Source organism: Cyprinus carpio, chromosome B15, assembly GCF_018340385.1.
Source record: "Cyprinus carpio isolate SPL01 chromosome B15, ASM1834038v1, whole genome shotgun sequence".
Classification (NCBI taxonomy): Eukaryota; Metazoa; Chordata; class Actinopteri; order Cypriniformes; family Cyprinidae; genus Cyprinus; species Cyprinus carpio.
The window spans coordinates 13,501,307-13,566,109 of NC_056611.1; the positions used below are offsets into that span (position 1 = coordinate 13,501,307).

The following is a 64,803-nucleotide window of genomic DNA, read 5'->3' on the forward strand; positions in this document are numbered from 1 at the left end:
GAGGCAGCACTTGTGGATGGTTCGTGCCCCACTTGCGAGGAACTTCCAATCGGCATGTTGTGCTCGCGGCTTGGGTTCTTTTCCAAAAGACCCTGAGTCACCACGGCTACTTATTGCTCTGGTCCTTCTATCTCTGGGTATGAGGCCGCAGCTATGTGCACCACGGAAGGGGGAGGAGGGATTAGTTTTGCCAGGGTAATCCCCGTAAACTTCCCGTTTTTCCCTTCCTTTGTACTTACCGGTCGAGTTTCCGTCCCTGGGCTCAATCTCACATTCGGTGCTTGCGAGCAGCTGTTGATAGCAGCATTAGAGTGCGGGCTTAAGCCATCAGAAGCAGATGACTCGGCTGAGCAAGCACCTACGGGCGCTGAACCTCAGTCTGAGGCTGAAGCTGAGATGGCAGCCATGCTTGCCTGGGCAGCTAAGAGCATCAGGCTGGAGTGGTCGCCCCTACCCTGCCCCGAGCACTCACGACTGGATGATTGCTCACTCACCACACTTGGCCTTGGTGTCTTTCTTCCCAGAAGTGCATGAGCTGCTGACGAGGGCCCCTTTTTCGGCCTCACCACCCTCAATGGGGGTCCAGCGAGGGGGTATACAGAGGTTCCCCAGGTGGAGAGAGCGATTGTAGTGCATCTTTGCCCGCAAAATGCCAACACCTGGCAGGATGCCCGAGACTCCCGTCCAGGGCTTATGTGGCTTCTGGACAAGCTGTGACCACCCTGCATGCTATGGCCATCCTGCTTGTCTACCAGGCCAAAGCACTGAAAGAGCAGCACGAGGGTGGTCCCAACCCAGAGGTACTGCATGAACTGCGCTCGGCGATTGACTATGCCCTCCAGGTCATACGAAGGGCGATGTTTAATTTAGTGGTCCAGAAACGCCACCTGTGGCTCAAACTGGCTAAGATGCTGAAAGCTGAGAAAGTACGTTTTCTTGATGCCCCCATTTCACAGGTTGGTCTCTTTGGCAACACTGTGGAAAAATTTGCCCAGCAGTTCTCCACGGTGAAGAAGCAGACGGAGGCCATCAAACACATCCTGCCTCGGCCTGGATCAGGTCCTGCTCCTGCACCCTCGAGTCAGCAGCCCCCGTCTACTCGTCACCGGGGACAGCCTGGGCCTTCAGTCAAGCCTGACCAATGGAATTCCCATGAGGAAGGACCTCCTGGTCGTTAAGTGGAGCCTGACCAATGGAATTCCCCTGGATCTTTGGAACCTTCATGTTTAGTCCCTGCATGTGACCAGGAGGAACTCAGAGACCTTTCACCAGCAATGGTGAATACCATTATTCAGGCCAAAGCCCCCTCGATGAGACGGCTGTATAACCTGAAGTGGCACGTTTTCATGAATTGGTGTTCTTCCTAGGGGAAGGACCCTCGGAGATGTGCCATCGGATCTGTGCTCTCCTTCCACTAAGGAGTCCTGGACAGGCACATATCTGCTTCTACACTTAAGTTGTACGTGGCCGCGACACAGTGGGATGCAGATCAGTGGGGAAGCACGAACTGGTTATTAGGTTCCTCAGAGGCAACCGGAGGTTGAACCCTCCAATGCCACATCTCATTCCCTCTTGGGATCTCACTGTGTTCTTGTAGGCCTTACAGAGAGATCTGTTTGAGCCCCTTCAATCAATTGAGTTCAGTGCCCTTTCTATGACGATGTCCCTCCTGACTGTGCTCACTTCTGTCAAGAAGGTGAGGGATCTCCAAGCCCTCTCTGTTAATGAATTATGCCTGGAGTTCGGGCCAGCACCTGGGCCTTCAGTCAAGCCTGACCAATGGAATTCCCATGAGGAAGGACCTGCCACTCCTTTCAGGGACCAGATGGTAACATTGCAAGCTATCCTCTTCCAAGAAGGGGACATCGACCTGTCTCTATTGTGACCAGTGTGAGCCTTACGCACATACCTGGATCTCACTCAGAGTTTCAGATGTTCTGAATAGCTCTTTATCTACTTTGGAAGACAGCAGAAGGAGAATGCTGTCTCCAAACAAAGGATTTTCTAATTTAAGAATGGAACCAGTTTCTTCTAGAGTTCTGAACATCAGTTCTTTGACTTGGGAGACTGGCAGGGTATAGAGCTTGCTACCTGCGCTATTCCCTCCAGGGTAATTATGTGCTTATTCAGTCCAGCTCAGGTTCCTTTCATGAACTGTGGACTACCCTTCGAACACATAAGCACTTTTTCTCGACGGAGGAACTTGCTATTAGAAGTCATTACGAGGTATGGTTCCCTCGAGTGAACTCTTATATTGGGTTAGTGGTCCACATGTAGTGGCTCCTCTTGAGGCCCCATGTGTGTATTCTGCATTGTATTGCCCATGAGGCTCAGTGTTCCCCTAGACAGACATTCTGTTGATAGGTTCTGTGTCTTGGTAGATCTCCCCTTACGCAGAGCCCACCCAGTACCTTCCCTATGTGGTACTTCCTCTGTAAGTGCATAGGTGGATCTTCATATGTTACCTCCCCATCAGGTAGGATGTGATCTCTGTAGTGCCTTTTTTCTCTATGGGGAATAAACAATGTCCCAACTTTACTACCAAGGCTTTTCAGCTGTTATATTATGGTGAGTATTACTATGGGAAAAGGTTCCGGCTGAGGGGACCTCTGCTTCTATGGTGGCTCTCCCGGATGTTGGAGAGTGAGGTTTTAAGTCTTGGGCATTGGAAGGTTACAAGGAGGAGAGGTGAATTTGATTGTGACACATTGACTTGTCAACATCTGTGCCCCCGTGGACTCGTGACGCAGTTTGGCAGTTGTGGCATTTAGTATAGGGACCCCTAGTGTCGTACACTTGACACAACATCAGAGTGAACAACTGAAAGGGAACGTCTTGGTTACGTATGATAACCTTCATTCCCTGATGGAGGAAACAGACACATTGTATCCTTCATGCCACAACTCTGAATTGCCTCAGAACAGAACGAGTGAGCAGATGCAACGCTGCCCTATTTATACCCGGATGTTCAGGGCGTGGCCAGCTATGCAAATAGTGCACACCCAATTTCATTAGCCTTATCTCAAAGATGTTAGATGTGTTTGGGCTCCCAAGAGCGACCGAAGGAATGCATTTCTGGAGCAGAAGATGAAATCGGTCAAGTCTGTGCTTGTGCAAATTCTCTTGAATCACAAGTTTAAAAACTGACAGAAAAGGTTGACGGTATGGAACAGAAACAGAACAGAAACAGAACAACCTGTGGCTGGTGGGTTTACCAGAAAAAGAAGAAAATGATACATGTGCGCTTTTTGAGGCCTGGATTCCAAAAATATTGGAAATGGACTCAAGCACATTGTAGGGAGTGCACATACTGTAGAGTGGGCCCACAACGGAATAAAGATGTTCGTAACACAAGACAGGATGCCAGTACACCACCAAGAACACTAATAATGAAGTTCCTAAACTTCAAACAAAAAAGTACAGGTGCTTATAGTGGCCAGGTCCAAGGGGGTGATTTCACACAAGGAACACACACTTCACTTTCATCCAGATGTTTTGGCTGAAGTTCACAGGAAACAAAGAGCTTATGATGGAGTGAGACAAAAGCTGTGTGAGAGAGGAGACGGCAGATCATACTACCCACTCATCTACTTCTTCCTCACCAGGAGAATCAAGGGTGTTTGACACACCAGTGGCAGTCGAAAGCTTCATTGAAGAATTAGACACAGAATAAAGATGGCCTCAATCCTGCTGGACTATTAAAATCCTGAATGTAGGATTAAAATAACTCAGATCATACACCATAAACGGATGGTTTATTGTTTTGGAAACTCGATAGTGAATCAAGACCAATTTGTAAAATAATAAAGTATATTCAGTTATTATTGTTCTCTGGAAATGTGAAAATGTGTGTTTATAGTTTAATATAATATGTAAGAGTAATGTTACAAATAGGGTTCCTCACGGGTGTTTGGACCAATCAGTGCCTGGGGAAATCGGGTTTTGTTGTTAAATGTTCTATAATAATAGGTGTGTTGTTCATGATTATTTATAATGTTATTTTTTCCTTCTCAGTATTTAAGATTGTTGAGTTTATAAAAGGCAAAATACCTCTTAATAGGAAATGTAAAATATCATGGGGGAGACAGGGAATGTGAAATTTGTAACCTGGAATTGCAGAGGATTGGGCAAGCACAAGTAGTTTTTCTTCAAGAAAAAAATGAGACAATTAGGATTCGTTGGAGATGGCAAGGGCATTGCTGCTTGTCACACTTCTAATGTGAGAGGAGTAATGACTTTTAATTAATAAATCAATCCCAATACAGTTTCAGAAAGTAACTAAGGATACACTAGGAAGATATATTGTCTTATAATGTACCTTTTTTTTTTCAGAAAAGATCAATTTAATTAACATTTATGGTCCAAATGATGACAATCCTACATTTTTTAATGATTTGTTTTTGTTAATTGCTAATTTGCCTGGATACAATCTTATCGTAGGGGATATGAATTGTGTATTAGATCCTACTAAAGATCGTTCAACAGGGATTGATAAAACACATACTAAAGCCAGGAAGGTGATACAGGAATTTATGAAAGATCTTAATTTATTAGATGTTTGGAAGGATCTTAATCCTGCAGCGTTATCATATTCCCGTTATTTTGGTATGCATCAAACATACTCACGTATAGATTATTACCTTATTTCCGCACAATTGCTTAACAATAGAACGGATTGTAGTTATCACAGTATAGTCATCTCTGACCATGTAGCGGTATCTTTATCATACAAAACTACAAAATTCATAAAAAATTTGAAAAAACAAATAGAAGAATAACCTGAGGTTTGCATGAAAACATGTTATTGTATTTGACAGTCTAGTTCAAATCCCCAATAAGGGAGCCATGGCACAGCTGCTTCTTGGTGATGCAACTGTTACAAAATTAATTAAAAATTTAACAACATTTGAAAATACCAAAGTCACCAAATATTCTGTAATTAAATGAACCCAAAACGATATGTAAACTATGAAATATTGCACTATAGGCCTATAGGCCTGTTATAAGTGTATTTTTATTTGTCATGTGCTTATTTAAATTTGCATTTGGTTTACAATGAACAGATTTGCTTAGATTATTCAAACACTAGGAAAACACTTTATAAGAATGTTAATCCTCATCAAAATTTGTGCATTCGAGGCTAAGAGGTTAAATCTCACAGTATGAGACCAAGAGTTGAGTCTGATGTTTATGGTCTCATAACATTATTTTGTATAAATCTGTTTGACCCCATTTTGTCTGTTCTGTATCATTACAGTGCAAAAAAAAAAAAATTTAAAAAAAAATACAACAAAAATAAACAATACAAACAATATTTAATATGAAATAAAATACATTGAATATTAACATGACATTACTTATAACATTTTAAACACTATACAAAACTGATAGGCCGATAAAATCAATTTTTATTATTATTATTTTATTTTTTTTATAGTCTCCACAAAACATGTTTTATTTGGGTGGTAGTTGACTGGAAAGCTGCTCCTTGTTGTGAAATGTTCTGTGTGTGTCACCTGTGCAGCTGAATTTATTTTCACTTGTTTGCATTGGTTTCTGATACGCATAAGCTTGTGACTAATAAAATGGGCACTGTCAGCAAAATAAGTACACCAAAGTCTTCAGATTACATGATCTCTAAAGTAAAGAAATTAAAATCATCTATAATCCATTTAGCAGGAAATGGGAAGAAATACACCTCACTAATTGTTCAGTCAATTATTGAATCACCAAGTTGGAGGTGTAGTGTCGTTAAAACAAAAGCTTTTCTCACCCTATCCTACATTATTCCACATACACCTGTGAGAACCCACACCCTCTCAAACATACTAAATGCCATGTGTCTTTGTCTATGCATGAGAGGCGTCATGCCCATTCAAAGTGAGGGGGCACGTGCCCCCTCAGATTTTTGAGCAAAGTGGATCTTGAATGCAGCTTCCAAAAGACAAAAAATAGCAGAATAATATTTTTTATATTTGATACAATCACACCACCGTGAATAAATTGTTCAGTGCGTCATATCATCAGCTGCTAAATTCAAATCTGCATTCGCTGGCTGGTGCTGAGCCAGAGACAGATGCGTTTGTAGGCTACAGCTCTGTGCATTTATAACCAATCACACACGATGCTGTTGAGTTTTTGAATGCAGTGGCCAATCAGAGGTGTTCTGATGAGTCATCGCTAAAATGCCGGTGTTTCATTCACTTCTACTGAATACCTGTTTCTGGCGAATTATTTAGTTAAAAACAACAAAGTGCAGATGTGTGTATAAATTTATAAGTAAGATATTCATTTCACAGTGTAAACAGCTTCAGTGATTTATATGGGAGTTTTTGAGTGTGCTTGAACTCTAGACTGTCAGTGAAAATGTTCTTTGATAATGTAATGTTATTTGCTCTCTTTCTGTACAATGAAAGTGTTACAATAAGTAACGTCTAGGTTACATATGCAACCCTCGTTGCCTGAAGGAGGGAACGGAGACATTACGTCAGAAAGAGACTGACGAATGGGGTCTCGCCCGAGAGCCCAATCACCTTCGAGTGGTAACAAAACGAGCCAATGGTACACAATGTACCTTGGTCAGTGGGATTTGCATCGCGAGCTCCGCCCCGCTGTGTGGGTATATAAGGAGCAGCACAAGCATTTCGCATTCAAGTCTTCGCTGAGGAGCCGAGCCCAGTGACCCGGCCGTTCAGCGGAACAGCGATCTGGCAAAGGGACGTAACGTCTCCGTTCCCTCCTTCAGGGAACGAGGGTTACATATGTAACCTAGACGTTCCCTTTCAGTCGGTCACGTTCTACGTCACGTCAGAAAGAGACTGACGAATGGGGTCCCTTACAAAACGCCACATGGCTGTCTTCCAGTGACCTGTGTGAGTGATAGCAGCCTGTCGTGAGGCCAGCACGAGTGAGGGCCTATACCTGACACAGAATGCACTGGGTAGCATATTCCAGCTGGACATATGTTAGCAGGCTATCTACACATAGGAGGACTTATAAAGGCAGGTATCAACCAAGAGGTGATGATACACATGAATTCTGAGGTACCCAGCCCGCAGGGCGGAAGTTTCAATGACAGAGCTGGCAAAGTGCTTGCCAAGGGAAAGACACATGCTACGAAGAGACTTACTGTGGAAATACACACGTGGGATTGCCCAGAAAGGGGAATCACAACACATGGAGGCACCTAGTCCCACACAGGGCTGGCCGATAGGGCATGCACGCAAGTGCTGGACATCAACAGTGCTGGAGGAACCCAGGGTTCTGAACTGAGAACTCACCTGAGGGGAATAGCGCACGCATCCAGTCCATGGAGAGGAATGGCACAGCAAGCGGATTGACACCGTGCAGGTCCTTACTGGCCCGAAGGGGTGAGTACCCGGGAGGACATGGGCTCTACATGGAGATTATAAAATCTCGCAAATGTGTTAGGTGTCACCCAGCCTGCAGCTCTACAGATGTCTGTTAGTGAGGCGCCATGCGCCAGCGCCAAGGAAGAGGCTACACTCCTAGTTGAGTGAGCTCTCACCCCTAGGGGGCATGGCAGGTCTTGAGCCTGATAAGCCAGGACAATAGCATCCACTATCCAGTGGGATAACCTCTGCTTGGAGACAGCCTTTCCCTTCTGCTGGCCTCCGTAACAAACAAAGAGCTGGTCTTAGGTCCTGAAGCACTGAGTCCTATCTACGTAAGTGCGGAGCACACGTACTGGACAGAGCAGCGCCAGGGCTGGGTCTGCCTCCTCCGGGGGCAGCACTTGCAAGTTCACCACCTGATCTCTAGAAGGGGTGGTGGGAACTTTGGGCATGTATCCAGGCTGGGGTCTCAAGATAATGTGAGAGTTGGCCAGCCTGAATTCCAGGCACGCTTCGTCAACTGAAAATGCCTGCAGGTATTTGATGAGGGCGAGGTGAATTGAGCCTTCTGGCCCCTCTCAGGAACCTGATGACCAGATCATCCTTCCCAAGAGACTTACCATCAACAGGGACAGGGTGAGCCGAAATAGTGGCCACATAGACCTTCAGGGTGGAAGGAGACAGCCTTCGTTACAACCCTTCCTGAAGAAGGGGAGGGGCTGTCGCGAGTATAACAAGTTCGGGGGGAAACAGGTCCGGCCAGGCCAAAAAGGCGCAACCATGGGGACCTGCTCCTCGTCCTCTCCGATCATGCACAACGTCTGTGCAAGAAGGCTCACTGGGGGAAACGCATACTTGCTCAGGCCCAGCGGCCAGCTGTGCACCAGAGCGTCCATGCCAAGGGTGCCCTGAGTCAGGGAGTAAAACAACTGGCAGTGGGAATTTTCTAGAGAGGCAAACAGGTCTACCTGAGTGTCTCCGAAGCGTTCCCAAATCAGCTGAACCGACTGGGGGTGGAGTCTCCATTCCCCGGGGGGAGACTGCTGACATGAAAGTCGGTTGCACGATTGACCCTGCCCGGAATGTGAATGGCATGAAGCGACCTCAGATGTTTCTGACTCCACAAGAGGAGATGGCGAGCGAGTTGCGACATGCGGCTGGAGCGTAAACCACCCTGACTGTTGATGTACGCTACGGTCGCAGTGTTGTCCGTATGGACCAGAACATGTTTGTCCTTCAGCAGGGCTCTGAAGCGGTGCAGAGCAAGCCGTACTGCTAGCAACTCGAGGCAATTGACATGCCACTGAAGCCTGGGTCCTGTCCAGGAACCTGACGCAGCATGCCTGTTGCACATGGAACCCCAGGCCGTGGCAGAGGCATCTGTTGACACCACAACATGTCTGGACACAGGTTCTAGGGGAATGCCAGCCCGTAGAAATTAGAGGTTCAACCACGGGGTGAAGGTTCAGAGGCAGGCTGGAGTGACGGTCACTCGGAGCATGCCCTGTTGCCATGCCCATCTCGGGACTCAGTTGTGAAGCCAGTGCTGAAGCAGTCTCATATGGAGCAACCCGAGCAGTATTACTGCCACTGCGGATGCCATATGCCCCAGGAGCCTCTGAAACAGTTTCAGTGGAACCACTCTCTTGCCCTCGAATTGACGCAATTCAGCAGTGAATGCGCGTGCTCGTTCGTAAGCTGAGCGAACATGGCGACCGAGTCTATTTCCATACCGAGAAAAAAGATCCTCTGCACAGGGGAGATTTTGCTCTTTTCCCAGTTGACCCAAAGACGCAGACAGGTGAGGAAGAAACGGTCTGTGTCGAGGAAGAATGGAGACATGAAAGTACGCATCCTTCAGGTTGATTGCTGCAAACCAATCCAACGGATGAATGCATTGGAAAATGTGCTTGGGCGTTAGCATCTTCAATGGAAGTCTGTGAAGAGCTCAGTTCAAGGCACGCAAGTCCAGGATTGGCCGTAACCCACCTGTTTTCTTGGGTACTATGAATTAGGGGCTGTAAAAGCCGGACTTCATGTCGGCTGGAGGGACCGGCTCTATCGCTCCCTTTGCCAGCAGGGTCGTGACCTCCGCATGCATGACAGGAGCATCCTTGCCCACCATCATTGCGCGAACACCCTGAAACCTGGGGGGACGCCGGGCGAACTGAATCGCGTAGCCGAGCCTGATCGTTCGGATGAGCCAGTGGGACGGCCTGGGGAGCTCTAGCCAGGCTCTCAGGAACAGATCCAGCAGGGTCAAGGAAACTACAGGTGTTCCCACAGTGGGGCAGCGAGGCAGAACAGACAGCCCCGGCATGGGAGGCATAGCGTCCCTTAGCGGGGGCGGAGTGCGAGTACTCGTCTTATTCCGAGTGGCAAAGAGGTTATGAGAAGGCAATGCGTTCTCAAGCCGGCTCTGCATGGAAACTGGCAAGGGGAGAGGGGAACGAGAGTGGCGAGGAAGCACATCGCCAACTGTCGTCCGCGGCCTCTTGGGACAAGAAGGTCCTCTGAGGACACAGTTGCATCGCAACAGAATGCTCCACTGGGGGAATCCCAGCATACCCGTTTCCCGCTCTGCCATCGAGGGCAGTGAAGGCAGAAGAAGCACCAGAACCGTTTCGGGCAGTTAAAGGTGCCTTCCATGAACTGGTCACTTCATGGTGCACTTCCGGGAAGAAAGGAACCAGCAGGGGGTGCTGGCGATCAGCACGAACAGCCCCAAGGAACCAATCATCCAGCCTCAAGCACTCGGGACAGGGTGGAGGATTCCACTCAAGCCCGATGCTCTCAGCTGCCCGGGAAAGCACGGCCATCATCTCATCACTGCTGGCACTCCTGAGGGAGGCAACGCAGCCTAATCCTCATCTCCTGAGGAATCAAGCCCGCCTTGTGATGCGGCGATTGACATTAGGTCTTCAGGAGCCTGAGAGGGTCCAGCAAACTCATCTAGAAACTCAACGAGCTGCAGCGTTTATAAGGGGGGTGTGTCCCGAGGAGGCTGGCTCATCAGGGAAGCCCACACGGTAACCCTCAGATCACCCTGGTCACCAGCCGAAGTAGCCCTCTTACAAGAAGAGGAGCTAGAACGGGGTGTGGCAGAGGGGACTCTATACCTTTTAAGGTAATCGAGTCTCGATCTTAACACCGAGATGGTCATGTCCCCACAATGAGAACATGAGTCATCCATGAACGCAGTCTCAGCGTGCAGAAAGCCCAGACACATGACACAGCGATCGTGGCCGTCACGAGGAGCCATATATCGACCGCACCCAGAAACAAATTAACTTTCAATGTTAAATTCACATTAAATATAAAGTCAGTCGTATTAAAACTATGTTATGGCATGACACCCATATCTGTTACTTAAGTAAACAGACAGGTTTTGGTTTGAATGGTTTGATTTTCTGCCACATGATATAGCAGTTATTTTATATATATATATATATATATATATATATATATATATATATATATATATATATATATTTTTTTTTTTTTTTTTTTTTTTTTGGTGCATGTCTTGTTAAGTCACACATTTAACGGACAACAATTGAAAGTAATTTTATGCAAATTCTGTAATGTCTGCATTATCCACATACTGTGTCCATTTTTTATACTAAACATTTCATTATTTCTGGATGGATTACTAATGTTGAATAATATTTTGAATATTAAATTATAGTTTACATATATTTGACATGAAGATGAATGAGCAAAAAATATCCTTAGATCTTTGTTAGATTTTTAGATCTTTATTTATTTTCCTTTTAAGTTTTTAATGTCTTTCAAAATATAACAATATTTTTATACTGTATTTTAACTACTTAACTAAATAATGACTGCCTGATAAAAAAAAAGATTCAGTGACTTTATATTATTATTATTTTTTATTTAATTTAATTTCATTTCATTTCATTTAAGTGGCTATTCACACTAAGTGTAAATAGTGATAGAGGCTATTTACACTAAGTGCAAATAGCAATAGATTCAATTTAGTCATTTTGCAGACGCTTTTATCCAAAGCAACTTACAATTGGGGAATACATAAAGCGATTCTTCTTAAAGAAACAAACAGACACAGGTGTTCGTAATACCAAGTTTTAGGCATTGTTCAAATAGTACAAGCTAGAAAGGGAAGGAATAATAAAGAGAAAGACAAAGTTTTTCTTATCTTTTTTTTTATTTAGAATGAAGTCAAGTAGCATCGAAAGAGATGAGTTTTCAGCTGTCGTTTGAAAATTGTCAGGGATTCGGCATTCAGGCTAAGGGTGGGAAGATCATTCCACCAGCCAGGAATGGTGAAAGGAAATGTTCTGGAAAGTGATTTTGAGCCTCTCTGTGATGGTACCACGAGGCGTCAGTCACTAGCAGATCTCAGACTTCTGGAGGGGATGTAGATTTGTAGTAGTGATTGGAAGTAGGCGGGTGCTGAGCCTGTGGCTGTTCTATATGCAAGCATCAATGTCTTGAACTTGATGCGAGCCGCAACTGGTAGCCAGCGCAAGGAGATAGAGAAAGGTGTAACATGGGCTCTTTTGTGCTCTTTGAAGACCAGTCATGCCGCTGCATTCTGAATCATTTGTAGAGGTTTAATGGAAGTCCAGCCAGAAGAGCATTGCAGTAGTCCAGCCTAGAAATGACAAGGGCCTGGACAAGAAGTTGTGCAGCATACTCCGTAAGAAAGGGCCTGATCTTTCTCATGTTGTGCAATGCAAACCTGCAAGATCAAGCAGTCTTTGCAATGTGGTCTTTGAAGATCAGCTGGTCATCAAAGATTACACCAAGATTTCTGACCAAAGTTGATGGGGTAATTGTAAAAGAACCTAGCTGGATGGTGAAATCATGCTGTAGAGTTGGAGTGGCAGGGAAGACAAGAAGGTCAGTCTTTGCCAGGTTGAGCTGTAGGTGATATTCTTTCATCCATGCCGAGATGTCCGCCAGGCAGCCTGGGATCCCTGCAGCTACCTTTGGATCATCTGGTTGAAATGAGAGATAGAGCTGTTTGTCATCAGCATAGCAATGGTAGGAGAAGCCATGTGCCTGTATGATGAGAACCAGTGATGTAGTGTATTGTATATGGAGAAGAAGAGGGGTCCAAGAACTTATCCCTGAGGAACCCCAGTGACCAGTTGATGTGCTTTGGATACCTCGCCTCTCCAGGCCACCCTGAAAGATTTACCAGTGAGATAGGATTCAAACCAGTGAAGTGGAATCCCTGTGATGCCCATTGATGAGAGGGCAGACAGGAGGATCTGATGATTGACAGTGTCAAAAGCACCAGATAGATCCAGCAGAATAAGAACTGAACTTTGGAATTAGCTTTTGCAATCCGCAAGGCTTCCGTGACTGACAGTAGCACAGTCTCCATTGAATGGCCACTTCTGAAACCTAACTGGTTAGCGGCCAGTTTGTTTTTCTGTGAAAGAAACAATGATACCTGGTTGAAAACAACTTGTTTGAGGGTTTTCTTTATGAATGGAAGGAGAGAGACAGATCTGTAGCTGCCTATAAGAGAAGTGTTTAATGTAGGTTTTTTGAGCATTGGGGTGCCTGTGAGGAGAGTTGTGTTGATGATGTGTGTGAAAGCTGGTAAGAGTGTAGGAGAGATGGCCTGGAGAAGGTATGAGGGGATTGGGTCTAGAAGGCATGTTATAGGATGGCTGTAGAGAAGAAGTTTTGATACTTCTGCCTCAGTGAGGGGACAGAATTGAAATGTTTTGATAGCAATTAGATGGTATTTACACTAAGTGAAAATACCATATTTTCTTAACGATAGATACTATTTACACTGAGTACAAATAGTGATAGGTGCTATTTACACTAAGTGCAAATAGTGATAGATTATATTTACACTATGTAAAAGTAGCAGGATTTTCTGCTATTTATCCACCTTATTTTTCAACATGGAAGTAAGCCTATGGGCAAGTCTTCCGGTTCATTAGTCGCTATAGGGAAATAACTAGAAGAATTACAGTGTGCGTGTAAACAGTCGAACTGCTTGTACTACAAATATGTTCATAATTAAGATAATGCATTAAAATAATATGGTAAGACGTAGATTTGCAATATCAAGCAGCAAAACAAGCGGTTTTGTACAGATATAAATAGCTGGAAGCGAATGAGACCGAAAGCAAGACCCATAAAATTTAATTAACTTAAAATGAATGCCTTTCTGATGTGATGCGAGACTTGAAAAAACAGAAGAAAGAGGTCAGCAAAAGGTCAAAGATGGGTCAATCACATCAAAAAGACTACAGTTTGTGATTCACAAAACAGTAGGTTGGACAGCTGTCTTTTGTAATCTTTACTATCCCAATCACACTTTTGGTGTAAATACCCTCTACATTAAGGGCATTTAATTTAATTTAAAGTGCTGTAATTTTTTGTTTTACTTTTTCAAGTTTATCACAGTTTAAAATATACAAATATTTTTAATGGTGGATTTCATTAGTTTTTAAAAATAGATTTTAAGATATTTTAAGGAACAAGAGTTAAAAGTCATTAAAATAAAATGACTGCCTGGTAAAATAATAAAATAAAATTTGAAAAAATATAATGTTTTGTTTTATTATATTTATTGTTTGCTTTTGTTTCACTTCATCTTAAAAGTAATTTTCAGGTCTTTTAATGTGACCTTCATTTATTTTATTTTATTTTATTTTATTTTATTTATTTTATTTTATTTTATTTTATTTTATTTTATTTTATTTTATTTTATTTTATTTTATTTTATTTATTTTATTTTATTTTATTGTTGCAATACATAAAATTCCCTTTGTCACATAACTCAGTTGATCAATACAGCTTGTTTGTCAAAGTAATCTTTGCAAACAACAAAAAAAGTGAGCTCATTCAGCCACTTTACAAGTTAATTAACTTCAGTGAATCACTGTCCACTTACGTGTTGCACAACACAGATAATGGCTATGTCGATCCCAAATTATCCAACTCCTCATCATACCAGTTGCTCAACTTTCCATACCTTGGTGTGGTAGGACAGGGAGGAGGACTACAGAGGTGTATAAAAGTCCGCTCTTGTGTGATGGGATCATTGGGCGAGTTCTCTGCGCCTGTGCTGGACTAACTGCTCGGGATGCTTCTATCACTTTTGCCACTGCTGCTGCTGCTGCAATGCTCATTAATGAGTGGAGCCACCGATCCGTAAGAGCCTTTATGATTATTATCTTCACAAATACAAGATAACAGAAGGTAGAGTTATGAGGAAAACTTGCAGGTTGAGGACCAGACGATTGTCTTCCACAACTAGACACTGATGAAAAATTTAGGACAACTTTTGTGTTCACATGTAACACACTGTAAACAGTTTATTTTAAGATGTACAGTAAAAACTTACCGGAAGAGAGACACAGTGACGATGTTGCAAGCAAGCGTTATGGAAAGCATTTTGATGACCATATTTAATTTTAGCTATTAAAATACTCTATTTAACTCTATGAGTTAAAGCAATATTGGCTTATTTCACAGCTCAATAAAAACATAAAGAGACAACACAGCATTACCCATACAAACACAAAACACTATCAGTATCACACATAACATAAGACTAATTAATGCTAACCTAATAACTGAAAATACAAAAAAGAATCAAATGTCAAGGTTTGTGCAGGGAATTCTGTGAATGCCCAGTAAATTATGAAGCTTAATTAGATTTATTTACTTTTATTAGTTCATTAGCTCACCATGACTGCATCAAAAATTCAGTAACAACTGTAATATTGTGAAATATTATTACAATTTAATAGATCTTGTTTTCTATTTGAATATTTATTAAAATATAATGTATTCCTTTGATGGCAAATTGAATTTTCAGCATCATTACTCCAGTTCTTGTGTCATTTCGAATAATTTGAATATGCTGATTTGCTGCTCAAAAATATGTATTATTATCAGTAATACTGAAATCAGTTGTACTGCTTAATATTTTGGTGGGGATTGTGAAGTGGAATTTTTTTTTTTTTTTTTTTTTTTTTTTTTTTTTTTAAGTAGGCCTAATTAACACTTTATTCAACAAGGATTCATCAAAAGTGTCAGCAGAGGTATTTATTATTCTGTTGTTCATTTGAACCTTCTATTTATCTAATAATCCTGATATAATGCAAATGTTTTTCATAAAATATGAATCAACAAAATCTGTTTTGGACTTTTATAATAACCATTTTTAATAACTGATAAAAACTGAGCAGCATCCACATATTAAAATGACTTCTGAAGGATAATGTGCCACTGAAGACCGGAGTAAAATTCAGCTTTGCCATCACAGGATTAAATTTATATTAAATTGTTATGCTATTGCATTATATTACTGTTTTTACTGAATATATATAAAAAAAAAAAAAAAAAAAAAAAAGCAGCCTTGTTGACTTCTTTCAAAAACATTAAACATTTAAATTATTCCAAACTTGTGACTTGTAGTGTATAACTATTCAATATAAATTGTATTATATTTATTTTAATTACATCTTAAACAACACTATATGTATTGTCTGGTTAAATGTATATATATATATATATATATATATATATATATATATATATATATATATATATATATATATATATATATATATATATATATATATATATATATATATTTTTTTTTTTTTTTATTTTTTTTTTTTTTTTTAAGGTAATCCATAATAGTGCCAGTGCCACATTTATACTGCACCAACCACTTACACAACATCTACTTGTTTTTGTGCAGGCTCGTGCAACACTAAACTTATGCTAATAAGGCATTTTATAGTCATTGTATGGTTTATGCAAGTCTCTAAATGTATTTCATTGTGTTTTGTCTTCTTTCAGCATCTACCTGGTGACAGTCACTTCCCAGGCGGTGGGTGGCAGCACAGAGACTCTGTGTGCACAGATTCATGAGCCCAAAGAAACACTTTCTATAGTGGTAACTTTGAGGACTGACAATCGCAACCTGACCATTCTACAACAGGGCTCCATTAAAAAGGATTTCTACAAATGTGTCACTTTTAAGGTCAATATACTCAGCTGAACAGAACAGAGAAATTGACTTTACTTGTGCAAAAGCTATGTTTTAGAGATCAAGGCCTTTTCCTATTATGTCTGCACAACACTTATAAAATGGCATTAAAGTTAAAGAGCCTATCGGTAACACTTTACTATATGGGTGCACATATATGCATCAAATAATGCTTAACTAATGCACAGTTAATCATGAGTTAATATATAACTCATGAAGAACTAAACCATTTATTAATGATTACTGCATCAGCAACTAATGAACATTCTATATGATTCATAGATTAAGTAATCAATAAATTGTTATTAGTTAAATGTATCATAATGCTTTAATTCCATAATAGCATATTATATTTACGAATTAAGTAAATTCATATTGTAATTACCACAATGTGTTGAAGCATGCATTTCAGCTTCAATTAGTTAATAGTTCTGTGCCTCAACAAGTAAAGTCATAACATAATGATACCTTTGCAAATCATTAGCTAATGACTAATTAAAGCAGACAACTGGAAGTTGAAATGCTTGCTTCAACCCATTGTGGTAATTAACATATGAATTTACACAGTTAGTTAATATAATATGTTATTAGGGAATAAATACTTTATGACACATTTAACTAATAACAGCTGATTTATTATTTAATCTATGAATCATATAGAATGTTCATTTGTTGCTGATGCAGTAATTATTAATAAATGGTTTAGTTCTTCATGGGTTACATTAACTCATGATTATCTATGCATTAGTTAAGCATGAATTAATGCATATTAGTGCTGCCATATTATTAAGTGTTACCAGCCTATCCATAGTGAGATATAAAATATAATTAATGTGCAAGTGAAACCCTAAAACTTGCATTTATCATTAATCTTGTATATATTTTTCACTACTGGATTGTTCAGGGGTCCCTGTAGTGTTGATGATGCATTTAAATTTAGACTATTGTCTGTTATACGAGTTATACACACACTGTTTTCTTAATTTCTTAATCTTCCAGGTTCCTGTAGTCACTGTGGAGTCTGTGGCATCTGTTGATTTTGTAATCCGAGGGGGAGAAACATCCCTAAACAACAACACTAAGATCCTCATAATTCCCTCCAAAAATCTTATTTTCATCCAATCAGACAAGCCTATCTACAAGCCTGGACAAACAAGTAATACTTCTATTTGTAAATCATTCCAAAATAGTTTAAGATGTCAGTACTCATTTGTTCTTATTAATACGAGCCTTTGAGTCTTTCTTTTTTGCAAACTGTATGTATTAATATTCTGTCTCAAAATTGTTCTTCCCAGTTAAATTTCGCATTGTGTCTCTGGATTCCAATTTCTTGCCTCGCAATCAAATGGTAAATTTATTTGAATTTACGTGATTTTACTTTATTTTCAGCTAAAGGGATACATATTTTTGTCCTTTTGCCCTAACTGAAATGACTTTCTTCTGTCTTTCTCTTGCAGTTTCAAACGGTAGAACTCCAGGTAAAATCCTTCAAGCAACCATGATCTGTTTATGGTTTGTTACTTTAATTAAATGCAATTTGATTCCACTGCAGGCTTTTTCATTATGTGCCACTGTTGTTTAGGACCCTTATTCAAATCGCATTGGTCAGTGGTTGAATCAGGCCACAAGGATTGGCATTTTGGATCTGTCCCACTCCATGTCTCCAGAAGCCGCTGAGGGTTTCTACACGATCACTGCTTGGGATGAGAAGAACCAACAAATATCACACAGCTTTGAAATTAAAGAATATGGTCAGAACCAGGATTCAGCTTTATTTTTTGTCAATCCAAAACAGATCAGCTTTTAATGTGTCCATTTTTACAATTTTTTCCCCACATTTCTCTTTTAGTTCTGCCAAAATATGAAGTGAACATCAGTTTTCCCTCCATTATAACCATCCTGGACAAAGAGGTTACACTGAAAGTTTGTGCAAAGTAAGAATTTATTACAAATAATATAAATTTCTTTACAGATAAATGAGGGACATACATACCTGTAATTCAGTGATATGTTTAGCCTGATGAGATCATTTCTGTCTTTAGATACACTTACGGCAAGCCTGTGTTGGGGTCCGTGAATGCTGAAGTGTGTGGGCAAAGCTTTGAGATCTATTATATTAGACCTGTTTTCCCTGACAGTGTTCCCATATGCAAGAAATATTCAATGATGGTGCGTTACCCTCTGCACACACAAAACTGTTACCTTTTGGGCTTGTAATCCTAAAAATACTGTACTAATCAGCATTTATTCTCTTAAAACTCTCTATATATACTGTATTACAAGGTTTGCCTAAGAAGGCAATTTCTTAGTAAACAGCATTTCTGACATTGCTGTTTATAAATGGCAAATGCTGTACAAAAGCTACTATTTTACACCATAGACAGTCCCCTTGTGAAAATTAAGTGTGTTGAAACGTATTGAATATGCACTAATAGTATTTTTTTATAAATATTTTGTCATGCATTAAAAAGTAAACTTATTTTGATGTGTTGACCTACATACTAAAGTAAAGTACCTGACTACTTTTAACTGTAGTGTGTTATTCAGTATTACATTTAAAGTTAATACATTTTAGATGTACAAAATTGCAACTAATTCTTGTCAGTACATTCGGCAGTACACTTTAACCATATTTCAAGAACAATAGAAGTACTTATGAAATTACATATAGAGACTCTAAAACCTCTAAAATTCAGCTAATTGCATTTAATATACATTTAAAATATAGTTCACACCATTATAAGTAATTTTAAACAAACACACCCACACACACACAAGGTCTCTTTTCACAATTGTCCATGTTGCAACATATTTTAAAATTCTAAATTACCATTTTCATTTCATCCTTATTCATTCAGACTGACAAGACTGGCTGTGGGTCTCGGGTGATAGATGTAACAGAATTTGGCATGACTTCAAGAGGATCTTTCGAAGTGAATAGTACAGTTGAAGAGTCTGGAACAGGTGAGGGTGTAAAACAAATGGCTGTTTCCATTTTTACTCTCCAAAATAGAGTAATGAAACATTGGTCTTTTGTTCCTCCAGGGATAACTATGGTTGGTACTACCTCAGCTATGTTTACCAGGGATTATGTCAAAGTTCACTATGAAGACACACCAAATACATACAGGCCTGGCATGGTCTTTAAGGGAAAGGTAACCGCTAGCTTGAGGTCATTAGCTTTACTAATAATTATAGAGCAAATTCTCTGAAGTAACTTTGCAGTCCACATGTGTTTTGACAAACATCTTTATAAAAAGTTTATTGTGGTAGCATAAACTTCTTAAAATGCAGCAACATTAGTAAATAATCTGTTTTGCAGCGAGAACATTAGTAGTGTGGCCATATTGTGTACAGGAAGTGCTACTTTTGTTTGTAAAGTAATCATTTTTGTTTTTAAACAGCTTGTGGTCACTAATCCACATTCCAGTGTGATGAAAAATGAGCCAGTGGTTGTATATGCGCAGTATGGGGATAAAAGTGTCAATGTAACACTGATGACAGACATCAATGGCACTGCCCGCTTCTCATTTGACACTTCGGACTGGTTAGAATTACCTGTGGAATTACAGGTTAGAAGTGATTTTTTAATTATTATTAGTTTTTTAGATTATGTTTATGCACAGTTGCAAGAAAAAGTAAGTAAACTATTTTCAGTTTCCTGGTTTTCTGCTTAAATTGGTCATGAAATGTGATCTGATCTTCACTAAAGTCAAACACAATATTTCTATAAAACACAAACAGTCATGATCTTTCATGTCTTATTGAACACACCCATTGTGTTACATAACAAAGTGATGGTGGAAAAAGTAAGTGAAACTTGTTTTAATAACTGGTTTAACCACCTTTTGCAGCAAAAACCTCAAGCAAGCACTTCCTCTAGCTGTGTATTAGACCTGCACGTCCAGGAGTAATTTTGGACCATTCCTCCTTACAGAACTGCTTCAGCTCACCCATATTCTTGGAACGTCTGGTGTGAATGGCTCTCTTGAGGTCATTCCACAGCATTTCTATTGGGTTGAGGTCTGTGGGCTTGACTGGGCCAATCCAGAAGGTGGATTTTATGATTCCAAGCCATTCTGTAATAGATTTACTTCAGTGTTTAAGGTTATAATCCTGCTGCATCCCACAGTTTCGTCTGAGCTTCAGCTTGCAGACAGCCAGTTTGAGATTATCCTGTAAGATATCCTGATAAACTTGGGACTTTTTCCCCTTAGCAAAGCAGCCCTAAATCATAATGCTACCTCCACCATACTTCACTGTTGGGATGATGTTTTCATGTTGGCACACTATTTTCTTTTTACACCATAAATAGCGCTGCATGTTCTTCCCAAACAATTCTATTTGTCCACAAGACATTTCCCAGTAGTGTTGTGGAGTGTGAAGGTGGTCTTTGGCAAACTTTAGGTGTGCTTCAGTGTTTTGTTTGGAGAGCAGTGGCTTCCTTTGTGGTTTCCTTCCATGGATACCATGCCTGTTCAATGTTTTACATTTACATTTAGTCATTTTGCAGATGCTTTTATCCAAAGTGACTTACAATTGGGGGATACATAAAGCTATTCTTCTTAAAGAGACAAACAGACACAGGAAGTGCTTGTAATACCAAGTTTCAGGCATTGTTCAAATAAGTACAAGCTAGAAGAAGAAGGAATAAAGAGAAAGACATTTTTTTTATACGATGAAGTCAAGTAGCTTCGAAAGAGATGAGTTTTCAGCTGTCACTTTTAAATATGGTTGACACATGAATGTGAACCAGCTTCAGTGAATCCTTCAAGTCTTTAGCAGTTTTTGTAGGGTTCTTTTTCACCACATTGAGCATTTACTTTTTCCACCATCACTTTGTATGTTTAATGAGTGTGCTCAGTAAAGACATGAAAGATGATGGTTGCGTTTTATCAGCTTAGAAATATTGTGTTTGTTGATACTTGTTACATTGGTGAAAATCAAATCAAATTTCATGACCAATCGATGAAGAAAACCAGAAAATTGAAAACAGTTCACTTACTTTTTCTTGTGACTGTATACACATAAACATCATGTTCAGTATACTGATGATTTTCAAACTGTTTTTTTTATTTTTATTATTAGGTCCATCATAAAGGAGGTGAAGAACGGACTGATTTTGAAGCTTTTAGATATGAGCCATTAGGCTATCTCTACCTAAGACCCTTTTACTCCAAAAGCAAAAGTTTCCTGATGTTGACAAAGGCCCCAGAGAAGCTCAGCTGTAAAAATGATGCAACAGTGACAGCCAGTTACATCATTCAGGGCAGTGCGCTGAAAACAGGCCAGAAAACCTTGGATTTCTTCTACATTGTATGTTTAACATTGACAATCTTTTTATTTTTTATTATTTCTTTAAACCATGGTTTACTTAAACAAGGGATAGAATTTAATGAATTTGTTATAGAATATTGACAATCTTTTTATTTTTTATTATTTTTTAAACCATGGTTTTACTTCAATTCTTAATTTGCAGAGATTTATTAGTTTATCAAACCAGTATCCACTTGTTAAGTCTGATGTCATGCGTCACTACTTCCAGTTCAAATGCTCTATCAGATCCCACAAGAAAACAACAACGATGTGATGTAATATTACCGAAAAAGCATAATCCTAACCTTAATCATCGTAACGAAATCCCAAATGGTCAGACAATGATTCAACTTTTATAAATTGTTAAAATGTTAGTGTATCAGATACCATGAGGACAGAGACTGTAGTGTATACCGCAAGATTTCAGTGCTTAGCTCAAATGTGTAATTGGAATAAATAGTGTTCATAAATGACTGTTGGGATAGTATTCTCAAGTGAAACAAGTAGACGCTTGGACCTGTAAAAAACAACTATCCTTACATCTGATGGGTTTATAATCCAATATAAACCTATAATGGTCTGATAAAATTTGGCTGTGAAAATACTCCAAAAGATAATTCAAAGCTTGTGTTAAATGTTTATTCTACAGTAGCCTAACATAAACTATGGAACATAAAAGAAAATAATTTGAGAAACATCTCAGTATTTTTTGTTCATGCAATGAAAGTCACTGGTAGCCAAAACAGCTTTGTTACCAACAGTCTTCAAAATACCTTCTTTTATGTTGTGCAAAAGAAAGTAGCCTAAGTCATTCAGGTTTGAAACAACATGAGGGTGAGTAAATGATGACATAATGTATTTATTAATTTATTTATTTTTGGTGAACTATGCCTTTAATTTTATTTATTTATTTATTGAAATAAATTAAATGATACTCTAAAGAAGTAGTCTCACGTAGCCAGACTGAAGGTCTGGAATCTATGGCGACTTTCATTGGTCAAGGCCCGCCCATGAGGCCGTTTGACAGACATGTCAAACAACCAATCACAGTTCGTTTTGTTCATCGTCACATTTCGGGTCATGGAAATGTCGCCACAATAACAGACCGGTTGGGTTTTGGGGTTGTGGAAATGTTGACAGATTCTATGCCGCAAACTTTATTGTACAGATGCTTTGCAAATTTGTGGATGTTTAGTTGATCCTGATAAGTACTCGTTGTCACTGTTTTAAACACTAGGCTTTCTTCTTTCGTGAGGGGGTCATCGTCACATTTCGGGTCATGGAAATGTCGCCACAATAACAGACCGGTGTGTTCTCGCGAAAATCCTGTAGAATTCAACCAATCCGATGATGACTTCGACACTCCTGAAGTGTTTCCACTTTTGTGTGCCATATGCATCAGACGTTTAGCCAACGGTCCGTGGGCGTGACATCTGAAATCCGGGACACACCGAGCGACGGCGAGCAACGGTTGGGCTAGTTTGTTTGGTGTGTTCCACTCGTCGGGCTCACATCGGTGGCAGTTTGCCTGATTCAACATGTTGAATCGGCGTCGGGGACATCGGGGCCGTCGGCTTGAGTGAGAGCTCTGATTGGATGTTCAGTTTAGCAAACGAGTCAGTGCCGAGAATTAAATCAAAAGTAATGAAAACAACCACGTGAATGAAGGCGGTACAGAAGGCTGTTTAAATGTTACGTGATCTTTCTCAGTCATTCTTATAAGCGAATGTTTTCATAACAGCATGAGCTGCTTAAAATGATTAAAGTTATCAACATTATTAATATTCAAAATGGTAAGCAAGCGTTGCTTTGTTTTAGCGCATCCAAGCCTATGAGTGTTTGAGGGCACTTGAAGTGTAATGGTGGCTGGGGGTGCAACCTTTATTCCCCTTGCTCCAGGCTCTGTCTGGAGAGCAAATCCATTCCGAAGTTCAACCGCCCGGGGACATGAACCACTTGGATCGACAGAATTTGTTCTGAGACCAAAGAAGAATATTCCTCGTTGGTCCAACCTTTGTATGGGCGTAACCCTCCTTGATGATTCAGATACGAGACAACCGCTATGTTGTCTGAACTGATTAACATATGACGGCCAAACAGCTGTCTCGATAAATATTGGAGAGCTAGAAAAACTGCTAGCAATTCCAACCATTTATATGCCAGTCACGTTGTGTCTCCATCCATACTCCGTGAGCTGGACGTCCTTGACAAACAGCTCCCAACCAGTCAACGACGCATCCGTCGTGACAGTGTCTTGGTGAAAAAAAATATCCAATAAAAGATAATTTTTAGGGGGTTTTTTTTTAATAAAAAGTTTTTTTTTGATATAACACACCTCCGTGTCTCAAATAGTAGTATGTGGAAATAACGGGGTGAAATCCTCTGGCTTTTTGGTAATAAAGTGGTTGGGTGCTTTTGATTTTTAGTCCAGATGTGTTTGGGTGGATGTTATGTGGATTATAACGGAAGTCTGAGGCACAAACTCACCGTAACTGTGCGACCTGCTTGGAAGTGGCGCAGGCATGACGTGAGAGACTGAATGCGCGGGAGGGACAATCTTGCCGACATCGCGCGGGAAGTCTATTCCTGAAAAGGTTATCCGCTGAGAGGGGATTAAACACTCTTCTGGAAATTCATACGTAAACTAGGCTGTTTAGATGATTCAGCACAAGATCTTGATGAGAGTGTGCTTGAGTCTGCAATGGTGCTAACACCAGCCAAGCATCCAGGTTATCTAATACACGAACGCCCTGGAGCCACAACGGGCCAGAATTGCGTCCATACATTTCGTAATGTTCGAGGAGTCAAGGCTTAAGCGGAAGGGAAGAACACGGTATTGATACGCTTTGCCCTCTAAAGCAAATCTGAGGAACTTCCTGTGTCCCTTGATGATCTGAATATGAAAATATGCACCCTTCAGATAGATTGTGTTAAATCTGAGACAGAATAGACTTTGCCATCAACATCTTGATTTTGCTCGTCCCGAGTGCAAGATTCACACGCCGTAAATTCAATATCGGTTGTAAACCGTCACTTTTTTTTTTTTTACAACAAAATAGCGGCTGTAAAAACCTGACTCCATCTGAGAGGGGTGTACTTCTATAGCCCCTTTTCTCAGCAGAGATGACATCTCCTGCCGCAGCACTGCGATTTCCCTTGGTTTAACAACCGTGGGAAGATTTCTGCGGCAAAGAGGCGGGCCTTTTTGAAACTGAATGGTGTATCAGTAACGAATTGTGTGTAACACCCATAGTGAAAATGCCGTTAGTGATTTCAAAGCCTCCACCTGCGGCTGCAGCGTTACCACATGCATTATAATGTCCGAGCACTGAAGGCTCGCGGCGTCCGTAAGCAAGGGAAGCACATGTGTCAAAGTCGCTGCGTTTCGTTGTGCCTAATCCTGGAACGTAACCACGGCAGGATTTAATCCAACAAAATGAGCATGGGGCCACATCGCTAGCGTGATTACGGCAGCTATGTGGGCCGTCATAAACGGGCCGTCTTTGTCAGCCTCTTGTGCCATCCCTTAAACTCTGAAGGCTGGATTGCGCAGAGTGTCTGAGGGGTGCTCAAAATGATAGCTAGATCCAATGATGCTAGAGGCGCCTTTTGCTGTGAGACAGTCAATGTTAGAGCGTGGGGACTGCAGTGAGAGGGTTGGATGTGCATTAGCGGTCCAACAGTGCTCTCTAGTGGAGAACACAGTCCCTGACGAACAGAGAAGTATCAGGAACTGCTGTAGGGGATTGAGGACTTTGCCGTCTGACTCAGGTTTTCTGTAATGTCGGCGAGATTAGCCAAGGTGGCGCTCGACCGTTAACATCCCCATCATAGAACGGTCCACTGCTCGGGCAGTGTGTTTGGTAGCACTTAGCGCAAAATCTGTTGCCAGCCGCAGCTCTTTCACAGCCTCCGTTTGTGATGGTGGTGAGATCCGCGGCGTTTGTGATGCGCGCTGATTAAGGCTGCTTCCAGGACCTCGAAACCTCTTGGTGGAGGTCCGTGAAGAAGGGCAGCGGCTCACGGAACTGGGCAAGTGCACGACTAGTTAAAAAAAAAAAAAAATAACATAAAAAAACCGTTGTCCAGTTTAGATAGGGATAGTTTATCCACCGCGCAGGTAACACATCCAACAGCTCACTGTAGGAAGGGGGGGTGCGTTTCTCCTTGTCATCCGCTCGGAGGGAGAGAACCGCATGTGCCGGCCAGAACGTACTCTGAATTCAAAGCCGTGGTGGGCAAACATTGTTTGCAAAAGCAAATTTGCTGATTAAACACACTCGAGTGGGAGAGAGTGAGCAAAGTGGAAAAACAAGAGATGCTTTCCCAGGGCACGGAGAATTCGCTTTCCTGAAGGAAATGAAATCTGAGCGAAATACTATGCGTATGCATGCGTAGGGCGGTGCCAAGTGCTATTTGGCCAATGAAATTGGCGGGATGGTACAGGGCTTCAGACATTCGTCATAGCGAGAGGTGTTCCCATACGGTGACGTCACCACAGCATCGAAGTGACCTATGAAAGGAAAATACTATTAATAGCTGCTGATTTGAACAGCTTGTTCCTCTCACGCATGGGCAGAACGCACATGTTAGTTTGCCGCCGACTGTAGGCTGTGCGGTTGTGTTCAAGTGCAGCTTTTTGGTCCGATGCTGACAACGCGAGGCGACAACACCGTTGGCTTTCGTTGCCGCTAGTTCTTTGAAGTCGGCTTGGTGTGTCCCGACCTTAAGGCTGAAGTAGAAACTAAAACTACTAGCAGGTGGCAGTAAATAATCCGTGTATCGGGGTGTGTTTAAGGATATTTTGCCCAAGCCGTCAAACTGACGTCATCAGAAAAGGAATGCCATTCCAGAGCGGAAGTAAATGTTCAGATTTTGATTAAAGATTACAAAGACAATTCTTTTTCAGCGGATTTACTTGTACAGGTTAATTGTTTATATCAAGACTAGCAATGTGCACTACTAAAGTAAATAAAGTCAATTTTGATTTCATGCGGACTTTAATATTGAAAGTAGAAAAATTAGAAAACGGCTCCTTTTTTTTGTAAATGAGTCTTTATTAATTCGATTTGATTCATTCAAACGGCTGATTCATTCAGGAATGAAGTAAATTACACCATTGGTTTAGGTGAATTCATTCAGAACTAAACACCGCTGTGTTGTTCACAGACACACAGCAGTTCTGCTGTGACTTTATAGGTAATATTTTCGTTGGAAATATTAAACAAAAATACAATATTGTGTTTGAAATAGGTCTGTGTACATAACACAATATAAACTACTTGTTTATGGAACTGTTGTATAAAATCACATTTGCGCTTTATTCCACAGTCTATGATTTGCACTTGTGTTCTTCGTGACAAAAACAGCACTTGTGTGATATTGTTCTTGCTGCTGGTGTGATATCGCTTATCATATTTTATAATTAAGAGACAAAAACTTATAAAGGGGCATTTTTACACCAATATGTTGAATTTTAGTGCATAACTTCGTTTATGGAGTTGTCCTGCATCATATTTGTCAACAGTCAACTGTATGAAATATAAGATGACTTGCAGGTCTGGGGGCCGGGCCAGTGCTTAAAAAGGGTTACTCCACCCCAAAATGATTTTTTTTTTTCATTAATCACTTACTCCCATATCGTTCCAAACCTGTAAAAGCTTTGTTCGTCTTCGAAACACAATTTAAGATATTTTGGATGAAAACCGGGAGGCTTGTTTCTGTCTCATAGACTGCCAAGTAAATTACACTGTCAAGGTCCTGAAAATTATAAAAGACATCTTCAGAATAGTCCATCTGCCATCAGTGGTTCAACTGTAACCGTTTAATCACATTATTTTTTCATAACTAATTAATTAACACGTTAAACTGACAGCCCTAATTAATATATATATATATATATATATATATATTATATATATATATATATATATAATATATATATATATATATATATATATATATATATATATATATATATATATACATAACAATTGAGTAAATGAGGCATGAAGGATTTCATATATATATATATATATATATATATATATATATATATACATATATACATAACAATTGAGTATATATATATATGAAATCCTTCATGCTCATTTACTCAATTGTTATGTTACACTGTAGGCTAATCTAGAAAATTTAATTATGTTTATCTATTTTTTTTATTATATTTTTGAAATGTTTATTGATAATTTTCTTTTTTGTTATGTTACTTTTTTGGTAACACTGTCAAAATGGTTTAGACTTTTAATATCACCCATTTGTTGCTGCCATAATATTAAAATAATTATCAGCATTGGCCAGAATTATAATATCCATGATTTCCTACCTTTTTTGGCTCAGAAACAGATTTTTTCTTGAAGGTTTCCTAATTCCATACAGTAATTATGTCTCTGCATTTCAGGTCTTGTCCAGAGGCAGCATGGTTCAAAATGATCTTCTGTCTGTGAATGTGAACACTGGAAGAGGTACACAGCTCTTTTACATTAGCCATCACATTGTTCTCTTATTGTATAAGGGTATTTTTATGGTTTATGCACATTGTGTCTCAACATGTGTCTTGTTTGTTTTCACAAATGCTCTCTCAACAAAGGAAAAGTGACATTCAGAGTGAAGAATATGGCTGCTCTGACTCCATACGCTCAGGTGGTGGTTTACACAGTTCTTCCCAACGGAGAAACAGTAGCAGACAGTATGGACTTCCCCATTGAAGAATGTTTGCCAAACAAGGTCAGAAAATCCCACGTGAATTCTCATTTCAGAACTCAGTGTGCCCTTCAAGTTTTTATGTTGTGATGAGAGTGTGCCTGTGCTTTTACAGGTATCCTTAAAGTTCTCGTCTCCCACCGCACTACCTGGAGAGAGGACATCTCTTAACCTGAAAGCCAGTCCTGGCTCCTTATGCTCTGTGCGGGCCATTGATCAGAGTGTGCTTCTGTTGAGACCAGAGGCCGAGCTGGATACAGCCTTTGTATGTCACACAATAACTTACATTACAACTATAAGGAATTCATAATCTCTAGTTTAAGAATTGGGGCAAGGAACATGGCACAAATTATTTTATTTATTTATTTTTTTTTGTTGTAAAAATAAACTAGAAATAGATCAATTTAGTGATTGATTTCAATTTAGTAGAATACCCTTTCATAATAAGCATGTTTTTAATTGTTTGATAACTGATTGATAAATAGATCATTTTTGGGGGTAAAAATTAAGTAAATGTCAGCATGTGAAGTAAAAAATGCCAGAGTGATACAACTGTCCTGATATTATAATAAAAAAAGCCTCTTTAAATATGGACAGTTATCAGGATATAAATTAAACATACAGAAAATTCAGATTTCGCAATTTGGTTTAATACTGATAACATAACATAAGTTAATTATTAACTGGAAATGCAACTCACTTAAAAATCTGTGAGTATGGCTAACAAAAGATCTAATAAATTTGTATAAGAATAACTCTAATATAATCAATGGAAAAATTAAAGATGATCTTAAACGTTGGTCCTTCCTTCCATATTTAGGACCAGTTTTACTAACAGCTTGCGCCAGCGCAAACCGTCTTTTGGCATTGAAATAGTATTTTCAGGTTTTACTAAAGATGTGCAGTGAAGAATTAGTGCTGAAAAGGTGTGGACAGTTATTTTTTGGCCTGACCTTATGAATATGCATTTGTAGGAGTTTCCCTTTCAGACGCAAAATTTATGGGAGGAACGTATTCAAATTAATCACGCAACAAGATTTACTTACATTTGCGTTTGTCAAATTACTGGCATTTGTGCTATTATTTAATGCCCAAAAAGCATGTCTTAAACTATTTTGTGCTAGAAATGGCTGCAATTATTGTTGCTTGGAGAAGGCACCGCAGAGAAGAGAGAGTATGTGGTAGAAGGGAGAGGATTTTTTGGCTGATATGTAAACGAGATGTTGCGTCTGTGTTTGCGCATTAGTAAACCACCTGAAGAAATGTCCACGCCCACTGATTGTTAGATTGTTATACCTTTTCCAAGCACTCCCAGTGGAAAAGCTCTAAGACAGTTTATGACTGGGATAAACATTTTTCTAGATTCAATTAGAAGGGAGGATAACGTCTCTTGTTATGTATGTAAATTTTGTTCAGTTTGAGTGTAACGAGACACTGCATCCTCTAGTGGTCGCTATGGGGAACGCCTTCAGTGTGACTGGTGTCTGAAGCATACATCTAAACACAACAATAACATTGGCCGGGGACAGCCTATGACATCACTACTGGTGCTCCGGGCTTCATCTGAAGCTTGCATTCAAAGCATGGAAAGATGTCTAGAGGAGGTATGTGAAAGGTTACATACGTAACCTGAGACGTTCCCTTCCGAGGCCAAACACCACGGCGAGCACTAAGTTCCAGCTCTACCAAGCCATGGGAGTTACCCCATGATGCCTTGACTGCTGTTAGTGACATTATCCCCTTCGGCCAAAAGCCTTAGCTGCATACCCTAAAAAACTTACCTGTTAAGAGCTGGGCTAGAAAGCCTGAACCCAGGGCGGAGCTCGAAGACTTGGAATCAGAAAAGAGATTCCTTTAACGGTATAAGGCCAGGCATCTAGGACAATAACCAGACTCTGGCCTGTCACCCAGAGGGCTACTGCCAGCTCTGAATGAGCTGGCTCAGCAGATCTCTGGTTGCAAACACCCTGCTCAAAAATGTATCACCAGGAATACATAAGTCGAGTGGGGTCCAAGGTGAAAAACCGGGGTCTGGACCAACTCAGAGAAAGAGGCTGACAGCGCATAATCCATACCATGCAGGATTTAAAAAATGTGCAGGATGCACTTACCATAATATGGATTCTAGAAACAGAGTTCCTAAAGGGTAACTGAGGCGGATACTTTGGCAGGCCTAGAACCTCTGCATGACTGTGGTCTGCTCAAGGGAACAGTTACTTAATTCAGTGGGAGTCCCTGTGCCCAGAGGATTGTGGATTGAAAAAGAGGTATCTTATAGAAAAACCCTCCATGTGAGGGAAGCACCGCCAACTCCACGACAACAGTCACAGAACAGGCTTAGGAGCATGTGCTCTTACATAACTAGAAGGGGCCTAGCATCCAGCTCTGAGACCGAGAGGGGAACACCAGCACTCAGATTAGATGCAGTGTGCTCATGGATAACCCTCTAAAGTGAGGGGAGCACTACAAGCTCAACCACAAGAGCAGCATTACTGACTCATGGAGCTCTGGGGCGGAGAACTCGAATCCCAGGCAGAGAGGAAACTCAAACGCTCAGAAGGAAGCAGTGTGTTCACAGGTAACCCTATAGGGTGAGGGGAGTACTGCTAGGCTACACACTGCTAGGCTTGACCAATCAAGGAGAGTAGCCTAACAGGGAGGCAGAGAGATGCCTAACAACCTGAGGATGCTGCTCAGTGGAGCTCCAAGGAGCAGATGACTGATGAGAGGAGACCCCAGATGCTCAGTTGGGAGCAGCATGCTCAAAAGTAACCATCTTTAGTGGGGGGAGCACTGCTAAACTCAGATGAGTGGAGATATGATGAGTTGGTGGCTGATTGCTCAAAAGTAACCATCTTTAGTGGGGGGAGCACTTAGTGGGGGGAGAGTATGAGGGGAGCATTGCTAGACTCGACCAAAAGGGGCAACTTATCAGGGAGGCAGCAAGCAGCCAAACCACTTGATGTCACTGTGACAGTGCTCAAAGAGCGGAGGGCTCGGCCCTTAGAAAAGAGAGGGGAACCCAGCCCAACTGAAGCGATCATTAGCCCAGGAGCAAAGTACCTAGCTCTCAAATAGAGAGGAGGACTCACATAATCTGCCCAGGACCATAAAGAGCTCATAAAAGACCCTCCCGCAGTGAGGGGAGCACAACCATGTCCGGGGAGCAGTTTAATTGCAGAAGGCAACAGGAACAGGCCTAACAACTCAGTATTGTTGCATATGGAGTTCTCGGGAGCAGCACTCTTGGCTCTCAAGATGAGGCAGGCCCTCAAAGCACAAACTGGGAGTGATAGGCTCATAGCTAACCCTCCCAGTGAGGGGAGCACTTCCAAGCTCAACCAGAAGGCAGCGCTAGATTGGAAGAGGCAGTCTAGCAGTTCCCAACGAGAGACCGTCAACTGATGCAGCTAAGCACAGTCTTATATTATATATATAATCTCGATAGAGAGCATGGGACCAAAGAGAACCTGTAGAGGCAACGTGACACAATAACCCATTCATGCATACAGAGCTTCTGCTCCTAAGAACTGAAGCACTCAGGAAGAGTTTCCCAGAAACACATCTCACTCATACCTCAGGGAAGGCAGAGTACTCAAGCCCACTCCGCAAAGGGGCGATTCACTGGTTCGACCATAAGGACAGTGTGACAGGGAGATCCAGCGGGCCTGACCATATATCAAACTGCAGAGTGGAGTTAAGGAGTGGGGTTGGTTGGTTGAGTTGGTTGAGGTAAAAAAAAAAAAAAAATCTAACTTCCGAATGCAGAACCATTGTCTTAACCCCATAATTCAATTTAGATTGAAAATCTAGTTTAGAGTGGTAAAGGAGCTTTGTTTGGAGAAGCAAATTCAGATCTTGAACTGGCTGGCACGTGACCCAGACTTTAAACCAGGGATGACGGATCAATGTTTTGGTTTTTGCATGTGCTTTGCTTTGTTATATTTTATATGGTATGGTTAGTTTCTTTAATTTGAAAGTATAGTATTTTATTTTAATTCATATTTTGATTTTTATATTTGTAGGTTTGTTTAGAAAATTATGTGAGGTGGGTGAGGTATATTTTTTATTTTTTTTTTGTTGGTTGTTACACATGACATTACATTTGTATTGTATTTTTTTTTTTATTTTTTTAATATTTTTTTTTTTGTTTGATAGTTTTTTTTGGTGTGGTTAATTTATCATTTATATGTTTTTTAAATGATATTTTATTTGTTTTAAATATTAATTTGGTTTTTACAAGGTGGTTACAACACAACATTAAAATGTTATTTTTACAAATATTTTAACGTTGTTTTTATGAATATTTTTATATTGTTTTAATGAAGGTTAACTGCTTATTAATATTTTAAAATTTACAAGGTGGTTACAACACCATTAGGTGTATGAAAATGGTTTTTACTTTTTACTTGGTAGATAACATTTTTTGAATCATTAAATTAAAAATGTTGTACATGTTTTTTCAGAACCACATGAAACATATATGAATACAAAGAGTACACTAGATTTACTTGATGTTATACACTAGATTTTTATAAAAATTTTAACATGTTTTATTATGATTTTTGATTAATTGTTAGGAGACTTCAGTGTCAGTCCTGTGGGTCAATATCTGTTATTATTATACAGGTCTTTGGAATGTTACCAGTCCTGAGTTTGTCAGGTTACCCATACAACATTGAGGAGATAGAGCCTAACCCCTGCCGACCTTCCTGGGATGTGGTAGTCCCACTTGCTGAACCTGCAAGACGCAAGCGCTCCCGCTTCTATTACCCCTACTATGCCAACAAAAATGATGTCTACAACATCTTTAGAGTAAGATACACAAAATCTCCCATTTTGTATTTCAGAGGTCTTTCAGTGTCATCTGATTCTTACTGTACACTATCCATTGTTCACACAATAACATAACACTTGCTTTTTCCTAGGCAGTTGGAATCAAAATCGCTACCAACTCTGATGTGAAAGCACCTATAGTTTGTGATAATGACATGTTGACGGTGATGCGATGTAAGTCTGAGTGTTGCTGGTATCCTTATGGAACAAAAATACATGGGAATATACTGTAAAATATAATGGGATATATTACATAATACATTTCAATATATTGGGAAACTAGTGCTTATGTTTTTCAATACACAACAATATCTGTATTGACAGTATATGGCTATATATTTATACATACAAATATATTTACAAATGAAGACAAAGATAAATCTAATATTCTTGATGTTTGATCCTTTATTAAGTTTATATTGTGAGTTTATAAGTTTGTGAGGTTACCATTGTGCAGAAGAGCAGAGCCTGTGGTTAAGATGAAGGCGGTGCACTTTTCAGCACAGTGATAGTGCGTTAACTAAGTGTTTAGTATGAGCAGGTGTGGTTATGCTATTGTAAACTAGCTATATTTTAAAGTATGAAACACATATATTGTTAAATATAAGAAATATATATTTCCATATATATGTATATATACTGCATGAGTAAACATATGTTCAATATATTTTTACACATGCATTACCATATCTTATCACGTGTATATCCATATATTATAAAGTGTATCATGAATATAAAATGACATATATTGTGATGTGTAAGTAAATATATTTTCAAATATTTTTCAGTATATGAAAGCGGCAATTCCTTATCTATTATTCAATATATTGTAATCTAGTTACACAATGAATTATTCTGAATAATTTCTAATATACTGTTATGTCATTTAATATATTTTGATCATTCATATATTAGGAAATATATTTTCTTTGCGTAAGGGTAGATTCTCCAGATGTGAGAAATCCTGCTGAGAAGATCCGCAAATTCTTTCCAGAAACCTGGATATGGGATCTTATACCTGTGGGGTATGAATATGCACCATGGCATTACTGTATATATACTGTACAGTTCTTTTTAATTATACAAAAACACTGGTTGTTGTTTTCACCAGGAGATCAGGATCCGTGGATGTTGCAAAGATTGTCCCGGACACCATCACTAAATGGGCAGCAGGGGCTTTCTGCACATCCCCTGTCGGGTTTGGAGTGGCCCCCAAGACTGATCTCACTGCTTTCAAGCCCTTCTTTGTGAGCCTTGCCCTCCCCTACTCTCTTTTCCGTGAGGAGACGTTCACTCTCAAAGCCACTGTATTCAACTACCTCCCCAAATGTATCTTGGTAAGCCCCCTTAATGTGTTTACTTGTTTGTCCTGGAGCAGTTTTGTTGTAAAACCATTTCCTGTAGGCTGCCACTGTACAAATCTCTGTCTTTTAATAAAGGTGAAAGTCACGCTGGCAAACTCACCACAGTTTACAGCTCAGCCATGCAAAGGCTGCACTTACACTCAGTGTGTTTGCTCTGAAGAGAGCCAAACCTTCCAGTGGACTGTTACACCCTCTGTCCTGGGTAAGCCAGATACTTTGACTTCTGTATGAGCAAAATCAAATAGAAATTTGCTTCACAAAAATGAAGAGTTTATTTCACGTTTCTACCAGAACATGGTATTACACTTAAATTAGGAATGTCTTAAAGGGATAGTTCATCCAAAATGAAAATTCTGTCATCATTTACTCACCCTCATGTTGTTCCAAACCATGAATTTCTTTTTTCTGCTGGTACAAAAGATATTTTGAAGAATGTTGGTTATGGTTATCAAACACATAATGGAAGTCGATGGGAACTAAAACTGTTTGGTTACCGACTTAGTTCAAGATATCTTGTCTGCAGAACAAAGACAGACATACAGGTCTGGAATAGGGGTTGCACCGACATTTATTTGTCATTTTAACTGTTCAGAAATGGAGCGTAAATGTGGAAGTCCTTCAAATATTTCTTATCCTGATGCGCCCTCTATAGGATCAGCGACTAGTGAGGGACTTCCACATTTTTACACTCTGTTTCTGAACAGTTAAAATGACAAATAAATGCATGCCCTGAAAGCGCTCCACAAGACGTGTTATTATATTACTGGATGCTCGAACTTGAACAGGAGAATGCACGTTTTAAACAGCCTATTGTACAGTAAATTAATCACTGTTCTAATCTAATGCGCTATTGCACTGTAACACACACACATAGGCTACAGACAGTAGCTCGTTCATCACGTGCTGATCTCGTGCACACAGAATCATTCAGAGCGGAAATGTATTGTCAAGACTGTTCTGTGATTTCTCAATAAAATAGCTTAGAAACTGAAAAGTCCAAGCATATATTTCTTAATAACTAAATACCACAGCTTCTCTACTAGTAGAGAGACCAATAGAATTAACCTGCTAGGTAGAATTAATTCACATGGAATCACTCTCACTAATTCATTCATATGAATGTAATCTTTACTGTGCTACTTTATCTGTATCAGATTTAGAACGAGTAGAAATCTGTGAGAAATATAACGACCCAAAGACAAAATAACTGATAAAAATCAGCTGTTGTAGGAGCAATAGCCACGTGGGCAGCGCTGTGTCATATGCCATAGATGTGAACAAATTGTTTGAGTCTCAGCTCCAGAATTATTTGTTCATTAATCGATTTTATAAAGTCGACTTTTAAAAAATCAGAAGTCATTCAACCCCTAGTCTGGAATGATATGAAGGTGAGTAAATGATGAGAGAATTTTATTTTTGGGTGGACTTTCCTTTTAACATGTCTTGCCTTGACTGTCACGGATTTGTTTATTACTGCAGGCCCCAGGCCCAGGGTACTTTGTTTCTTTTGTGACTTAAATCCACCGTTACTGGTATGTGTGTGTTTTACAGGAGAGGTGAACATTACAGTGCGTGCTGAGGCGTTGCAGAGCCGAGAACTGTGTGGAAACGAAGTGGTGACTTTGCCAGACAAAGGCAGAGTTGATACTGTGATGCACAGCATTCTGGTGCAGGTACGTGCCTTTACTGTATGTGAGCTTTCAGAAACCATAATTGCTTTCTTAATACACATTCCTGGTCATACTGTGTTAAAACATTGTTCTAAAGGAAAAAAAACAACAACAAAACTTTTTTAGATGTTTTTGGGTATTGTTTAGGGTCTTAAAAATAGTTAGTGACATGGAATTAGTGCTCTGCATTTACAGCAGTGAACACACAAACACGTGGAGCAGTGGGCAGCCATTTTTGCTGCAGCGCCCAGGGAGTAGTTGGGGTTTAGGTGCCTTGCTCAAAGGCACTTCAGTTGGGGTATTGAAGGTGGGGGCGCTGTACATTCACTCCCCTCACCTATAATCCCTGCCTGTACGAGACTCGAACCCACAACCTTTGGATTACAAGCCCAACTCTCTAACCATTAGGCCACAACTTCCCCCTAGTTAAAGGGTTAGTTCACCCAAAAAATTTAATTAGACCATAAATTACTCACCCTCAAAGCATCCTATGTGTATATGACTTTTTTCTTTCAGATGAACCCAGTCAGAGTTGTCTTTGATCTTTCAAGCTGTTTAATGGCACTCAGTGGGTGTTGCAGTGCAAAAAAAAAAGGACCCATCGTTAATAAAAAGTGTCTCACACAGCGCAAGGGGGTGACCAAAGGCCTCCTGTAGCGAATCAGTGTGTTTTTGTAAGAAATATAACCATATTTAAAACGTAATAATTAATTTAATCTAGCTTGCACTCACTGTTGTACACGGAAGCATGCAGCTCCGGGCGGATGCTTATGAGGTTGGCTTTGCGCATGCGCAGCTCAGAAGTGACACATGTGGCAGCACAGGGGAGAGATCAAAACAAAACAACGGTCACTAATTAGAAGTACAAAACGAGGATTTATAAAGAAGAATGTCGAGGATTGAGCAAAGAGGAGATTGATTTTCACTTGCTAAAGTAGGGAAACTTTGATTCCTTTGCTCCTGTTTACAAATGCGGGTTTTTACGAAACTCACCAGTGCATCAGCAACGTTGACCTCATACGTCATGTTTCCGGAACTGCATGCTACCTTGTACAGCAGTGAGTGCAAGCTACATTAAAGTGATTATTACATTTTGAATATGGATATTTTTCTTACAAAAACTCATCAATTCGCTACAGGAGGCCTTTGTTCACCCCCCGGAGCCATGTAATACACTTTTTTTTAATGGATGGGCACTTTTTATTTAACTTCTTTTGGACTGAAGCACTGCAACACCCGCTGAGTGGCACTGAACAGCTTGAAAGATCAAAGACAATTTTTAATATAACTCCGACTGGATTCATCTGAAAGAAGAAAGTCATATACACCTAGGTGAGTAATTTATGAACTAATTTACACTCTATCTATCTATCTATCTGTCTGTCTGTCTGTCTGCCTGTCTGTCTGCCTGCCTGCCTGCCTGTCTGTCTGTCTGTCTGCCTGTCTTAAAAATACAACTGAAACTGTTATTAAACATTTTTTTCTCAGGCAGAAGGAACTAAACAGTCAATCACTCAGAATGAGCTCATCTGCTTAACAGGTTAGTGGCATTATATTGTGTTGTGCTGTCAATAAAAAGAAGAATAAAGAAACAAAAATATTCCAGCTTTAATAGAAGTTGACATCTGTAACATGCCGTCAGTTACTACATACCACAGATAATAATTTTGACCTTCAGTTTGTAAAAATAAGCAAAAATCCTCCTTCCAATTTCAGCTTTTAAACCCTGTCGTTTTCACAAGAAATGGAGAAAATGATTGTCTGTAGTAAAGTACAGCATGACCACATGTTTTGAACCTGATGTTTTTTTTTTTTTTTTTTTTTTTGTTATGGCGTCCACAGGACACATCAGTTTCTCTCACTCTACCCAAAGTGTTTGTCAAGGATTCTGCAAAAAGCTTTGTCACTGTTCTGGGTGAGCCTATTGTAAAAGATATGTTGTCAAATGTACATAATGTACACTGATTGCTGTGTAATATAAGTATTAAAATATTAAACACTGTAATCAGTAGAATTGTTCTCATTGGGTAGTTCTGGGTTGTTTTTTTTAATTATAATGATGGTTATTTGGCTAATTGGTTTGTAGGTGATCTGATGGGTCGTGCTCTGAGGAACATCGGTGATCTGTTGGCTATGCCATACGGCTGTGGAGAGCAGAACATGCTGCTTTTTGCCCCAAATATCTACATCCTTCAGTACCTGGAGAGCAGCGGGCAACTCACTCCTCAGATTAAAGACCGAGCCATAACCTTCCTGGAGAGCGGTGAGGAAAACTGTTATAAAATAGAAGATGCAGTACATAATTTTTAAAATACAAGTATGTTGAAATATTTTGCTAGAAAGGAAATCAAAAATTCTGATTATAAGATTAATGTCCGCAGTCTTGTTTTTCTTTTAATAAATAAAAATAGTGATATTTTAACAATATCAATTTACAGACAATTAGTTATTTTTTAAGCTTTTTTTTCAAGCTAGCTCATCAGAGCTCCTCTTGTATCTTCCATTAGCTGGATTTGACAGATGAATCAACTTAGTGGTGAATTAAAACTTAATTTATTTTACACACACACACACACACAAAAAAAAAAAAAAAAATGTCCAGTTGATATAATCAAGCATATCATACTTTTTTCCTTCTTGTGTTGCAGGCTATCAGAGAGAGCTGACATACAGGCATGATGATGGATCCTACAGTGCTTTTGGGAGGAATGATCATTCTGGTAACACCTGGTGAGTCTGGTATAGAGACAATGAAAGCATATAGTTACTCAGCTTAGTTGTCTTACTGTGTGGATTCTGTTTTCCTGTATGTGGATTTAACAGCCTTCTGGTAAGAAGGTGTTTCTTGAATAGGGAAAATCTAGTCCACATGAACTTTGCACAAGGAAACATCCTGAAAACTATTGAGGCAGACAGCAATTTGACATTTGACAGCAATTGCTATTGTTTTCTCAGGCTAACTGCATTTGTGATGAAGAGTTTTGGTGGAGCAAGGAATTATACATTTATAGATCAGACTAACATCAATCAGGCAAAGGATTGGCTGGGTCGACAGCAACAGGAAAATGGCTGCTTCACCTCTGTTGGGACACTCTACCACACTGGAATGATGGTGAGAACAGGAGAGCCATGCTCAGGTCCTTTATCTGCTGCTGAAAAAAAAAAAACTAAAAAAAAAAAAAAAAAAAAAAAAGAAAAAAAGAAAAAAAAAAAAAAGAAAAAAAAAAACTTTTTAAGCTAGCCTAAAGTCCTAGCTTGTTTACAGTAATCTACACTGCTGGTCAAAAGTTTGGAATAATTAAAGTGTTTTTAAAAGTCTCTTTTGATGAAAACAGTTATTTTAAATTGTAATAATATTTCAATTTTTTACTGTATTGTTGATGAAATAAGTGCAATATTGGTGACAAAAAAAATCTTCTTTTTTTTTTTTTCAAAAACATTAAAATATTTAATTTTTCAAACTTTTGACCAGAATTGTGGCTGGCTTTTAGGATGGAAGAACTTTTGACCAGAATTGTGGCTGGCTTTTAGGATGGAAGACCAGATTGACCAGAATGTGAGGCCAGCATCAGCTTGATCATTTTGTGATGACAGTTTTATGGTCAGGTAATAAAGTAAATAAGTTTTTTTTTTTTTTTATTATAATATTCTGGTCAGCTAATAACATACCACCTTCTATTAAGGTTTAATTCCTCTTTTTGACAGTGTGGCAGGATGGCTTGATTGTATCACCATTTTGATATACAACAAGACTGTGTGTGTGTCTTGGGAGGCAGGTGAAGAATGTCCATAGATTTCACTGGTTCAGATAGACTATTTATCTCATTGGCAAAATAATTTAAACTTTAAGTTTAAGTGTATTGTTTTTTGGTGTTTTGGTGATGAATGTCAATATTAAAAGACATTATAATTATAAGTTAATAATATAAATTATTATGATAAAGTGATTTTTTAAAATATGTTATATCTTTGTAAACAATGTAATAATATTTTAAACTTTAAGTATATCATATATATATCTATATATATATATTATCTTATATATATAATATATATATACTATTAGGACGTTCTAATGGTCCGTTCTAATGTCATCTGCATAACAAGGCACACTGTACAATTACATTTCTCAACTCTTACCAGAACTCTTAGGAAAAAGTAATGCTTTGAGTTACATTTAAACAGAGAAATATATAGCAAAAACAGTTTTAGAAATGGAAATATTGTTTAGTGGGATGAGGAGATGATTGCAGGGAGAGGTAATGAATCAGAGTCATTTATGGAGAGGAAAACGGCTCCTTAGTCTGGTGGTTCTGGATTTCTCAATCTGAAAATATCTGTTAGATGGCAATAAAATGAGCGATTGAAATACTGAGGGTGGGAAGGATCTTTGCTGATGCTTTTTCTCTCACAGGGTGGCGTCAGCGATGAAGTCACTCTCTCTGCATACATCACCGCAGCACTGCTGGAGTTAGGCGTCCCAAAAACTGTGAGTAAAACCCTCTTTATGGCTCCAAAGAGATTGACTCTATTCACAAATAACTCAATATAGATAATGTGACTAGTGAAGGAAGCAGACACTCATTAAGTCTCTTGTGTGCTTTGTAAGGATCCCATGTTGTCGAAAAGCCTTAAATGTCTGAAGAAATCTTCCCATAACATCGCCAACACGTATGCGACAGCTTTGCTGTCCTACACATTCACTCTTGCTGGAGATGAACAGATGAGACGACGCTTCCTCTCCAACCTGGACCAGCAGGCCAAGAGAGAAGGTATCATTCAGCTTTAGATTAAAGAAGACAATTAAAGATACTAAAACACTAATTATGATGTGCAAAATGTATGTTTCCAAAAAAAAAATAAAAAAAAATAGAAAGGCTTCTACAGTATATATTTTATATACCGTGCATGACATGCTGAAGAAAAAACAGATATCGTAAATTAAGAATTTGTTCCCACAACTTCATTTGTGGCCACATTTTATTGATTTATTCCCACATCTTATTAATTCATCCCTTGTTTTAGTTAAGTCATGGACACAATGTACTAACTAGTTCCCTTGATTTAATTTAGCTATATTGTGGCCACAATTTAAATAAAACAGGGGAGGGTCAGTATCACTGTAGGGTGCCTTTTGGTGTCCTGTACATAACTCATTTGCCATGATAACTTAACATAAAAATTACTATAAAAGGGTGTGTTATATTAGTTTTTATATTCATAACAAAAGCATTACTTGGCCCTTTAGATACATTTTATAGATTTTGTTTTTAGTTTTGTGTAAGAGGATGTGTGTTATTTTGTTATGGCCCATGCACTGCTCATTAAATTTGAATGATAGTAGAATATTGTCAAATCATAAAATAAAATAATTAAATAAATAAATAAATAAAATCTCCTATTAATATTTTGTTAAAAAAAAGAGATAACTCAATTTGAATGTATTGATCATTTGGTAATAAAAACTATATTTTTATTTGAAGGGATCATCGGATGCCCATTTTCCACAAGTTGATCTGATTCTTTAGGGTCTCATTGAAAAGTCTGTAACATAGTTTGGTTAATATTTCTCAATGGCAGTGTAATAAACACAGCATTTTCCTTTAAATGTTAATGAGCTCTGCTTGGCCTGCCCCTCTCTTCTGAACCACTCTCTGAGAGACGGTTAACTTCAGCTGCATTCATTGTGAAACTTGCTAATTAGCACATTATTAGGAAAGGCGACTTGCAAAGATTCATTAAAAAACCTTACACTCCCTTTTTGTGGAAGTGAACCTGGTCCAAGAATGATTCACACGAAGATAGAAGATTTAGGTAAGATCAGGGGCGCATTCCCCTCAAAAACAAATATACTCCACTGCGTCTTCAATGGCTCAGATGTCGGGAGTAAATGATGACTGCTATGTTCATTATTACATCCAACAACAAAACACCTCAATCGCTTAGGAGACATTCTTGTCTACATCTGCTCCAGCAGTGAAACAATGACTGACTGATGACAGCTCACTCAGGATGGGTCTAAAGTAAGACACCAGTCCAATCTGTGCTGAAACGCTACTGTCAATCAAACTATCGTGGGAGGGGCCTGTCTGAGTGACAGGCATCTGAGGTCGGCTCAATTTGAGAAAGGGGTAAAGATTTTAGTAGATTGAAAAAAAAGAAAAACACTGGGTAGATTTTTATCATTATAGGGTGGAAGTGTACACACACTGCCAACACACATTTCCACATGTCCACCCTGTCGGCCAGAAGTGATTTGAATACAGTATTTTCAAATATTTAAGTTTAAATATACAAAATTCTCTTCAACAACCAGACTAAATATTGAGCTATTCACAGTTTGTTGTAAGCTAATATGCTAATTGAAGCTCAAAATCTCCACCCTGTCGGCCACTTAGACTCGATAGAGTGAACATAAACATGACAGGGTATGGACATATCATTCATTTGTAGTTAATATTGCTAAAAATTGGTGGTGGTGGTGGTGGGGGTGCTGGTTTGAAAACCCCTGATCTAGATTATCCCATTGCTTTTAATAATAAACACAACCACCAGCCTTCAATGTTCCAAGTTTCTTGCCCTGATTATTTTAGGTGTTGGACGATATTGGACTCTGGATAATATTGAGCAACCATGGGTCTCTGTGGAGGTAGAGATGAGTGCCTATGTGTTGCTGGCGCTGCTCTCGGGACCCACACTCCCTGGATTTGGACTGAACTACTCTGCTGGCATAGTGCATTGGTTAAGCAAGAAGCAGAATGCTTATGGAGGCTTCTCCTCTACACAGGTAATGTTATTTATCTCATGCAGCTTTCTTTAGATCCCTCTCTGTCTTTATAATGCATTTAATCATTATTGATTGTAAGTGATGTAGCTACATCTCTCTCTGTGAATAGGATACTGTAGTAGCACTCCAGGCCCTCGCTAAGTACAGTGCTGCCACCTACAATCCAGAAGGATCCATTACCATAACCGTGACCTCCCCCTCAGGCCAGAGGAACCAGTTCACTGTGAACCAGAACAACCGGCTGCTTTACCAGGAGAAACAGCTGCAAGAGGCTACTGGCACATACAAGCTGAGGGCAGAAGGCAAAGGCTGTGCATTTGTGCAGGTCTGTGCACCTCTTTTGATGCACGTATTGAGAAATCCAAGGAATAGTTCATCTAGAAATGAAAGTTTTCATCATTTACTCATCTGTATGTCATTCCAAACCTGTATGACTTTTTTCAGTGGATAACAGAAGGAAGTCATAAGGATTTGGAATTACATAAGGATACTGATGACTACTAAAGTGCATAAAAGTAAATCACCTCGTCTTTGACATCATTCTGTGTTTTTATGTCTCTCAGTTTGCCTTGCACTACAATATCCCACCTCCTCCAGACTCTTTGGCCTTCAAAATCAAAGCGAATCCTGGGGTTTGCAGCAACACAAAGATCCCAGCATTTACATTAACCACTACTGCAAGGTGAGACACATTTCTGTTAGAAAAAAAAACAACAACTATTACTATCCCTTATGTGTATTATACGTTCAACATGTGAATTTGTGAAGCGCATTTAATGTTATATTATTATTTAAGCATTCTTATTTAAGTAATTACTATGCACACTGTCATTTTTTTAAGGGAAAGTTCACCCAGAAATAAATATTTTGTCATTTAGTCACTATCAAAGATATGAACATCAGGGAAAGAGCAATATTTAAATGTATTTCTATTTATTACTACTTTTTATGACTTTGTCTCTTCTGTGAAACAAACAAACAAACAAACAAAACAAAACAAAACAAAACAAAAAATAGTTATTTTAAAGAACCTTCATATAGCTCTTTTCCATACAACATCAAAACACAATAAATGTATTCAACTAGGCATTTAAATGCTACAAACTAGCAAAAAGTATATTACATTTTTAATTGGACTACAATTCCACTGCAATTATATTGCTAAATGAATTAGTAACTTAACATATCCATTTGACTATAAAGAACGAATGAATAAAGATTCAACCTACTTTGTGGCCTAATAGACTATTTGCTGTCTGTCAGATTTCATACAATGAACAATGTGTGGTTGTGAACCCTGTTTGTGATTCTTGGGACGATTATATGACAGGTATAACGGCATGCGAGAGGAGACCAACATGGTGATCATTAACGTCAGGCTGCTGTCGGGGTTTAAGCCAGATGAGACATCTCTGCAGGCTGTGAGTGACACTTGAAGGGCTCTGGTCCTCTTTTGATATCAAGTTGTGTTGCCAACATTTGATTTGTTCTCACTCACTTCTCTGTCTCCACAGCTGAGGGAAGACCCCACCATCAAACGTCTAGATCTGGATGAGGATCGTGCCATTTTTTATTTGGATAGTGTAAATGTTTTATTCAAATATCTTGAGGGGTTTGAAACCTTTTTGGGATAGATCACTAATATTTTGACAATAAAAGGGATAAACTGACCTTGTTTACTGAAACGAATAGTTCACCCAAATATGAAAACTGGCTGAAACTGTACTAACTCTCAGGCCAACCGAGATGTAGATGAGTTTGTTTCTTCATCAGAACAGATTTGGATAAATTTATCACTACATCACTTGCTCACCAGTGGATCCTCTGCAGTAAATAGGTGCTGTCAGAATGTCTGATAAAAACATCACAATAATCCACAACAACTCCAGTCCATCAGTTAACGTTTTGTGAAGTGAAAAGTTGCATTTATAAGAAACAAAGGAATTTAAGAAATTATTAAGGAATTTCAACTTTAAAGTCATCCATAAAATAGCTTTCTCCATTGAAAAAGTCCATCCCCTGTTGTCCTCTCACATCAAGATCCAATGGCATATATGTTTAGAACTGTTAACAGTTCTTGATCTGTGCATATTTCTCTCCTGATTCAGATGAGACAGCTTTTTCACTATAGGAAAAAATATTATGAATAGAGGACTTGTTTTGAAGCTGGATGCAACAATTAAAAATGTCTTGATGAATTTGTTTACTACAAACAAACTTTTTACTTCACAAGACATTAATTGATGAACTGGAGTTGTGTGGATTCTTGTGATGTAACAATTAAAAATGTCTTTATGAATTTGTTTACTACAAACAAACTTTTTTTGATGTAATGTTTTTGTGTGGATTTTTGTGTTGTAAGTGATGTAATGTACATCTTCAACAAATTTTCATTTTGGGGTGAACTATTCCTTTAACACATTCTTATACTGTATGTCAATACCCCATAGAACATAAATCTCTCTATAATCATAATGTAATAACTTTCTCTTCCATTCCAGTTGAAAAAGAATCAGGAGAAGTCCATCAGCCTGAAGCTCGTGCAGGAAGTACCGGTGCAGAACCTGAAACCAGCTGTAGTGATCGTATATGACTACTACAAGACCAGTACGTGTTTATTCATCACTGTGCACTCTGAAATACAATATAGGGGTTTTTATTACAAACCCAGCAAAATATAACAAATAATAACATAATATAGGGTTTTTATTATAATAACAAAAATAGGAAAAAAAGGTTCCATTTTAATGTTTTATTTTTTTATAATTCTTAGTGACATCATGATATAAGAATTGCGTAATTATGCTTTACGAGCCTGTATTTAATTTTACCATAATACATTTTCATTTTATTGAGACAAGCTCAACAATGTTTTGCAAGAATGTATTTGTTGTGTTTCTGTTCCTCCAGGTGAATTGTCTATGATTGACTACACCTCCCCATGTGCAAAAACACTTCCGTAAGTACAATAAATTTAATCTAACACTCCTCTGCATTTTCTAATATTCATTAGTACTTCCGATATTTATAAAAATTTACTTTAATACTATAAATTTATTTTTTTTTTTTTTTAATAATTTGATTTTTTTCTTGACCATCAAATCAACATATACAAATAATGTATAAAGAACAGATATGAATGTAATATTATGATATGATAGATATGTTATATTGCTTGATTAAAAAAATAAAAAAATTAATTGATTGACCTCTTGTTTTTCAGGTGATGATCTGAAGTGCTAATGGCTGAAGTATTGTACACTGGAATATATGGCGAGACAGACTTAATACTGATACTTTTTCTGTTTTTCTATCACTTTCTTGTAATAAAATCTTATAGTTTTCGTAAATCAAAAAAATTATGCATGTATGTATTTTAGTTGCTATTAAACAATTTGTCAGTTCATGCATCTGAAGCATTTGTACCCTGTGATGATTTATATACCCTAATATTAGTGCATATTAGTCAAATATTAAATCATAATTTTAAGTTTTAATTCTCTCCCAGCCAAATTATGTATTTTGGGAAGAAAAAAGAAAAGCACACATCTGGCAAATTTATTTTTTATGTTTTTTGCCTTGATTACTATAGTGAAAGTGAAAGTGACGTGACATACAGCCAAGTATGGTGACCCATATTCGGAAGTCGTGCTCTGCTTTTAACCCATCCAAAGTGCAAACACACAGCAGTGAACACACACACACCCGGAGCAGTGGGCAGCCATTTATGCTGTGGTGCCCGGGGAGGAGTTGGGGGTTTGGTGCCTTGCTCAAGGGCACCTCAGTCGTGGAGAGCACTCTCCACCCTCAACTATAGGACAGTGTAGCAGAGACAGGAAGCAAGTGGGACAGAGATAGTGGGGTGGGAAAAGTCCTCAAGCCAGGATTCAAACTCTGTAACGCAACAGCATGACATGTTGGCACACTCCCCACTAGGCTATTGGCTATTCTCCTACTGTTTCCCACTTAAGCGGTATCAGTTTCACAGTTTTCCAGGAATTACCAAATTATTTCAGTAAACGATACCAACAAATTGTGAACATTACGGAGCATTGAACACTGTTCTGCAGTGTGTGTTCCATTCATCTCAAAGCTGGAGGGCGCTCTTGCGCAGAAATTCTTAAACAGACTCATAGAAGTAATAACTTATGACCTGCCAGGAAATCCCTGAACAGAGGCATCCAGCTTTTGCTGTGTACATGCATGAATGCTATGGCTTATGTGTGTTTTTCAAGTAATCTCCGGGTAATAAAGTATCTGAATAATGCAGAGCTAACTGAAATATAATTTATTGCAGTAGCCTATAGACACCATAAAATATATTTTCTGCCTGATTCTGTGGTTAAAAAAAACAACAACAACAAAAAAAATTTAGTATATGAACAAATCATATAACTGCTATTAGATAAATATAGGAAAAAAAATTATATCACGGTATTTTTCGAAATGATCCTGGTTTCACTGTATATGACCGTATTTTTTTTCTACATGCATGACCGGGTGTTAACCACATTTTCAGCTGATTGAGAAAGGAAATATTGTGGTAGGTTGACTTAGAATGCCCTATTTTACTGTCATAATGAGTGAATATTGTAGAAAAATTCCACACTAAAAAGCTGCTGACTAAACACAATCCATTAACCAGGAGTCCCTCTCATTTATAATCGCGACATTGTCTGATAAAATCAACATGCATCTATAGAGCGGCTATGCGGTGGTTTTGGCTATATTAGCTACTTTTTTGTCTCATGCAGCACACTGATTAACCAGGGTTCAGCGTCATTCAAAAAAGTTAATAATATTAAAGTTCATAATATTATTCATATTTATGATTACAAACAGTAAATGACAGGTGCTTGAAAATGTGGTTTTTTGATGTGTCATTTATGGTTACTGACGGTAAATGACAGGTGCTTGAAAATGTCATTTATTGATGAGACGGGGCAGTACTGGCCAAATCTTACAACTGACATTCTACTAGTTCTACAGCTTCAGTTTGGGAACTTTCATGCTTAGTACCACATATAGCTGTGCCCTCACCACAGTGCAACAGTGAAAAGGGACCCCTCTAAAACAGTGTCGTGTTCCGAACGTTGTTTAAGCGACATAAAAATTCATATCATAACAAAAATAAACACCACTATTCAGTTTGAACCGGTATACCACCCAGAACTAGAAAAAAAAATATTACAAAATAAAAATTATTGGTAATTGTCCAGCAGTTTATTTGATTTCTGAGTCAATTTAAAGTAAGAAAAAAAAAAAAAAACTGTCAGAAAAAAAAGAAGGTATTATTAAATTTGACATTTCTGTCCCCCTCACTTCTGAAATGAGAATAGAACTGGTATTACATTGTATTTATGTGTTGCTGAATTTTGGATCAAAAGAGGCCTTTTTGTTTAGCCCTCGACTCCTTGAAGGCATTTTAAAAACTATTGGGAGCCCAAACACCTCTGACAGCATTGAGAAAAGGCCAATGAAAGTTGGTGAGCAGATTTTGCACAGCTGACCACGCCCCGGAATGGTATCCAGGTGTGCTTCTGGTTATCTCTTCCTTTGAACAAGCTTTGCGTTCAGTGTTTGGGCTCATGCTGAAGCAACGCTTGTGGATGGCTTATGCTCCGAGTGCGAGACACTTTCCATTGGCATGCTGCGCTCGTGTCTCTGGTTCTTTGCCAAAAGACTTTGAGTCATTCTGGGCCGCTTGCCGCTCCAGTCCTTTTACTTCCAAGTGTTGGGCTGCAGTAAAGTCCGCTGTAGAGGAGCTCAGAGAAGCGAGAATGGTTCTGCCAGAGGAATCCCCGCAAACTTCCCGCTACTCCCACACTTTGTGCCTGCCAGTAGAGCTTCCAGATGAGTTTAAGAGCTCGTCTCAGGGCGAGTTCAATCTCTCATTTGGGTCTCGTGAAGAGGATGAGCTGTCAATCGCAGCATCTGTGATTGCCAAATCAGCCAAAAGAATTGGGCTTGAGTGGACTACTCCACCCTGTCCGGAGTGCTCACAGGTGGACGATTGGTTTCTGGGTACTGAGTGCAACACTAAGCCGCGCTCGGGTAATTGTGGTGCATCTTTGCCCGCAAAATGCTGTCATCAAGTGCAAGGCCAAGGCACTGAAAGATCTGCACACGGGTCGTCCCAACCCAGAGGAACTGCGCTCGGTGACTGACTATATCCTCCGGGCTATGAGAGTCACGGCGAAGGCTCTGGGTAGTGCAATGTCAACGTTAGTGTTCCAGGAGCGCCAACTGTGGCTTCACACTGGCTGTCTACCGCCTGGCAGATAGCCATCATCTGATTAATAAAAGAGCAATTTCCTCCTTCTCTAAGTTACAGCAGTTCTGGCAAACTCTCCCCTGTGCAGAGCATCTCTTTTCTAGGTGTGGAATTGGACTCGGTCACTCTGACAGCAGCTTTCTCAGAGGCTTGTGCTCAGTCAGCGCTGAACTGCTTGACATCTCTCGGGCACAAAACAGCGGTCCCTCTCAAACACTTTCAGAGGCTCATAGGGCATATGACATCCTCAGACACGGTCACACCGCTGGGACTGATGCATATGAGACCGCTTAAGCACTGGCTTCATTAAGCCGTTTATGGCCTATTTGGCCTTGAGGAGGTTTTGACTTTTGATCCAAGGCTAGCACATGCTAGTCCGGATGGACAACACAGCGACAATCGCATATATCAACCAAAAGGTTGGTGTTCGCACCCGTTGCATGTCACAGCTCACCCACCATCTCTTGCTGTGGAGCCAGCACAGACTCAAGTCTCTGCATGCCACTCATATTTTGGTGACCTCAACCTTGTTGCGGACTCTCTTTCACGGCAGGTCACACTCCGATATGAGTGGAGGCTCCACCCCAGATGATCCAGCTAATCTGAAGTCGATATACCCGGATGTCCGGGGTGGGCCAGCTATGCAAAATCTGCTCACCAGTTATCATTGTCCTTTTCTCAATGCTGTCAGAGGTGCTTGGGCTCCCAAGAGTGTCCCTTGTGTCGTTATATTAGATACATTAGATTTAAATGATGGATTATGGTGAGTTTAGACTATTTTTAATTGAGAGTATTTTGATGAAAGTGTTGTGCAATTTTCCATGATCTATGCTTGTTTCATGAAGTTATGAACGAAACCACGAGTAGTTTGATTTTTTTGCTGTGCCTCACCTGTGTCAATTTGGTGTTTATGTGTTTTAGCTCTATGGTTTAGGGTTAAGTTTGAAATATATTTAGATCTAATCAGTGGATTATGGTAAATTTTGGCTCTTTTTATTCACTCAAGTTTAGTCAAATCCCACAATAACAATTACTGTATATTTACTACTCGGTGAGACCTTTCAAATGACTTATGACACATGACTATCTGAGCTGTATGATGTTTCTGACATATTACAGTACTATATATATATATATATATATATATGTAAATTATGATTGTTTTTTTTATTGTTTTTTTTTATTTTTATTTTTTATTTATCAACTAATAACTTAGCACTACTTTGGAGTTAATCAAATTAGCCACATGCATTGTAAAGGTTAGAGTCTAAGCTTTGGGATGTCCTGCCCATGGTACACTCTGTTTTAGAGGGACTATACAGCACTCTTTAAGAGTTGATCAAAATACAATTACATTCATAAAAAATCTGAGATTCTTAGCTTTAAAATGATACCTATTATTTCATTCAGTGGTTGCTTAGTAATTTGATGATAAAAAAAAAAAAAATGGGGGGGGGGTGTAATGAAATATTTTCATATATTAATGTATTTCTAGTATTGCAATAAAGTGCAATACTATGCTATATAAAATATATTTTTATTTAAAAAAAAACTATAAAAGTAACAGCTTATTTTTGAAAATGGAAAGCCCTCCTTTTTTCTAAGATGTGTAAAATGCAACGTGAACATGCAGCAAAAGTAGAGGGATTGCCACTGTTCTTTGACAATGAAGGCATGTAACCTGCAGAACAAAGGTGAGGTAAGGAGTGTGTTTGACAGCTCTGTTGTCACTTCAGCAGTACTCTGCTTGTTTTCTATTATTTTCTGAATCCTTAAGAATCTATTTAGAATGATTAAATACCACACCCATTCACAGTGTGCTGTTAAGCTTAAGTAAATAAGCTTTCCTTCAATACCCTAAGAAAAATTTGTTGACTGAAATGGAAAATTTATTAAAAAAAAATATTTGCATTTACACGTTTCACATTTAACTTTCACAATTGACAGAGTGCTTTATTTATACCTTTATTTCAGAAGCTTTCTGTGGGAGCTTGAAGAAAATATGATAGTTTGGGGAAAATTTTTTGCTTCTGGCAAAGCTTTTTTTTTTTTCTCTGATTCACATGGTCAGAATACTGAATATATTGAATAATAAATATTAATAATCATTCATATGATAAGTAACATTTTTTGTACTTTTTAAAAATTATTTATTTATTTACTTTGTACGATTATTTTGACCTGGAGATGCTCTTTTTTTTTTTTTTTTTTTTTTTGACCTGGAGATGCTCTTTTCCCCAAAAATGCTAGGTAATATTATTGTATTGAGTAAAAACCTACTTGCAGTATCAAAAATGACCGGTCTACAAAAAATTGCTTATAAATGTCTTATGATACATTGTTACCAAATACAGATTTCAGTCTTTTATCAATTTGTTTTCTTTCAATTACCACGTTTTGTATTTCTTTTTGGAGCGGACTGATCAAAGGTCTCATTAACCTAAGCTTATGCACCTTGGTTTTTGAGTGAATATTGCAAAAATTATCTATATCTATAAATTTTATTTTATTTTATTTTTTCACTCAAAAACTCAGAAAAAAAAGTTCAGATCAGTGAGGACTGCATCCAGTCAAGACTGTAAAAAATGTTGCTGCAATTAGTTGCAAACTTTTTTTTTTTTTTTTAGATAACTTAAAAAGAGGATTAATTCATTGAGTCTTTTTAATTATTTTTAATTCTGTTAAATGTTATTCTGTAATCTTCAGTGTAATGTCTTATTGTTTATCATACTGAATATCTCTAAGCAAAGGTTGCAACTAGTGAGCAAAATATATGAATATATTGGATACGTTTAGAAAAAATAATTCCAAAAAAAAAGAAGAATGTATTATAGGCCTGTGTATTTTTTCTGTATTTTTATTTGTCTAGTTCTTATTTAAATTTGCATTTGGTTTACAATGAACAGATTTGCGTAGATTATTCAAGCAAACAGCTTAAATCTTATCTCATGGTATGTGATGAAAAGTTGTGCCAGATCTGAAAAACAGAGAAGTCTGATGTTTATGGTCTCATAACATTATTTTGTATTAATCTGATTTGTCTGATTTTGTCTTGTCTGTTCTGTATCATTGCTATAAATAAACAATACAAACAATCTTTAATATGAAATATTATACATGAAATGTTACCATGACATTACAGATATCAATTAATCCATTTTGATCTATACAAAATTTGTAGGCTTATTTTGTAGCATCCACAAAATGTGTTTTATTTAACCAGTGGGTGGTACTTGCTTGGAAAACTGCTCCTTGTTGTGAAGTGTCCTGGTCTTGGTTGCTGACACACATAATCTTGTGATTAATACAGGCACTGTCTTTGGCATGGTCATCAACAAAAAACAACCTCAAGATTAGTACACCAAAGTGTCTAAATTACATTATAAAAAAATGATCTATAACCTGTTTAGCAGGAAATGGAAGAAATACACCTTACTAATTATCCAGTCCGTTACTGAATCACCAAGTTGGAGGTGTAGTGTCGTTGAAACAAAAGCTTTCCTCACCTCCTAGATTATTCCACATACAACTGTGAGAACCCACACCCTCTCAAACATACTAAAAGCCATGTGTCTTTGTCCATGCATGACACAATCCCAATATGTTTCAAAACTTGTTTTCAGGGTTCTTCATAATGTATGCATCAAAAATTCAAAAACAGCAATGACAAACTGAATGCACACAAAAGTGTAGTTGCATTTAAGTTGTCATGCATTAACGGTTTGATTTTCTGCCGCATGATTTATTTTATTGATTTTATTTGTTTATTTTCCTTTTAAGTTTATAATGTCATACAAAATATAACAATTTGTATCATGCATTTTAATAGTTTAAGAACAAGGGTTATGTCACTGAAATAAATCGTGAGATTCCAAGACTTTTCATTTCATTCAATTTAATATGTGCTGTTTAATTATTATTTTTTAAAATTGACTTTTATTTTATTCAATTTAATAAGCGCTGTATTATTATTATTTTTTTTTTTTCAAGTTTACCACACACAAACGTATATACATATATACATATACACACACACACACAGACACACACACCACACACATATATATATATATATATATATATATAAAAATAGCTTTTTTTGTAAGACCTATTCTTTGCTTTTTAATCACATCCAAAATAAAATTTTTGTTTACATAATATATGTATGTGTACAGGGTATATTTATTATGTATATATAAATACACACACATAAATTATATATTTAGAAAATATTTACATTTATATACATTTATATATTTATATTCTTATATTTTATATTATATATAAATATATTTAATATATAAACATAACATATTCTTCTTAAATATATACATGCATGTGTGTGTATTTATATATACATAATAAATATACACAGTATACACACATATATTATGTAAACAAAACTTTATTTTGGATGTGATTAATCGTGATTAATCATTTGACAGCCCTATAATATATATAATATCTATATATATATATAATATATATATATATATATATATATATATATATATATATATATATATATACAGTATATATACATATACATATTTATGGTGGACTTTAATAGTTTAAGATGCTTGAAGAACAAGGGTTAAAAGTCATTAAAATATAAAAAATGACTGCCTGGAATAAACTAACTAACTAAATAATTAACATTTATTATTTTATTTTATTTTATTTTATTTTAATCTATTGTTTGCTTTTATTGTTTCTCTTACTATTAAACATTTCCAGGACTTTTAATATGACCTTGATTCATCTTATATATACTTTTTAAATTATTTTATTTAATTTTATTTTATTGTTTGCAATGCATAAAGTTCACAAGTGTCACATAACTCAAATGATCAATACAGCTTCTTTGTCAAAGTGATCTTTGCAAACAAGAACAAAAAAAAAATGTTTGAAATGAAAAACCCCTTCAGCCTCTTTGTAACTTCATGGACTGAATGAATCACTGTCCACTTACTTTTTACACAATACAAGAGTAAATATGGCGATCCCAATTTATCCTACTCCTATCAAACTATTGGTCAACTTTTCTTCCCTTTGTGTGGTAGGACAGGGAAGAGGACTGCAGAGGTGTATAAAAGTGCGCTCTTGTGTGATGGGATCAGTGGGCGAGTTCTCTGCGCCTGTGCTGTACTGACTGCTCAGGATGCTGCTGTTGCTTCTGCCGCTGCTGCTGCTGCTGCAATGCTCCTTAACGAGTGGAGCCACCGATCCGTAAGAGCCTTTATGATTATTGTCTTCACAAATACAAGATAGCAGAAGGTTTAGAACAACTACACTTTTGTGTTCAATGTCACACTTGAAACAGTTTTTTTTTTTTTTTTTTTTTTGCTTACTGGAAGAAATACAGTGATGATGTTTTATGGGGAGCATTGTGATGACCATATTTTACATTAAATGATTGGCTATTAGGCTATAATTAGCTATTTTAGCTATTAAATCTGTGAGTTAAAGTCAATATTGGCCTATCCAGCACCTCAAATACAAAATGAAGACCAAGCAGTGGTATACATACATAACACTAAATAATGCTAAAACATTAACTAAATGATGGCTAATACAAAATAAAATAAGAAACAAAATAGAAACAAATGTGAATGTGCAAGGAATTCTGGAAAATTTTTGCTGAAAACGAAATTTGCATCTATATAATCATTCAAATATTTAGATTCAGTAGGATTTTTTTAATGTTTTTGAAAGAATTCTCTTATGCTCACCAAGGCTGCATTTGTTATTATTTATTAAAAATACAGGAAAACAGTAATATGACAGTTTTCAACATCATTACCATCCTGTAACGCTGGAGGCATGACAACTGAGTTGAGGATCCATCTGCAGACTTTATTCAGAAGCGTAGTCAGACAGACAGGGTAAGGGCAAAGGAGAAAGAGTAATCAACAAAGCAGGAGGAGGTCAAGGCAGGCAGCAAACCATCACAAAACAGTCTATAATCAAAAACACTTCCAGATACTCCTCAAAATTAACAGACCTGAGTCCAGGAGGGAGGTGGAGCGGAAGCAGAACAGGGGGAGGGATGGAGGGCCAGGTCCATGTGGAAGTGGAGGAACAGGGGACTGAGGCAAAACCAGCAAAGCAGGGTACCAAGGCAGAGCCGGTGGAGCAAGAAGTAAAGTTGGAGCAGAGAGCCAAGGTGGAACAGGAAGCCAGGGTGGAGCAGGCAGAGCTGAGCAGCACCAGGACGAACCAGAAGACCACCAGGGTGAGGCAGGCAGAGCTGAAGATGTCCACAGTGGAGCAGATGACCTCCACAGCAGAGAAGACAGTACTGAAGATCCCCACGGCAGAACATATGAGCTCCAGGGTGGAGGTGATGGAGCTGAAAACCACTTCAGAGGAACTGATGGTGCTGGAGACCACCAAGGTGGATCAGGCAGAACTGGAAAAAGAACACAGAGAGGTTAACAACGGCCTCAATGGTCGTAAAAGTAAAGGCAGACAGTTCAGAAACGGCATCTTTGGCTGTAACAGGGTGAGTAGCGAGTTCAGAATTCAGAGTTCAAAGGCAGCCCTTTTGATCATGACAGGATAGGCAGAGAGTTCAAAGACAACCTCCCTGGTCATGACAGGACAGGCTGAGATCTCATGGGCAGCCCTTTTGGTTGTGACAGGACAGGCTGAGAGCTCAGGGGCAGCCCTTTTGGTCCTGACAGGACAGACTGAGTTTTCATAGATGGACTCCTTGACCGTAACAGGACAGGCAGAGGGTTCACAGTACAGCCTTCATGGGCATGACAGGGCAGGCTAGAGGTTCACTGACGGTCTCCTTGACCGTGACAGGCCAAACCAAGAGTTCAAAAACGGCCTCCTTTGCCATGACATGACAGACAAAGAGCTCGAGACGACCTTCTTAGCCATGACAGGGTAAACTGAGAGTTCAGAAATGACCTTTTTAACCATGACAGGGTAAACTGAGGGTTCAGAATGATCTCCTTAGCCATGACAGGGTAAACTGAGGGTTCAGAATGATCTCCTTAGCCATGACAGGGTAAACTGAGGGTTCAGAATGATCTCCTTAGCCATGACAGGGTAAACTGAGGGTTCAGAATGATCTCCTTAGCCATGACAGGGTAAACTGAGGGTTCAGAAATGACCTCCTTAGCCATGACAGGGTAAACTGAGGGTTCAGAATGACCTCCTTAGCCATTGCAGGGCATTGAGTGAATTCAAAGGTGGTCTCCGTGACCATGACAGGAAGGACAGGGAGTTCATAAATGGACACCCATACCATGAGGGGAGCAGAAACTGACAACGCCGCCACCTCTGGAGGTTCTGCAGCAAATGCCGCCACTTCTGGAGGTTCTGCTGCAGTAGTAACAGTAGCTTCAATAGATACAGGAAATTCAGAGATGGCACTCACAGCCACAGAGAACATCACGTCTTTTGCCGAGATAGACAGTGTGCACGGTGAAGTAGAGTTTGTAGCTGCCAATGGGTTAGAGTACGCTGAAACTGTGTCAGCTGAGAGCATTGAAACTGCATCGCTTGAGGGTGCTGAAACTGTGTCACTTGTGAGTGTAGAACCTGTGTTGCTCGTGAGCACAGAATCTACATTTACATTTAGTCATTTTGCAGACACTTTTATCCAAAGCGACTTACAACTGGGGGATACATGAAGATGTTCTTTTTTTATTAAAGAGGAGACACAGGAAGTGCTTGTAATACCAAGTTTTAGACATTGTTCAAATAAGTTCAAGCTAGATAGAGAAGAAATAAATAAAGAGAAAGATTTTTCTTTATTTTTTATGATGAAGTCAAGTACCTTCGAAAGAGATGAGTTTTCAGCTGTTGCTTGAAAATTGTAAGGGTTTCAGCTTTCCGGATAGGGATGGGAAGATCATTCCACCAGCCAGGAATGGTGAACGAGAATGTTCTGGAAAGTGACATCCTCTGTGATGGTACCACGAAACTTCGCTTACTAGCGGATCTCAGACTTCTGGAGGGGAATAACCTGCAGAATCTGCGGATAACCCACAGCTCGCACAGACACCAGCAGTGGATCCTCCACACTAGATGTCAGTCTTGGATGCCTTGTGATTGCTTCAAGGGCTCTGGACTAGCTGACAGGAATGTGGAGGTCTCAGGCGGAACAGTCATGACAGGACGCTGCTCATGAGTAGCAGCTGTGATAGGAAGAGGCTCTGGAAAAGCGGCCATGAGGTGACGAGACTTTGGAAGGACGGCCATCTTTTGGAAAGTGTCTGTGTTGGCAGCCATCTTATGAGCAGTCTCTGGGCTGGCAGCCATTTTGTGACAAGGTTCAGAAGCAGGGATACGTTACTTCTCCGCAAAACCCACAGTTAAGGATGAACCATTTAAAATCAAGGCATAGTCAAACTACAGTTAAAGTCCCCTCAAGGCAGCCATGATTTTATTGGTTCATTTAGTCCATAGTAGAAGATGTCATTCAATGCAACAATGTCAAACGGTACCTGAGAGGACAGTTCGCAAAACTGATGAACGTATTCCTCAATGGATAGGTCTTTCTGCAATTGGTGATGAGTCCGGGCAAAGGATTATAAGGACTGTAGTCTGTAAGAATGTGACGACAGTCTGGGGTGGAGTGCCCTCTGGTGACCATCAAGGGCACTCCAGCAGGTAATTGTAACAAATCTTCAGTGTCACATGATCCTTCAGAAATCCTTCTAATATGCTGTTTTGATGCTAAAGAAATATTTCTTATTATTATCAATGCTGAAAAAAGTTGTGCTACTTAATGTTTTTGAGGAAATTATGATACCGTTTAATAAGGTTGGGTTATGTCAAATTCTTTTAAAGGGGTCATATGATGTGATTTAAATTTTTCCTTTCTCTTTGGAGTGTAAAGTTCAAAGACTAAAGTCTCAAACCCAAAGAGATATTCTTTATAAAAGTTAAGAGTCAACCACTCTTTGCCACTGATGATTTAAACACGAGTTTTGAGCAGTTTGGAGCAGCAGTTCTCAATTCCAGTCCTCGCGCCCCCTTGCTCTTCACATTTTGTATGTTTTTCTTCAGACGTTTGTTCTATTTGAATGTAATTGCCCTTCGAAGTCGACATCACAGGATATTCCACCATGATTCCAGTTACGTATGTTCCATTCAAAGTGAATTGAAGTGTGCAAGACGTGAATTTAAATTGTATTTATTTACAGAGGTATATGATGTTTCACTTGTCTGTGTGTGAAGACGTTGCGCAGCGCAAATCCGTGAATGAATGTTCCGAAGTCAGGTAAACTTCAGATTTCCTTGCTCAATGAGTAGGGAGCAATGAACACTGTTTAGGGACCATGTCAGTGTGAACACAGTTCATGCACGGGGCTCACTTTTAACGAGCTGATTTTCTGAATTAGGAAAATATGCAGAGCTGGAGGGCACGAGGACTGGAATTGAGAACCCCATGCAGAGTAGCAACTGTTGTTTGTTGGTTCTCCGATCACAAATGCAGACATGGTTTTATATTTATGTGGCATGGCACGATGCAAGGCAACGCGTAAAAACACAGCATAAGTCATTATAATCCATAATCAGGGCCGGTGTTTATTTATGTAGTTTGGCACTATAATCTGAGTTTTGCCACCCCCCCCCCCCCCAAATCACTGAACTTTTAAATTGTGGTTGAATAAACGGTATTCGTTGAACGTGTATGCTGTCTGTTATTTTTTTTTTTTTTCAATTTTTTTTTTTTTTTTTTTTTTTTTTGTGTAATGGATAAATTTATTTCTTCCATCCCCTATCTATCTATCTATCTATATCTATCTATCTATCTATCTATCTATCTATCTACATGCTTTAACTGATTACAAATTCAACTATACAAATATGAAAGAGACACATTTGACATTTATTTTAAGATTTTGCATTCCACCTTAATGCATTTTAATTTTTTTTTAAAGGGAAACACGTCGGCTCTTGAAGAACTGTCTATTGTTTCCTGTTTTATTTAATTGATTGAATGGCATCTTCTTTACCTGATCACCTGCCCCATAGACCCCCACAGCCCCCATTGGAACTCAATTGAGACATGTGAAGCCCGTTTTTAGCGATTTTTTGTCCGTTTCTGACGCGCAGACTCAAACGGTAGCTTGGGACGTCAGCAACCTGTCTGACCGATGTAAACCTTCTAGTAGCTGTGCGTGCAAACTGCCATCGTTTAATCTTGCAGAGACGGAGAGTTTGAGCGGGGAGTTCTTTGGCGTGAGTGAGCAGGAGTAAGTATTTTTTTAATTATTTTGTATAGTGTTTTAAATGTATTGGAGTACGCCCCATATCTCTTGACGTCTCCCCGATTGCCTGCGAGATTCTCCTCCTGTCTGTACGGTAATTTCTCTACTGTGCGACAGAGAGTCGAGTGGTTATGACACAATCGATTAGCCAAATTCAAAAACTGTTTCTACGGGGGCCATAATGTAACATAGAAGGGTAATGGAGCCCTTTATACATTGTCGTGTATCTTTAGAAATAAATAATTGACATTCCAGTCTTTAAAACGCCTTGTAAAGTTTTCGCTTTTTAAAGTGACGCAAAAATGAATGGGAGTCAATGGGATGCTAACTAAGTGAAGTTCTGTTACAAGATGGCGGCACGCAGCCGATTCAACTTCCGGTCGACTTCCTTGCCCCCTCACCTGCTCCTCCTCTCCCTCTGCTGACTTTTCTACCTTGTTGCTTTATTTACCTCGAATCTGTTATAACAAACATGTTAAGAGATTATACACCTCATAACGTTATGAAATTTGTGTATAATCATCATTCATAAAATTCTAACATAGTAGAGATTATCTAAAGAAATTAAGTATTGAAACCGCCAGTAGGCGGAAGCGTTTCACTGTTTTAATGAGTTTACCACTCAAATCGTTCATTCATCCAATTCTTCAAAAGTCAGATTAATTTAGGAAGGAAACAAACACCGATGTGAATACTTTTGTCATTGATAATTACAGACACTATTGAAAAATAAAAACTAGCAAAACAGACAGCTGCTTTGGTAACTTTTTATACTGATAGTTATAGCTAAATACATTGAAATGGATTAGCTAGCTAAAATATATGTGGTGTGTACTTAGCTATTACACAATATTCTCATACCTCATTTTCAGTACATGCTTTATTTATTTATTTATTTTGCATCGCTCTCTGACCAGCAGTTAAAAAATAGTCCGCTGTGCTGCGCTTCTCTTCATTTTTGGCGCTAACGTTACCCGTGTGCTCTCCCATTCAAAGTCCCACTCGCGTTTGTTTTGGTGAAAGTGCGACTCATTGGTTGGGCGTTACCAATCGGTTCAATGGAAGGGGAGTATTTTTTGTCTGATTTATTATGACAAACTCATATTTGATTAGGAACAAAACTATTGTTACAAAATAAATGAATTCTATATATTTTTCATTTTGATCTACTGTGATTTTCATGTTGAAATATTGGGGGGGGTTGTAAATGATGGATTTGAATATTGGCGGGGTTACCTCCCCCCCATCCCCCCATAAACTAAGCCCCTGCTTCAGGCTGAGTATCCCTGGTCTTGGTCTATGTTTCACTGGTGCCCTGCTTCATTTTCTTCATCAACTGCGCACTTGCCTAACGTAACGTAACGTAACGGCGACCCTAGAGGGTGCCCGCGCCCCCAACATATTTGTCGCCCTAGGCAACCGCCTAGTTCGCCTATAGCAATCGCCGGCCCTGTCCATAATTATGTCACCACTGGATGCAACAAATGACTCGTTTGTAATGGGTTTTATTGTTTTTGTCTTGTCTCGTCGGTGTTCTGACCAGGACACGCATTACAGTATGACAAGGGGCGTAACATTTCCGTCACATGCTTGAGGCATTCAGCCAATCATAACACACTGGATAATCAGAGCACACCTCACTTTTCAGAACGATGAGCTTTTTTAAAAAACAACTCTTTTCAGAAAGGCAAGGCATAGAGGTGAAACGATAATGTACAGTATGTGGAAAATAATGGGGTTTTTGAACCTTAAACTGCATAAACACATTTAATTACACCCAATACTCAAAATAATGTTTTTTTTTAGCAACATCATATGACCCCTTTAACATTTGCATTCAGCAAGGTATGATAAGGGAATATATACATATATATATATATATATATATATATATATATATATATATATATATATATATATATATATCTTATATATTTATAAAATACATTTTAAAATATATTTAAAGAGGAAACAGTTATTTAAAATTGTGATAATATTTCACAATAATACTGTTTTTACTGTACTTTTAAACAAATTATAATGCAACCTTGGTGAAGATTTTTTTTTTTTTTTCAAAAACATTAAAAATTTTAATTATTTCAAACTTTTGAGTATAATAGTATAAAATATAACAATTAGTTATACATTTTATTGTAATAATATTTGTGTATTGTCTGGTTAAATATAATTATTTTTTTCATTTTCAACATTACGTAATTCATAGTGCCACATTTATACTCCACCAACCAAACACCAAGTTACACAACACTGAAAATGCAGTCGTCCCTAAAGACACAGAGTGAAGAAATTATGACTCATTGTGCATGTACCCAAAACAACCCTAGGCTCTTGCAACACTAAACTTATGCTATAAAAGCATTTAATTGCAAGTCTCTGAATATATTTTTTGTTTTCTTTCAGCATCTACCTGGTGACAGTCACTTCCCAGGCGGTTGGTGGCAGCACAGAGACTCTGTGTGCACAGATTCATGAGCCCAAAGAAACACTTTCTATAGTGGTAACTTTGAGGACTGACAATCACAACCTGACCATTCTACAACAGGGTTTCATAACAAAGGATTTCTACAAATGTGTCCCTTTTAAGGTCAGTATACTCAATACAGCTCAGAAAGTAAATCTCTATTTGCTATATCTGGTAATGCTGTGTTATAGAGATCATGGCCCTTTCCCATAATGTCTGCACAACACTTATAAAATGATATTAGGTTTAAAGAGCCTATTCATGATGAAAAATTCAATATGGTTAATGTGTAAGTAAAACCCAAAAACCCCAAAACCCACATATTTTTCAGTACTGAATTGTTCAGTGGTCTCTGCAGTCCTGATGTTGCTTTCAAATCTATAGTCTTTAGTCTGTATGTAGATTTATACACTCACTGTTTTCTTGATTTGTATCTTGCAGGTCCCTGTAGTCACCGAGGAGTCCGTGGCATCCATAAGTGTTGTAGTCCAAGGGGGCAAAACATCTCTAAACAAAACCGTTCAGATCCTCATAATTCACCCCCAAAATCTTCTTTTCATCCAATCAGACAAGCCTATCTACAAGCCTGGGCAAACAAGTAATACTTCTCTTTGTAAATGATTCCAAAGCAGTTTAAATTGTCAGTACTCATTTGTTCTTGTTAATACGAGCCTGTGAGTCTTTCTGTAATGCATATTGTTTGTGTTAATATTCTGTCTCAAATTTTCTCTTCCCCAGTTAAATTTCGCATTGTGTCTCTGGATTCCAATTTATTGCCTCGCAAACAAGTGGTAAATTTAGTTTAATTTATGTGATTTTATTTTGTTTTATTTTCAGTTAAAGGGATACATATTTTTGTTCTTTTGCCCTAACTGAAATTACTTTCTTCTATCTTTCTCTTGCAGTTTCGAACTGTAGAACTCCAGGTAAAATCCTTCAAGCAGCCATGATCTGTTTATGGTTTGTTACTTTAAATGCAATCTGATTCCACTGCAGGCTTTTTCATTATGTGCCACTGTTGTTTAGGACCCTTATTCAAATCGCATTGGTCAGTGGTTGAATCAGACAACAAGGATTGGCATTTTGGATCTGTCCCACTCCATGTCTCCAGAAGCCGCTCAGGGTTTCTACACGATCACTGCTTGGGATGAGAAGAACCAACAAATATCACACAGCTTTGAAATTAAAGAATATGGTCAGAACCAGGAATCAACTTTTTTGTCAATCCAAAACTGATCAGCTTTTGAGGTGTACAATTTTTGAAAGTATTTTTTCCACATGTCTCTTTTAGTTCTGCCAAAATATGAAGTGAACATCGATTTTCCCTCCATTTTAACCGTACAGGACAAAGAGGTCACTCTGAAAGTTTGTGCAAAGTAGGAATTTATTACAAATAATATAAATTTCTTTACAGATAAATGATGTGCATACATGTGTTTTAGTGATATAACATGATAAAATATTTTACTGTTTTTAGATACACTTATGGCAAGCCTGTGTTGGGGTCTGTGAATGCTGAAGTGTGTGGGCAGAGCTATGGTTACTATTGGATGAGACCTTTCCCTGACATGGTTAATGTATGCAAAGAATATTCAATGATGGTGCGTTACCCTCTGCACACACAAAACTGTAACCTTTTGTAATCCTAAAAAACACTGTAATAATGATCATCTATCCTCTTAAACATCATAAGATCCCAATTACAAGAAATAACAATGAGCTGATATTACTGTATTGTATTATTCAGTATTACACCTAAAGTGTATATATTTTAGGTGTTCTAAATGGCAACTTCCATAATGCTTGACTGTGCTTTCAGCAGTACACTTTAAGTTAAAGTAAAGGTTAAGGTCTTTAACCATATTTCAAAGACAATATTCAATAAATATCATTAAGAAAGTGGGTAAACAACACTCAGTTAATTGCATTAAAAAAAAAAATATTATTATTATTTTTTTTAAATAATAATTTTAAATATTAAAAAATTCATAATTTCATCTAGTTGCAATTAAGATACAATTAAGTGTCCGGATACATTACATTCAGTTTGCACTCAAGTGTATTCTTACAACTCCAATTCCAAATAAGTTGGGACACTGTGTAAAATGTAAATAAAAACAGAATGCTATTTACATTTTTTATTTAGATTTTACACAACAAATTTTGTATATTTTTGTAATAAGTACTCCTTATTAAAATTACATGTATTCCAAAGTGTGACACACTTGTTTTTCACAAGGGTGCATATTGCAACATATTGTCTAACTGTTTTTCTTCTCATTCTTATTCATTCAGACTGACAAGACTGGCTGTGGGTCTCAGGTGATAAATGTGACAGAATTTGGCTTGTCTTCAGGAGGATCTTTCCAAGTGAATTGTAATGTGGAAGAGTCTGGAACAGGTGAGAGTGTAAAACAAACGGCTGTTGTCCATTTTAATTCTCCAAAATAGAGTAATGAAACATGGACATTTGTTTCTTTAGGGATCACTATGGATGGTTCTACCTCAGCTGTGTTTACCAGTGATTATGTCAATGTTAACTTTGAGGACACACCAGAAACATACAGGCCTGGCGTGATCTTAAAGGGAAAGGTAACAGCTAGCTTGAGGTCTTTTGCTACTAATTATTGAGTGAATGCTCCAAAAGTAACTCTACAGTCCATGTGGTTTTACAACAATCTTTATAAGAAGTTCATAACTGTACTAAAACTGTTATTGTAAAATGCAACATTAGTAAATAAC

General features: G+C 38.5%; 2 protein-coding genes across 2 annotated transcripts in view; both read left to right on the forward strand.

Annotated features, from left to right (window-relative positions):
• The first annotated feature begins 14,419 nt into the window (after nt 1-14,419).
• LOC109103528 (alpha-2-macroglobulin-like protein 1) lies at nt 14,420-46,471 on the forward strand. The gene is made up of 36 exons (XM_042739340.1): nt 14,420-14,522; nt 16,185-16,368; nt 17,374-17,530; nt 17,670-17,722; nt 17,832-17,852; nt 17,957-18,125; nt 18,224-18,308; nt 18,417-18,543; nt 19,233-19,338; nt 19,420-19,529; nt 19,779-19,946; nt 21,463-21,690; nt 28,109-28,172; nt 28,298-28,434; nt 28,526-28,675; nt 33,040-33,225; nt 33,339-33,420; nt 34,190-34,271; nt 34,358-34,583; nt 34,686-34,812; nt 36,162-36,287; nt 37,773-37,820; nt 38,112-38,195; nt 38,367-38,543; nt 38,929-39,010; nt 39,236-39,392; nt 40,695-40,769; nt 40,890-41,052; nt 42,874-43,067; nt 43,177-43,392; nt 43,631-43,749; nt 44,398-44,488; nt 44,582-44,650; nt 45,569-45,674; nt 45,978-46,026; nt 46,291-46,471. Exons 1-36 carry the CDS (start codon nt 14,455-14,457, stop codon nt 46,292-46,294), a joined length of 4,290 nt encoding a protein of 1,429 aa, XP_042595274.1. The 5' UTR covers nt 14,420-14,454; the 3' UTR covers nt 46,295-46,471.
• A 7,952-nt stretch (nt 46,472-54,423) lies between these two features.
• The window catches only part of LOC109103526 (alpha-2-macroglobulin-like protein 1), a 31,674-nt gene continuing 21,294 nt past the window's right edge, over nt 54,424-64,803 (forward strand). The window contains exons 1-10 of the mRNA XM_042739339.1: nt 54,424-54,570; nt 62,001-62,184; nt 62,503-62,659; nt 62,800-62,852; nt 62,967-62,987; nt 63,088-63,256; nt 63,353-63,437; nt 63,539-63,662; nt 64,357-64,462; nt 64,544-64,653. Of these exons, the coding sequence (XP_042595273.1) occupies nt 54,503-54,570; nt 62,001-62,184; nt 62,503-62,659; nt 62,800-62,852; nt 62,967-62,987; nt 63,088-63,256; nt 63,353-63,437; nt 63,539-63,662; nt 64,357-64,462; nt 64,544-64,653 (1,077 nt within the window). The 5' untranslated portion in view covers nt 54,424-54,502. The remainder of the gene's footprint in view (nt 54,571-62,000; nt 62,185-62,502; nt 62,660-62,799; nt 62,853-62,966; nt 62,988-63,087; nt 63,257-63,352; nt 63,438-63,538; nt 63,663-64,356; nt 64,463-64,543; nt 64,654-64,803) is intronic.

Coding starts and splice junctions, on each gene's coding strand:
- LOC109103528 (XM_042739340.1), top strand. CDS start 14,455: ATGCTTCTATCACTTTTGCCACTGCTGCTGCTGCTGCAATGCTCATTA. Junction 16,369..17,373: donor ACAAATGTGTCACTTTTAAG/GTCAATATACTC, acceptor TTAATCTTCCAG/GTTCCTGTAGTCACTGTGGA. Junction 28,435..28,525: donor AAGAATGTTTGCCAAACAAG/GTCAGAAAATCC, acceptor GTGCTTTTACAG/GTATCCTTAAAGTTCTCGTC.